Here is a 72089-nt window from a genome sequence, read left to right as displayed (position 1 = left end):
AAATTTGTTGGTTGCTTTCAATTGTTACTTATTTTTGACCATGCTGAGATAACATCTTAAAGCAACTTTTATTTACATTTTCCTGAAGACAAAGGATGTTGGACACTTTTAAAAATATTTATTGTCCACTTGTGCTTCTTGTTTTGAGAACTGTCTGTCCTGTCCATGAAGTCTGTTCTATTTGTTAGCCCATTTATTAGTTGGTTGTCTTGTTAGTTTGGTATATGTTTTTGTAGTTCTTCCTATATTCTTTAAGTGGATCATTTTTAGTGAATAATAGCTCGTGACAATAGCCCATATGATGTTTTTGCTAGGTTGGGTTGTAGATCTGGCTCAGAATTAAGTAGCCTGATGAAAGTTAAAAAACAAAACAAAACAAAAGATTGCTAGTTGTCCAGGTTCATTATCCTGGTAGTGCTAATGGCCTTGTTCATGTTGGAATGGTCAGAGATGGGAAAAGGTTGTTTAAGGCTGTGAAGATTTTCCTACACTCAGATTTGGCATCCACCACCCTTGTCTGAATGACAGCTGAGGGGATAAAGGATGGCAGTGGCTTAGTGCCCTATCTCCTAGAGACTGGGCTTTGGATACAGGCCATGAAGGTGCTTGAGCAGAGAACAGCTTGCTCCCTGAAGTCTGAAAGAAAAAGTCATCAACGGTTGTTAAAACACTCGTTTATGTTATAGCAGGAGTCTGTGTTCAGAGAGCTCAGCTTGGCCTGCAGCCGTGGAGAGACGGGTGGGACATCAACTGGGTCTATAATGAACACCACACAAACATACACACACACACACACACACACACACAGAGAGAGAGAGAGAGAGAGAGAGAGAGAGAGAGAACACAAAAGTAAATAATTACCATGTAATATACCCCTTCACCTCTCTCTCACCAGATGAGACTTGTATCTTTTAACCCATGTCTCCCAGCAGATTAAAGGGAGCGAGTAGACAAGGACAAAAAGCAACAGAGCCACAGGGTTGGTAAGGTGGGAGAGACAGAAACCAACCACTAAAGAACAGCTCCTTGACAACCTCCAAATCACAATGAGGAGAAACTTCCTGGCTCACATTTTCCACATAAACACTAGAGTGCTGGGCAGTGTTAATGGGTCCTGCCTAATGCACAAGAGAACGACCTCTGTCCAAAGCCAGCAGCGATTGACGTCACAGACAGAGTGTCTCGGGTAATGTACTCCGCTCCCCTCATTTATATATTTGACCCTAACCTTCCCCAGATGTGTGACTGTTCTTCCTTCCAAAAAGGGAGTTTCAACTGGTCATTGTGTGCTTTCTGAAGCCAGCCCTGCAGCCCAAACAAAAGCCCACAGTCCCGAGTCTTAGAACCAGGTTGTGTGCTGAGGTCTCTCTTGCCAGCTTAGTGTCCCTTCTAGAGACTTGGATAAAGGACTTTCTGTCTTGATGTACAGTTATTTCATGCCTCAAGTCCCTTCTAGCATTTGGCTGGCTGCCTGTCTTTGGCCACAGAGGTGCAGGAAGACCTTGGCTATCCTCTCTGCTCCAGCTCCTCCTCCTGCCCGATATCCCTCCTCCCTTCTGTCTTCTCGTCCTCCTTCCCTGGTTTCATTTATTAGACATTATTTGCAGCCATGGTGGTACTTATAGGTGACTCACAGCCAGAGGCTTTGCCTGTTCTCTTCAGGCATCGTGTTCCTGTTCCCTCAGCTGCAAACATCATCCTGGTTTGCTTCTAAAGCTTCCTTGCCTCTAAGCCTTTTCTGACTCTACCTTTCTTCTGAGTGGCTTGCTCTCTGTTATCTTCTGTGGCAAAATATAGACTCCAGTCACTGGTGGATTTATGTCTTTTTTTCTGCCTTGTGTTGCAGTTCGCTACCCAGTGGGATCTTCCTCTCTAATGTGTGTTCTGTAAGTACAGGCACCATGTCTGAACCTTCAGCCTCAAGTTCTGAGCTTGATATTGACTGTGTTTTCAGTAAGGGTTTGTTGAATGAGTTAATTATGACAATGTAGGAAAAAAATACAGTGTCCTGAAAGGTGTTGGTATCGTGGTGGCTCTGGAAGAGCCAATACCAAGAAGACAGCAAGGCCTCCTTTAGCTGACAAAGAACGGCTTGGAAAGCAGAGTAGATTGACCCGGTAGGGATGATTCTTGCTGTTGTTCTGGGTCCTTAGCTCATCCTGTCACTTACTAAGTGCTTTGCTGATATTAGGTCATTTTCCTCTTTCTGCGTCCTTTTCCCGAGTGACATGGGGTGTTGCCGCTCCTACTTCTGTGATTCCAAGTTTCTAGACAACATGAGTCTGCAGCTTGCAGTGCAGACTGCTCTAAGACCCCATGGCCTTTTTTTAGAGAGCCTCAAATCCCCAGGACACCCAGCCAGTGTCCCCCGCTATCAGGAAGAAGAGCAGAGGACTGTGAGTTCAGCCCTAAACTGACCTCTGTACTTGTAACACGGAAATCACGTGGCCTGTTCCCTCTGTGCTTAGAGTGAACAACACTTCTTTGTATAAACTTAAGGCTCTCCTGCTGTTAGGCCAGATTTATGCAGGGGTAAAAGGGGTCCACCAACATGCCTTTTCTCTGGAAGAAAGGATACTTTCCTAGGAGTGCACTTTCTCTTTAGGAGATCCTGACAACCATTTCTGCATGTGGTTTGGTGGGAACCCATCCTGGCATTGCAACAGAGTCTCAAACTGAGAAATGAAAGATAAAGATGGGCAAAGGAGTGCTTGTAGCCTGTGATCTGACCAGGTCCTCCTATTCCTTGCCAATCCCCCTTCTTCTCTGGCTCCTCAAGGAAGCCAAGCCCTGTCATAGAGAGCTCAAAGAAGGCAGTGAAAGAGCTGCCTCGGTGTCACCACTTCAAGCAGCTGAAGGTCCTGGCTTCCTGCATGGATCAGGACTTCCATGAACCAGAGAAGTCTGGCTAGCCTCAAGGGATCCACTAGCTGTTACTTGAGGTAAAAGAGCTGGGATAGAAAACAGAGGAGAGAGGGAGAAAGAAAAAGTCTCCTCCGATCATCCCCAGGAAAGGCTTCAGAAGTGGTGATGTTTCTTAGCTTCTCACTGGAAAAAAATATATATATCTGTCAAGATACAGTTTCTAATGGCTCCCTGTCTGTGAATGAGCAGATGGATATTTTAGCTCAGGGAAGAGTGACATGGAGTGAGGCCCACTGTGTTGTTCAAGATTCAAGATTAAGCAAACCAGTAAACTTTGCAATATAATTGTATTATTTGATATTTATATAGCATTTGAATTCTGCAGAATAACTTGCAAAGCACACAATTCGCATTGAAAACAGTCTTACATTTTCAGCGGATCTCATTTTTCCCAGGCCACCTCCATAAGAGCAACGTTACTGAGATAGGATAAAGGCTTCCTAGTGTTGTGGGGATTTTCCCAAGGAAGCTGTGGATTTATGAAGCTGGGAACACCATAGGAAATTAATATTTTGAATGAGAAACAAAAACGTGTGTGTGTTTTTCCAGAGTTCTGGTGGATGGGGTGCTGGGATTGCATTCTTTGAATGTCAAATTCTTGGTTGATTTTCAAGTGTCAAGTGTCATTTAAATGCTGAGTACCGAGCTGTAGCCCATGAAGAGATTTTTTTTCAAATCATGGAATAAACTCCTCTTTACGTTATGATCACTTAAATTTGTGTTAGTTGGTACAGCCAATATCCTAGTGCAGAGACTGATAGGAAGGATAAGACTAATTCCTAGCCAAAGAAGATGAATGGAATCACTGATAAGCGGATAGGAGCCCAATGGGAGAAGAGGCCTTTGGTCCAGTGAAGGCTCCTTTTTCCAATGTAGGGGAATGCCAAGGTGCTGAGGTGGGAGTGGGTGGTTGGGAGAGGGAGCACCTTCATGGAAGCAAAGGGAGGAGGAGGGGAGGAGGGAGTGAGGGGAAAGGAGATAACGTTTGAAATGTAAATACAGATAATATCCAATAAAAAAAGAAGATGGAGGGAACAAAGGAAGAAGAAAAGGAAAGAAACAAACACAGGAGGCATGTGTTTGGAGTCATGCCAAAGCTGACAGGGGACCATGTTGTGTTACTTCTCCAAGGAGGAATGAAGCCATGGCCAAGCTAGCAAAATGGATACCAGAAATACTAAAGTCAACACACTGAGGTTCAGATGACAGATTTAACTCTCACACTCAAAACACCAGATCTGTGCTCTTGATAGGGATGGGGAATGAAAGATAAAGTTTATTGGTGCTGCTCTAGGGATTATGGTTTCACAAATTACTGTCTCTAGCAGGTACAATGAATGTATTTACTGTATGCAAAGCATTGCTCCAATATTACTAGCTATAAAGACTGAAAGTATGTGGATGTGATGGAGCGTGTGCATGTTTGTGCATGCATATGCATGTTTGTAAGCATGCATGCATGTGAAGACCAGAGGTCAACCTTGGGTCTTGCTTTTTTGGGAGCCTTCCAAGCCTTTCTTTCTTTGTAATTTAACTTAATTGCTTATTAGCCTGACTAGCTAGGGAATCCCCATAGATCTTCCTGTCTTTGCTGCTTTACCCTTGGGTTTATAAGCATGTCTACAACATCTGGCACTTTTTACATGTGTGTACTAAGGATCAAAGCTGGGTCTCCCTTCTTATTTGACAAATGCATCTGAGTCAACTTCCTAGGCCACATCTGCTTGTTCAGAAATGGCTGGGTTGTTGAGTTGCAGTAGTTCTTTATGTTTGGAGGCACCAATCCATGACTGGATGTATGCTTTGCCAGATTTTCTTCTGTCTTCCATGTTGCCTTTGACTCTATGGATTGTTTCCTTTGTTCAGTAGAAACTTGATGGATTTAACATCATCCTGTGTTTCTAGGTCTAGTTTTGTTTTGATGTCTAGGAAGTTATTGCCACACCCTCTCTGCTGTATAGATGTATAGCTTCTTAGAGATGTATAGCTTCATGTCTCATTCTTTGGCCTTTTAAGTTAATAATTGGATATGTCATGAGGCAAGAGTTCATCTTCCTTCCTTCACACTGAGAATGGCTATTCAAAAAATAAATGAAAACAAATGCTGGGGAGGCAGTAGGTGACAGGGAACCATTAGTCACAGCTGACAAGAATGTAAAGTAGTCCAGCCCTCATAGAAATCAGTGTGCAGGTTTTTTGGACATTTAACAATAGGATCTTCATATAACCCAGCAATGTATCTCCTGGGCATTGTAGTACTCAGAGGATTCCATGTCCTGCCACAAAACGCCTTAGCACCTATATTAACTGTTGCTCTATTCACGATGCAAGGAGACAGAACCGATCTAGATGCCCATCAACAGATGAACTGATAATGAAAATATAAATGTTTGCCCAGTGGTAAGATTTTAAAAAAGGGGGGGAAATTATGAAAATTTGAAGAGAATGGCTATATACAGAAAATGTAATAAGCAAGGTAATCCAGATTCACAAAGACAAGAATCACATTTTCTCTGATATGTGTATCATCCCTTTTTAATAATATAATATTTTTTAGAATTTCATACAAGCGTACAATGTATTTTGATATACTCACACTCATTTCTTCCCTGTACTCCTGTCAGATCACCATCACTCACTAGCATTCTTACTAACCTTGTGTCCTTTTTAAAACAAATAACCAAGCAGCCCAATTTATGCAACTCATACATGCATGGGTGTGACCATCCACTGAAGCACTGGTAACCTATCAGAGGCCAAACGCTTTGTTGTTGTTTACTTTTATAAAATTAATTTTATTCTCTTTATATTTCAATACCAGCACCAGTACCCCCTCACACAGATCCTCCCCTAACTCCCCCCTCTCTTTTTCCTTCCAGACGGGGGAGTCCACCTCTAGGTATCACCTTCCCCTCCCACACATCAAGCCACTAAAGGACTAGGTGGATTCAGAGGCCATCCTCTTAAAGGAAACTGCCTCTCTCTCTCCCAGAAGCCATGAACTATCTATCACTTCTTAGTTAAGGGTGAGGGGGTTTATGACCCTCTTCCCGCTCCATGCTGGAATATTGGTTGGTTTGATATTGGGGCCTTGGGCAGGCAATCGCAGCTACTCTGTCTTGCTACACCTCTGGCTTTTACAATCTTTCCGATGCCTCTCCCTATTATTCCCTGAGCTTGGGGGGTGGGGCTGTGAATTCTAGATTTTAACATATGCCTGTATGTGTATAAATGGGTGTTGGGGGATGGAGGCTATGAAACTAGAGAAGAGACCAAGGGTGAGGGGAGGAAAAGGCAGAAAATCCATGTGGTGTGAAATGGAGTGGGAACTGCTGGAGGAGTTACACTGGGAGAAGGGGAGGGTGTTGAGGAAGATGGAGCAGAAAGAGAAAAAACAAAAGCATATTTTCTTTGAAAATACCATAGTGACATAAATAAGAGTATCTTTGGTTTTTGATACCAGAGTAATACTGACGTTATTTAAAGGACTTAAATTCTCCTTTCTTCAGAGAATTGGTCTTCTTTTAAAATGTATTAGAATTCTCCAGTGAAACCTATGGTTCTGAGCCTGCCTTCATTGGGAGGAAGCTACAGGTACATTCATGTATTTTTTAAAATTTACTTCTCAATAGTAATAGATCATGTTTCTAAACATGTAACCATTTCTTCTATGTAATGTGATTGGCATATACATTACTTGTCTCATGATGTCTTGAGTTTTATTTGTTTTTATAATTCCTCAGGTAGGAAGTTTGATCATTCATCAGAGACAATGCATCTTTTCTGATCAGGTGTTTCCGGTTAAAATGTTCTTCCCGGGAGCTTTTCCTATATTTCTTAGGCTTTAGTATTTGGCAGTGTCTTCTTCATGCATTTAAAAATGTTTTCTATATCCAAGGTATACAAGGAACTCAAAAAGCTAGACACCAGAGAATCAAATAACCCTATTAAAAAATGGGGTACAGAGCTAAACAAAACGTTTTCAGTTGAGGAACACCGAATGGCCGAGAAACATCTGAGGAAGTGCTCGACATCCTTAGCCATCAGGGAAATGCAAATCAAAACAACACTGAGATTCCACCTCACACCAGTCAGATTGGCCAAGATCCAAAACTCAGATGACAGCAGATGCTGGCGAGGCTGCGGAGAAAGAGGAACACTTCTCCACTATTGGTGGGGTTGCAAGCTAATACAACCACTCTGGAAATCAGTCTGGCGATACCTCAGAAAATTGGATATAGTACTACCTGAAGACCCAGCTATTCCACTTCTGGGCATATACCCCAGAGACACTTTAATATACAACAAAGATATATGCACCACAATGTTCATAGCGGCTCTATTTATAATAGCCAGAAGCTGGAAGGAACCCAGATGTCCTTCAGAAGATGAATGGATACAAAAATTGTGGTACATATACACAATGGAATACTACTCAGCCACCAGAAACAATGACTTAACCAAGTTCTTAAGAAAATGGCTGCATCTAGAGAATATCATCCTGAGTGAGATAACCCAGTCACAAAAGAACAGACATAATATGCAGTCACTGATATTGGGATGCTAACCCCAGAGGCTTGCACCCCCCCAGAAACAACTCACAGACTGTATGAAGTCCAAGAAATAAAGAAAACAAAACAAAACAAAAAAAATATTTACAAAACAAGAAAACTTTAACTATTTCCATGTTACACTTTGTTTTACATGTACTTTATGCTCATTGTAACTATTAAGTTTTCAAGGCATACTATCAAACCTTGAAAAAATCAAGTACTGACTAAAAAATATATTCATATAGTTTTATGTAAAAATTATGTTAAAATCTGAAAAAAAGTACTGACAAAAATGTATAATTTTAAGCAAAAAAATGTTTAAAATCTGTACATTTATCTTTGTTTTGTAAAATAAAGTTGTTTACAAAAATGTTTTCTGATTTCTTCGGCCCATTCTTTATTCAAGAATGTATTGTTTAATATCTACATACTTGTGAAATTTCCCTTATCTTTTGCTACTCATGTGTAGACATATTATTTCAGTCTTATATTTGGTCAGACTAGTTGTATGGCCCAGGATGTTATTTGTTCTGTATAATTGCTTATGCACTTATATATATATTAGTATATTAGTATATATATATTAGTATATTAGTACTATATATATACATATATATATTAGTATATTAGTATATATATTAGTATATTAGTATATATATTAGTATATTAGTATATATATATATATATTAGTGCATAAGCAATTATAGTAGATATATATATATATACCCCTACCATTGCATATGATGTACCATGCAAGTGTATCGAGGTCTATTTGATTTCTTAGTTTTGTTCCAAACTTCTGTTTTCTTGGTTTAACTCTCTGCTCAATTAATTGAGCTGTACAATAGGCCTACATGCCTCAGGGACACTTAATAATGGTTGTTCTGGGAAGCCTGATAGAAGATCTGTGCATCCTCATACCAGGGGGATCTAAGACACAAAATTCTGATTTGACATCAAAGGAAAGTGAGACTTGCTCTACAGTTGCATTATTAGCTTTGAACAATGTGTATTAGTGCCACTACACTCTAGCAAAGCTTTTCCACACGTTGACAGAACAGTTGCTGTTGCCTCCTCTCTCACATAGAGAGCTTCCAGGGCTTGAAATCTTGTCTTTGAGCTACTTGACATTTCAGCCTCCTGCCTCCTGTATTTGGCTCCTGCATCAGTCAGCAGCTTTGGCTTCTAAGGTGGACTTGGCAATGTCTTATTCAGCTACAAGTCCAGTGAGGCTTCAGCCACACATGTCCTTGATTGTCTCTTCTAGAGGTGAGTTTATGGTGAGAAGTAAAGAAAATGTGTGTGCTGTGTTTTTTAAATTCTCACACATTTATTAGGGATCATATTTTCCTCAGGATAATAAAGCCTGCTCTACCTTCAGCTTTCACATCTTAAAAGATGTGGCTCATTTCTTATCCTCCTCCTAGGAATGGCCAATCACTGTGGGTCAAAGAACTCCCTAGGGTGTAAAATGGAAAATGATACTATTTTTTGAAATGCCAGTTATTCACTATGCATAAATATGGTCACAGGAAACCTGTGTTCTTTAGTTAGGTTGTTCCATGTGAAATGAACTTTCTTGGAGAGCTATCTAAGCAATTTATGCCTTCTTTGCCTTCTGGGATCACCTCCCCAAACTCCAGTTTGTTCATCTTGTAAATTCTAATAGAATGGGACAAGCTCAAGTCCCCCCCCCCCCTTTGTCTTGGGGACAGGCTCTGTTTCCTTCTACCCCAAGCAATGGTTCTCACAACCTTTGTTATGGACTCCTTGTATCTCTGTCCATAGCAACCAGAGCATGAAGTGAACTAGTCTCTTCCCATTAAATACGATGCCACCAAGCTGTTACTGTCAGTTACTGCCATTAAAAAGAAATCACAGCTGTTGGTTGGCCCTTCATGGAAAAAGCCAACCTCCTCCCCCTTTTGATTCTCAAAAATAACAAGCTTTTTATTTTTTTTTTTTTCTAGTGGAAAATACACATACCAACCCAGAGGGAGTTAAACTGAAGAAATTTCCCAGACAGGATCCACTATAACAAGCTTAACATTCTCAACTTGAGGACACAAAGTTGCCAGGTTCTCAGGGACAAGGATGGTGTCTTTCCTGTTCAATCTTAAACCTTTTGGTTCCAACAGTGATTTGATTCTGAGATAAGAATTTCTTCACCCTTCTAAAAAAGTGTAATCTAACAAGTAGAATTCATACCCAAAAATCATTGAAAAAGGAGATGTGTGTGGATGCACACTCACACATGTGTGCTTATTTATGAAGTTCTTGTGCATACAGTTAGTGGGAACACGTACATTTTTGTGTACATGGGTGTAGTGTGTGAAGTGTGAGGACAATCAGAATTACAATACTCTTCTGTCAGCAGAAGTTATCTGTCAGCAACTTGTTTTTCCTTACCCCAAGGCAACCTCTGATAATTTGTTTTATTTGGTTTATTTTATCTGTCTTTGTATATATCTGTACTGCAACAAACTGGCCAGAAGTTTGGCACAGAGCTTTGTTTGCAGATGTGAGCAAATCTTTTCTCTTAGTGGAGGGCTTTTTCTTGGAACCCAGTTTCTGTACTCATGGATGAGAAGACCTTGTTCCTTGTTGACTCCAGGAATGCAGAAGCCCAGCTGCCCACCCCTGTTGAGAAGGCTGTGTGCTCTGGGTGACAATCCACCCACAAGGCTGCTTGTGACTCTGACCTAGTGAACATAGAAAAGAAGACAGAAAGCAAACAGCTCCTGTTACATGTTCTTTTTCCAGACTATCAGCCTAAGGATTTGCATTTTTTCAAAATTTTCTGCCACATTTCACAGTGTGTCATGACAACATTTCTCATGATGGTTTTCACAGAGGCTGGCCAGAAGACTCATACGAATGAAATCTCCATCTCCTGCTTTATCTGCCTATAAAATGACGTTAGGAGCTGTGCTGGGTAGTTCTAACTGTCAAATTGACACAGCCTAGAATCTCCTGGAATGAGTTTTCTCTTAATATTAATGTGTTTATTGTTTGAGAATTTTATGCATGAATACAACGTGTTTTGGTCAAATCCACCCCTGTTCCCTCTCCTCCATTCCTCTCACTTCTCTTCCATCACCCATTAGAACTTCATGCCCTCTGCATTTAAAGACACTGAACCTACGCCATGCTTTATGTAAGTGCATGGGTAGAGAACTATCTACTAAAGCGTGTGTATCTTCTCAGGATGTACATCCTAGAAGAAAATGATTCTCCATTCCCTGGTGGCCACCAATTATCATGAGCCCCTTGCCAAGCCATGCGTGACTTTTGCTGCAGTGTTCTTGTGCAGACCTTGTGCATGCATTCGTAGTCACTGTGAATTCTAGTGTGCAGCTATGCAATCATCTCTAACAAAAACTTTGTCACTTAAAACATCCACCACTTCTTGCCATTTAATGATCCCTGGGGCCTTGCAAGAAAGGTGTTCCATTTAGAGCTATGCACACACAGTGCTTTTCTCTGCCCATTGAACAGATGTGGGTCTTTGTTACTAATTACAATGTACAGAAAGACGGTTTTCTGGTTAGGGATGAGAGATACACCAATATGTGGTATAAAGATGAGAACATGACGGATGGTTTATTTCTATGTTTATTTACTATTAGGTTCTCTTCTAGGTCCTATGGTGTAGCCAGCCATATGTATTTTGGTTTGGTTTGGTTTTGGCCCCATTAACGGTACCCGGCCTGAGTTCTGCCTTATAAAATGGGCTTTAAGTCCAGAAGGTAGGTGGTTACCTCCATACCAACTGAGCCACTGTTGTACCAATTGGCATATCATATCAAGCCATGGTGTTCACAGAACCTTGGGAATGGCACCATTCTCTTTGGTCCTTATTCTGTGAGATCTGAGGCAGAGATATCTCCAGATTTCACAATGAGACAAAGTTTCATCAGTTTATAATCTTTAAAATTCATTAACAATATATACTTACCTAGTGCTTATATGAAAACTGACATTTAAAACTACAATACAGTGTTTTAACTCCAAGAAGCCATTTATCACGAGACATTATTTAATGTTGTATTAAAGAAAAAGAGGCATGGTCAATTACAGAATAATATACCACAGATTTTTTTTTGAGAACATGTCACTGTCTTAGATGATAAAAGTGTGAGAAATGTGTATTAATGTAGAATAAATACCTTAAGTACTTATTATATGTGAATTGGAAATCAACTTTTGGTTTGCTTAATAATTTTGTGATTTTTGATAACTTTGTGATTTTTGTTTATGTGTTGCATTCAATGAAATACACATTTAGGTGAAAACTCCTGCAGACATTTGTTTACTAACTTGGCATTCTAGTCTAGCTCGAAAAGTGACTTTGGAAAGACTGCTCCTCCCTCCATGTTCTCATTATAAATGGCCCAGGCAACACTGACTTATATCAATCTTCTTGGCAATTTACTGGGCATCCCTGAGCTAGAGTCGCTGGAGTCGGGTGTTCTGGTGGGAATGGCAAATGTCTCATTGGGTGTGAAATTTGAAAAATGTCTTCTTGAACAAGTTTGAGCCATTAAGTTCCCACATGAGCTCCTGATGCTTCATTTTCCTCTGGACCACACACATCCTAGCTGGTAGCCAATTCCAGAGCCAACTCACAGTCTGGAGACAATGGTCTCATCAGGCTCCTCTTTGCTCTGGGCAGGCATCTGTGGCTCTCTTGATGGTGGTCCAGAATTTCTCAGACTTCTACGTGTGTAATGCTGATCCCAAAGCAGGAGGGTGTGGAACATGGAATCCTGGGTGTGTAGTCAGAAGTAGCTCCCACTAAATTTAAAAATGCTTCTTTCTATGTTTTTCCTTAAATACTTATAGAAATGATATTCTTAGGGGTTTTTTGTATTTTAAAAAGGATCTAGTATTTTCTCTCTCACACAACATATATACACACAAAGGATATATATATATATATATATATATACATATACAATTTATATTACAAATATACACAAATATATATACATATATATATATATGTTTACACATTCACGCATATACATATTCTCAGGAAGATGTACCTTCTATATTTGTATAAAAACCAACCAATAAAAAGCAGAATTTTGTAGTTCACATCTCAACTTTGTCACTTATAAGTTATATGACCTTGGAAAACTAAGAAATATTTATTTCCAGTTTATTCGCCTGTAAAGGGAAGGTTACAACCACCAATATTTTGTGATAATTGTGGGAATACAATGGTGTCTGTCTCTTTCCTGGAGTATTTGTGGGAAATCCTCACTCGTAACTTCCCTTCACCCTGCTTCTCCCCTTTCCAAGTAAACCACTGTCCTCTAAACTCCCATCTCAGATCTAGGGAAAGAGGGATAGCCAGGATGTAGACGCACACACACGCCTGTCCATCCCCCTGCCTCTGCCAAGCTTGAATGTCAAAGCGTCCTGACAGGAGAGCTGTCTGACTTCACTTTTGAAAATGAACATGCAGCTGTCATCTGTCATTGAGCTTGGCTCATGGAAATACTGTAGGTTGTGTGAGAAACAAACAGACATCCGGCTTAGTCTCCCTCCTTAAGGTGTTTATAGGGAAATGCAAATAATTAATTACAATGTCGTATGGTGTGTGCTACGATTTAAAAAGCAAATCTAGGGACTGTTCTAGGTTATACAGAGCGAGAGCAGTGCCGCTTTGGAGGTGGATGGTGCAGAAGTGGAGGGACACCAGAGGAAGGGTCACCTCCTGACCTCAGAGGCAGCAAATGAGAGAAGGGGATATTTCAGAGATAGACTGATTAAGGAGAGCAAACATTTCTAAATACAAGCGAAGGGAACAAACATGCTGTCTAGCATTGTCCTGAGAAGGTTAAAAACAAATCAGAGGAGACATAGTTACAAATGCTGGGTCAATTTTCCAGGAAAACTTTGTTGGAAATCTCAGCTGATGGCCATAGTGGGAAAGCCACTTCTAAGAGACTTGATGGATTGGAGTTCCTTCAGAGAAGTGGTGGACATTTCCTGGGTCACATATTGCTTCTTTGGTTTTTAATTTCTATCTCCCACTCATATTCACACAGTTGGTCTTATACCATTTTTTAGTACTTTACAAAAGAGGAAACAGACACCATGACTGGAGAATCTGATACGTCAGGTTTCATACAATATCACATTATCCCTAGGGTATTTTTTAAGCATACATAGAATACACTGAGTCTTGTTGGTTCACAGTTATAAAACCATTTTCAATCATTTTATTCCTTCAGCTGCCCCTTCATTCATTTTGTGAGGCTATCTTCACACAAATGCAAGGAAGGTGTGAGAGAGTAACACAGACCTGGGGTATCATAAGCTATAGGACACCTTTTATATATGTTTGCTCGTCTGAGTCTCCAGATGATCCTGTGAAGTGAACGTTTGTCTTCATTTTATATGCAAAGGAACTGGGTCACAGACTTGCTTGAGGACAGACCACCAGTAGCTGTGGGTGGAGCTGGCCTCACTTGGATTGTGTCAATCAATGAGCTCCAAGGGACGGTCAATGTTGGGTCACAGCAGGAATCAGCCAGATGATATGAGGCCTGTCCTCCTTCACTCTAAGACCCTTTCTAACCTCCTGTAGACAAATCGCTGGGCCTATCACTGGAGGGGTGGGGGCTTATTTAGCTTCCCTGGATGTTTCTTTAAGGATGTTTGGAGGAACCAGCCAATACTAATCTCAAACAGGATATCCTTTAGGAAAAACACTCCATACTAAATACAAACAAGCGATTTCAAATTGAAGAATTGCAGACAGAGGGAGAAGCATCCCCCCCCCCCACCTTCTCTCTCTCTCTCTCTCTCTCTCTCTCTCTCTCTCTCTCTCTCTCTCTCTCTCTCCCTCCCTTCTTCCCTCCTTCCCTCTCTTTGTGTGTGTGTGTGTGTGTGTGTGTTTGGGTGGGTGGGGGGTGGGTGGGTGTGGGTGTGTGGGTGGGTGGGTGGTGTGGTGTGGTTAGTTCATAGTAGCTCTTGCTTGTTTTGATGGACCACCCACTTATATGAATCTTTCTGTTCCCATTTGCGACTCTTAGTGATCCAGTCTGCAAGCTTCTCCCTCTCTCTCGTTCATATGCTTGTTTGTGTCCATATTCTTTTCCCTGTTTCTTTAGATGTGATACCCTGTGGTGCGATGTTTCGTTTTTCCCCTTTGCACCCCACCCCCTGCTTTTGCTTCTAGAGTAAGGAAATCTATTAGGACATTAATAAACAAGCTCACCTCCCTGGGTCCAACGGGGACCACCCACACGGAGTCATGCACATGAGGACAATATTCCCCGGACAGCGTCTCTGTAGAATTTGCTATCCTTTGAGTCTAACTGTTCTGTGAAAAGTAGGAGTCTACTTCTAGTGCATTCGTACAGATGGTTAATCAGCATCCGAGTTAGAAGAGGGAGTGGTGCTCTCCTCCCTAAAGCCTCGGTGACATTTGTGTTTAAAAATCCCTTTCCTGCCTTCCAAGCGTTCCTCTGAATACTCCATTGTTAGAGTCCAATTCACAACCCTTTTGAGGGATCTAACGACAAAATCAGATCTTTTCTTCATGGCACGTCTCAAGGCGGACCCCCCAACCCTTATCTCAGCCCCTGATCTTTCCCACTGAAAACCTGGTGCCAGTGTGTCCCAGAGCCCTCTCAACTCCGTAAGAGAGCACTTCAGAATAAACACGTCGAAAGACCAAGAGGATATTTACAGCCTTCCACCAGGTTCCCAATTTCCTTGGCTGGACTTGTAGACAATGCTCTCCTGCCTCGGTTCAACTGCACTGTCAGAAATTGATACGGTAGGGAGATTGAGAAAATATTATTCTAAGCCAGTCAATAGGCAAACAAAACACTGCCCACTCTTTCTCCAGAGGATCTGGGACGAGCTGTTTGTTTGTTTTCGTAAGGATATCTCTAATCATCACGAATTCTCAGCTTCTCCTGCCTCATCTAGTTCCCAGGGAGACATGGGAACCTGGCTTTGGGGCAGAGAAGCCCAGTGGTACCTAGCAACTTGTAGTGCTTTTGACAGGGGCACAACACCACTATGCAGGACCCGCACCCATGTTAAACTGATTCTGAATAGAAGCATCTCTTTTGTGTGTATAAAAAATATTTATGCCAAATGCCTCAAGGTCCCCTATTGGCCAATATTTTATCAGTAACAGATGCTGAGCAACTGAAACCTTTGGGTTTTTTCCTTTTGATTCTGTGGCACAGAAAGGTAACAAAACACAAGTTATTTTTCTGCTTCGAAAGCAAGTTCTTGTTAAGCCTCCATGTACCAAGAACCTACCCAGTGCCTTAGAATCGTGATCCATCAAAACAAATTCTGCTTGTTTTGTTTTAGCATCTTTAATACTTACACTCATTGTCCTAAACCCCAGGTATTAGGGTTCAATCGTCTGTTCAGTTTGCCCATTTGTTGAATTCGTAATGCTTTTCTCTTTCCTGCCTTGTAGAAGCCTCTTTTCCTCAGGACGGACTTAAGAGACTCTTCAACAACCCCCTAAGTTGTGTCCATACAGAGAGTCGAGCCTAATGGCCTCTCACCATACTGCCCTCTTCTTCCCTTAAATTTGAAGGTTTTTCAGTCAGTTCATATAATATCTCTGGGGAGAGCAAGCACCACATTGTGGCTGTAAAGGCCAGAGAACAGCTTTGTGGAATTAGGTCTGTCCTTTTACCTTTACATGAAGCCCGGGGCTCACACCCCTGTTGCTAGGCTCATGTGCCACATGCCTTTACATCCTGAGACATTTCATAGGACCCAATTTGCTCTTTCTCCCAACATCTTTATGATACACAGTGCTTTCTGATAAGTACTGGACTCAGATGTGCTAAGTGTGGCACCAAGCAATGGAGCTTTTACCTGAGAGAGGAGCACTTTAAATTGGAGCCCTGAGCATCCACCTTACCAACTCTTATTATGGCCCTGCTCTCCCTGAGCCTAAAAGACTTGCAAATCATACAGGCCTGTGTAATAACTGTATTTCCTTATATGCAAGTCCTTTAAGTAGGCTTCTTTCCATGATTTTCTATAGTGCATGAATATGAATATGCATGTATTTGTGACTGTGCACATGTATACTCCCAGTGTGTGTGAGTGTGTGTGTGCCCTGTATCACCTTTATCTATTACATCTATCTATCTATCTATCTATCTATCTATCTATCTATCTATCTATCTACCTACCTACCTACCTACCTACCTACCTACCTACCTATCTATGACTCAAGGACTCTCACTGAACCTGGCCCTCGTCAATTAATCTAGACTTGATGACCGTTGAGCTCCAGCGGTCCATTGTTCTATGTAATCCAACTTTTATGTGACTAGTGAGCATCAGGACTCAGGACCTTCTGCTACACAGCAACCATTATATCTCCTGAACCATTTGCCCAGCCCCTAGATTTTTAAAATTTAAGACAATAAGCCTGACAGAAGACAAAACAAACTCCTGTAAAACTGCCCTCTCCCCTGGCATGTATGCTTTCTCTCCCCCACGTTCTTACATGTGACATGTCACAATTTCAGGGTGTGGTTAAATAGTCTACACTTAAAATATCATGGCCATTCAAATGTTTTCATAATTGAGTCTGTAGAGTGTTGCATTTCTATTTGCATTAGAAATTTGTCTCGTTGCCATCACAGAAGCATCATAAGGAGGGAGGCATTTACTCTGGATAGTGATCTGATGCTATAGTATTGGGAAAGGTGGAAGCAGCCATCACAGAGAATCTTCAATCAGGAGGCAGGGAGAGATGAATGTTGGTGTTCCACCGGGTTTCACTTCCATTCAATCTGTGACCCTGGCCCATAGACGGATGCTCCCCATCGTCGGGGTGAATGTTCCTACTTCCATTAGACATCTCAGGAGGTCTCTTCCCAGACAGGCCTGGGTGACTCTAAATCTCCTAAAAGTTGAAAATTGAAGAGATTTGATGTTGTCTTTACTGTGGTTTTTGTTTTATTTGATTTCAACTCGTCAACATCTAATTGCAAAATGGACCACTTACCAGAACTGCAAAACTCCTTTCAGTATGGCCACGATGCGCAGGAGTGTGCTCATCACCTCTTCCGAGCACTTGGTTCTTCCCTCTCCACACCGGACTGCTGGTTCTTGGATGCTGCTCCCAGGCACGGTGAAATTCTGAGCTCTTTCTTCCTAGAAGTCTCCTTCCTCTCTCAAGTGCCCAGACACCAGATCCAGTTTCTTGGGATCTCTTTTATTCACGGTTAATCTGTTGCTCTTGGCAGGATAAATGTTTGAGACCCTACATGGAAAACGAGATGTATGTTCTCTCCATACTTGACCAATGGTTTGAATGGGAATGAAATTCTGAGTTGGAAACACTTTCCCAGTGACCTTGGACATAGATTGTCTTCTACTGTCCAGCACTGCTAATAAAGTTTGAGTTTTTGGACATTTCTGTGTGACTTTTTCCAACCAGCTCTTTGCTCCCATTTGTAAGTATTCGTGTGTTCTAGTGTGTAGTATTCCTACAATTTGGGATAATGCTGTTTAGATAGATTTTGTTTCATTTTGTTTTGCTTAAATATGATAGGCTTCAGTGTTTTACTTTTATTTTCAATTAAACCTGAAGGTTCAGTTCTTGTAGGTTTTTTTCCCCCTCGAGCATTTACATTTTCCTCTTTTTGTAATACCTCCATCTCTCTAAAGATTTTTTTTCACCCAGATGCTAGTTCTTATTCTGGGTATCTGTTGACATAAACCATCTCCAAAGTAAAAGGTTAAAACAATAGACACAATGTAGTATTTGGCTAATATATCAGTACTTCAGAAGAGGCCAGTGAAGATGGAATCACCCAGGCACCTGCTTTGGGTTTGGTGTGTTCACTTACAAGATGACTCACCAACAAGCTGGTGCTGGTTATTGGCTGATGCTCTTTCCTTTTGCCCACACCGACATTGTTGGATCTAGGGGTAGAGAGGAACTGATAACAAACACATTTGGAGAATATGGCTTTGGCCTACAGGAGTAAACTCCAATAAAATCTGCAGAAGACTTCTAATGCCTTTAAAAGAATTCTTTTAAAAAACGGTGTCTATTTGGATTAAAAAAGAAATAGATAAGACAAAAGGAAAACAATAAATCATCAGGACTTGCAGCACTTTACCAGCAGCACATGAGCTGAAAAAAAAAAAAACTTAGTCATTGCAAATGTGAGCTGAAGTTCAAGAATAATGAAGGCCAGAAGCAGAAGCCCACAAGACAGAGACCTGAGCCATGGGGCACTATTCCCAGGCCTGGAGTCTAACTGAAGAAGCACTAACATGAGCAGTTAGAAGCACATTGCTATGTAGCAGACATTCCCAGAGCCCCCTTCTCTTACATGTTGACTTTATCATCTCGACATTGTGTGTTGAGAATCTGGGAATGTATTAGTCAGCTTTCTGCCTCTGGAATAAGATATTGTGACACTTACAAAAAGGATCAGGGGGAAAAATCACAGTGCTGATGGTTCAAGTTCAAGGTGAGGCAACCCTACAGATTTGAGCCTCTGGTAAGGGCAGAGCATCATGGCAGAGGCACATGCCAGAGAAAGTAGGCAGATCTTGAGCCAGGATGCAGGATGACTTAGAAACTGGAGTCTCACAATACTCATTATGAGCACATTCCCGTGACTTAAATAAAATACCCATTTCTAGCCTCTACCTCTTAAAGGCATATCACAGAATTTTATTCTTTTAATTTTAAAATTGGATGACTTTTAATAAACTTGTTAAATAATGTAACCAATAATATTTGGACACTTTTTCATTTTTAGTTCACATATATGCATACATGCATACATACATATCTCCCTAAGAAACCCTGACTCTACTTTCGACCTCTACAGATCTGCTTCCTTCTTGGGACAAGTCATACAAATGAATCAATAACATGGCCACACAAGTTTTGTTTCTTTTATTTAACTTAATGATTCTTAGTCCAACCCCGATTTGTGGATCTGTATTTTGTTTCACACTTTTCTGCACAGGCTTCAATTTCACAGATATACCAGACTTTGGTCTCGATGGGTTTGTGTTGTTCCCATCATTTTCTTGCTCTGAATAAAGCTTTTGATACACTGAAAACTCTTGGAAAGGCTGAAGAACTACTTCTACCGTGGCTGTACCACATCATATCCACAGTAGCAGTGTGAGTGTTCCAAGCTTTCCTCTCTCTTCACGATGGTTGCTATTTCCCTGTGAGTGAGAAGTCTTTTCCTTTCAACTCTAGTTTGAGTTTCCAGAGTGAGTGAAAGTGTTGAGCATCTTCTCAGTAGCTCATTAATCCTTTCCATACCTTCTTTGGAGAAATGTCTCTTTATGTCTTTTATCCACTTTGCAGGTGGATTAGCCTCACTACTGTTACCACTGCATTTACAGTGTATATTCTTGGTGCAGGTCATTTTGTGAGGTATTTTGCAAACATTTCATCACAGTCTATTTCAAGTCTTTTCGTTTTTCAGTGATGCCTTTTTGAAGCCCGGTTCTGATGAGGTCCACCCTTTCCTTATTTTTTTCTTTTATGTGCTGTTTTTGGAGTTATTTCTATTATTCATTTAAGCTAAGTCATGTGTACATCTGTGGTGTGCATATGTGTATGGGTATTTGTGTATGTGTGTGTGTATGTATGTGTGTGTGTGTGTTGGGGGGTTGTGGTTGATGTGAAGAATCTTCCGCAATCACTCTACACCTTATTCTTTGAGGTAGCATTTCTCTTGAACTTGGAGCTCTCTGATATGGCTAGCCATCTTGTTCTTAGGATCACCTGGCTACCTTCCAACCCTGTAATTGCTGGCAAGCCAGTGTGTACATGGAGTCTGGAGCTCTGAACTGCAGCCCTCTTGCTTTCACGGCAATCACTTTAACAACCAAACCATCTCTCCAGCCTTTGAGTATTTTTGGATGAACATTTTAGTGTTTTGACTTTTGCATTCAAATTTGTGTTTACTTTGATTAATCTTAGTGTGCCATGTGAGGACAGAGTTTAACTTTAGTTTATCTGGCACCACTATTTAAACAAAATGTCCTTTTCTCCAAGTGGCCTTGATGATTTCTCAGAGCAATTGGCAACAAACCTATGGATTTATTTCCAGCATGTGCTATATGGTTCTTGATAATTTATGATTCCAAGTAAGTCTTGAAATTGAGATGTGAAATTTTTTTATTTTGTTCAATTTTAAATTCTCTGTCTAGTCTACATGCTTTGCATTTTCTTATCAATTTTGTGACTTGCTCATCAACCTGACTGATATTTTGATCTGCTGAGAAACAAGCAGAAATTCCCAGCTAACCTCTTTATGAATTCCTGATCTGCAAACAGTCAGGGAATTAATAATAAATATGTTTTTATTTGAAGCCACAAAACATTGGGTGATTTCTTCACAGATGAATATGACCAATGTAACCACCAAACTTTATTTACTATTTCCTTGCATGTCTAAAACTCATGCTACTTCTATATCTGAAGATTTATTACTACTGAGGAAAATCAAACAAAACAAAAACATGGCTGATGGTAGAAGCCAGAGAAAGAGAAAGATGGAGAGGAGGGGTGGATGAGAAAGGTGATCAGAGAACGACCAGTAAATTGTGGACAGAACTGACCTCAAACCAGTTTATGAATGCTTTATATCATTTTAAAGCACTGTGAGTATCTATAAACCATGCTGACGACTGGACAGAGCGGTGGCAAAAGGTCTTGTAACTAAGGGGTCATAGAATTCAGATATCATTGGACAATGTAATTAATAATAGATTGCTATTTGTATCTAAGGCCTACTTCCCAGGTCTGTCACTAGTGAGGAGATAATGAACTAAGGGCAACTACTTCTGTCCCTTAGACCTGGAGATAGGATCCTAGAAGAGGAGCTCTGGACCTTCAGTCCCCTAACAATTGGATCAGAAGCTGTCTCTGACTTTATTGCTTGCCTCTGTATCCCCTTCCCCTACCTGGACTGCTTAGTTGGGCATCAGTGAGAGATGATGTATTTAGGTCTACTTTGATTGGATGTCCCAGGGTAGGGAGGTACCCAAGGGGTGATTCCCTTCTCTGAGAAGAAGGGGAGGGTGTAATAGGAGGAGAGATTGGTAAGGGTGGGACTGGGAGGAGATAAGGAATAAGTGGCATGATCCAGATGTCATGTCAATCAATTAAAGAGAAGAAACGAAACTCTGAGCCATGAGTCATGGAAGCCAAACCCAAGCTTCTTACTTCCATAGCAAGGTAGGATGGAATGGATCTGATGTTTGCAGCTAGAGTAGAGTTTGAAGAAGTTGCTTTTTGGTCAAATGACCTTGACTGAAACTGGTGCTGACATAGACTGGATTCCTCGTCAGTTATCTTGTCAGGCACAACTTGTATGGGAAGGTCTTGAAGAAGAGAGTCAGGATTGACAAGTTTACTGACTACTGACTACTGACACCCAAACCTGATGGTAATAATTACTCTGGCTGCATTCAAACCTCAAGGACAAAGAGGACAGCCATGTTTCATTAGTGAGGAGAGCTGAAAGCCTGTTGAAAGAACTTAATGAACCTTGGAGAAGATTTTCTTGTTAGTAACGAGTTCAGAGGGGGAACACCTACAATTGTTAGAGGCCATTAACGGTGAAAGAATTTGGGGCTCCTCTGCCTGCCTGACTTCCTTCTGCTGTGAGTATTTAAAACAAGAATCAGCAACAAACACTATACAATCAAAAATTTCCTGCAGCCTGGAAACTGCCTCTGTACTGGCACTGTGTTGAGGTGGTCGGGAGCATCCCTTCGGTCTAGTGGCAGCAGCAAGGATCCAATTGAAGTATCAGCACAGGCTGCAGGGCAATTGAGAAGCAAGGTGTAGAGTCTAGGAGTTGTTGCAAAGAACAAAACCACACTGCCACCAATGGCAAATGCCAATTAAACACAGTAATGGGGTGCTGCTGATACCACCATGCAAAGCACTAGGTGTCTCTATGTGTCCCAGAGATAAGAGCAACTAAACAACAACAACAGCAGCAACACCCTTATACTTTCTCCCAGTAGGCTGAGTTCTGTTCTTCCAGAGCTACCTGGAAATTTAGAACAGGCTTGGACTTGTGTGGAGAATGCTTCTGAAAAGCCCAAAGGCAGGTGCATGCTTGAAAGGATATCCCCTCCACTGGTGTTTGTCTCTGCCTTCTTATCTTCCCTTCTCTTCTGAGGCATGGTGCTTAAGAGACCGGGAGAATGTACTACTGATTTTAATGCCCATTCAAAGATCAGTAGGGTCTTCATTCATACAAGTGGCCTGCCTATTCTCAATTGGAATTGCTATAATATAGACAACACCTAGTTGGTTGCTAACAACATCTGTAATGGTTCCTGTATAAGTCCACAGGGCTGAAGACACCTTGTTCTGCAGACTCATTCTGTGATAGTTCTCCAAAGCCTCATGTTCTCAGCCCTTTAATAATATTTTGTGGGTCCAAAGTCCCTGCAGCTGTTATGCCAAATCCATAGTTTCTTTTTTCCCCTTTTAGATAGATGAAGAATATCTCTTCTATTTTTAATTTTAAGTCAAAGGGACCCAGCTCTACTTTGGGTAGAATAAGTAAGAGATGGAAAAAATAATCATCATTATTAGTTGCTTGAATTCTCTGGGAAATGGAGGATAAAGCACCATTTCTTTTTTTAGATAACAGAAGCTCCAGACTCCGGTGTCTGCATTAGTCCAAATGTGACCTCACAACAAGATACCTTAGACTGAACATGTTATAAGCAACAGAGGTTATTGAGCATACCTGCCAAAGTGGAGAGCTCAAGATCAAGGTGCCAAGAGACTGAGGAGCTAGTGCTAGATGACACCTCTTATCTGTATCCTTTTGTGACAGGGATGAGCAAGCTTTCTGGGTTTGCTTGTTTGTTTGCTTGCTTGCTTGCCTTTTTTCCCCTGAAAACACTAATCTCGTTTGTGAGAAAGGATCTCTTATGACCTACTAACTTCCAGAAACCAATCATCTTGAAAGTTGGGACTTCAACACATAAATGGTGGAAGTCCACAAATGTTGACTGTAACAGCCCCACAAGATTCATTGATGGTCCCAGCTAGATGACCCTGAACATGTCTATCAGCCAGAATGAGCCCTGGTTGAGGATTACCTATGGGGTTATTAAAGCAACTGTACATATCCTTCCAATACTAAGGAAGAACAGGTTGCCAGCGTGTTTTCAAGGGTAGGGTAATAGCTCGTAATATTTTTGAATCATTGCCCAATCTAGATCTGGAAATTCTCTGATAAGACTTTGTATCATATATCTCACAGGTAGGGGAGAGGGAACAGAGGGGTTTTGTTTGCTTGTTTTGTTTTTAACAAAGTCTATTATATTTCTTCAAGAAAATCAGGTTAAATATGGTTATGCTCTATTTATAAACAGGTGCTTTCCTGAAATGGATATAAGGTGTCATGAGCTTGCTGAGCCACCCTGTTTGAATAAAAGGCAACCTCACGAGTCAAAGAGAAGTCAAGAGGCATCGTCTCCAAAGTGCAGCGTGTAGTCACCTTCTCTCACACGCCTCTAACATTGGTGTACAGTTTCTATTGCTGTAATAAACACTGCAACTAAAAGCAACCTGGGGAGGGAAGGGTTTATTTGGACAGATATATCAAACTATAGTCTATCACTGAGAAAAGTCAGGACAAGAACTCAAGGCAGTAACTGAAGAAGAGCCAATGGACAAGTGCTACTTGCTGGTTTGCTCTTAATGGCTTGTTTAGCGTTAATCCTGAGATTTCCTAGAAAAACAAACTCCACTATGTGGGGCCAAATTTGAAGCACACTTTTAAATACTAAATGCTGACCAAGGGATGGACTTTGACCAGAACCATTCTCTGGAATTTTCCTACTGAGAATTGTCTCGAGGTGCATGTTGCAGGAGTTTATAAGGACAAACCTATAGGCCACCATACTTTCCCATGAGGCTTTGTTGTTTTCTAAGAACAACAACTCCCAGCATTCCAGGAAGTTACCTGGTTTCTGGGACAGGTGGGGGTTATAGGTTAATTTTGGGCATTACACTCAGTTTGTTTTCTTTTATAACCCAAGCCACCCTCCCAGAGGTGGCACAATTCACAATAGGCTGGGCCCTCCCACTCCAATTATTGATCAAGAAAATGACCCAAAAACCAATCTGATGACGGCATGATCTCAGGTTCTCTCTTTCTAGATGACTCTGTGGTGAGTAGATTAAAAAAGCTAGCTAGAACAATTGGTTTGATTTTTCTGGTTGTTGTTTTATTTATTTTTCAAGGATTAAACCCTTATGGGAAAATTCTTTCAATACCCCAGAGATACTCCAACATACAACAAAGATACATGCACCACAATGTTCATTGCAGCTCTATTTATAATAGCCAGAAGCTGGAAAGAACCCAGATGCTGTTCAGTAGATGAATGGATACAAAAATTGTGGTATATTTACACAATAGAGTACTACTCAGCTATCAGAAACAATGGCCTAACGAAATTCTCAAGAAAATGGATGCATCTAGAGAATATCATCCTGAGTGAGATAACCCAGTCACAAAAGAACAGACATAACATGCAGTCACTGATAATGGGATACTAACCCCAGAAAGCCCTGAACACCCCAGAAACAACCCACAGACTGTGTGAAGATCAAGAAAAAAGAAAAAGAAAAAAAGAATATATTTTAATTAAAATAGAACTGTATCACATCCCCTTTTTTTTCCTAAGGCCCCTCCCAGTTTCTCTCCTATCTCGTCAAATTAATAACCTCTTTTCCTATATTATGGTTACATATATACATATGTGTATGTATAGATACCCACAAATAATTACAACCTTATAAAAATGTGTTTGTATACTTTTATGCAAAAATGCTTAAAATCTGTACATTTATCTTTGTTTTTTAAAAATAAAGTTAAAAAATAAAATAAAAACACTAACAATTAAAAAAGAAAAAGAAGATATTTCAATCATGCCAGGTTAGGTAGACTTAAAGGTAAACTAGACTTTCTTCACAGGATAAATATTTTCGTTAACTTACTTTGTTACTCCTGTTGAATAAAAGATACAGTCATGTTAAAATGTCCGTAAGGGGGCAGGGTGGAGAGATGGCTCCATGGTTAAGAGCACGTGCTGCTCTTCCAGAGATCCTGAGTTCAATTCCCAGCAACCACATGATGACTCACAACTATTTGTACCGGGGGTTTGCTATCCTCTTCTGGTGGATCTCAAGACAATGACAGTGCACTTATATACATTAGATAACTAACTAACTAACTAAATAAATAAATCTTTTTAAAAAGTGTCTGTAAGTGGACAGGATTAAACACCTGTAGAGATCCTGGATAAGCACACGTGTATGAGGAGATGATGGGGATCCTTGCTGAAATTCTAGGAGTTAAGTCTAGAGTAGGAAAACGTGGCAAGGTCTTGGAAGGACTCTTGTAGCTCCCAATCATTTTCTTCACAAACTCAAACTCTTTGCTGCTCAGTACACTGTTTAGATCAGTGTCTAGATTTCACATTTGATTCTCACTTGAGTCTTTCCTGAGCCATGTACCCAAGAACCACCTTGTAGGGTCCTTATTCTTGAGCCACAGGCAAGAAGTGTCATACTCCCTTGCTCACCCATGTTTAGAAAAGTCTTCAGAAGCTACTCGTGTTTACCTAAAAGTTTGCCTCTTTACATATCCACTTAGAGAACAGAGGCACTCAGACACACACTTTTCTCTAAGGGCAGGTTTAAACTTCCCGTTAAATTCCGCTATGAAATCACCCACTGTCACTGTGTGTCACTCTTCATTACTCCAGGTTCAGCCTGGAGTCTGATATGTGAGACTTTCGAGTATGACCTTGCAAATTGAAGACCTGAGATTAGAAACTAGACTCCAGAGTAGGTAGCTGAGCAGTGTGAAACTTAGCCAATAAATCAGACACAGCAATTTCCCCTTGAAGTCATTTGCACCGGCTACCTTTCTTTCAAAGACCTGCTATTGTTTGCAGACAGAGTGGCTAAAGGTTATGTCTGATCCCTTGAGGGGCTCTATCTGGATTTATATCAGCAATTAAAGGCATGCTGTATAAGGAAGCTGAATGTATCCAACAGTACAATTTCAGGCAGGAAACAACAAGTTACTCCCATTCACTCCCAACTTACTACAGGACTTGTCTGAACACTTTATCTTGGTCCAGCTGCCAGAGAGCATTTCATTCTCTTTCCTTGTGTGCAGGGAAACGCCTTTCCTTGGCTATCTGAACTCGGAAACATTTAACATTCTCCCAGGAAATAACTCCATTCAAAGCCATTGTTTTCAAGTGCTAGAGTGATTGACTTGAAAGTAGCTTGCGTAAATCAGTACTGTTGATTACTAAACACAATGGCAATTACGAGGGAGGTTAAGGAAAACACAATAGAGTCACGTGGGTGATATGGGGCAGTTGAAAGTAGAGCCTGTGGTGGGGATTTTAATCGCATGCATTACAGTTAAGGAACTCGGGCTGGCTGGCAGGTGTGTGGCCTGGGTGACCATTCTCTTGTTCCTACTTCTTCATGGTGAAATTGGTAATCCCAGTTTCTCCTCATCCGTACCTAGTGCCCTTACAATTCTTCAACCAGTATGTCAAATAAACACTGTAAGTCAGATTTTCCCAAGTTGGGGTGTGTGTGCTGGGTAGTGCTTCTCTATCTCAATGGTAGAGATTTACTTGGCCTTGAATGAGCCAAATATGCTAGTCTGGATAACCAGAGAGTCTAAGATAAAGTGTAAATTTAAGTAAATCTAAGTCAAGTGTAAATTTTTTTTTTTCCCAGTGATAATGGTGTTTTCCTCACCTGTCTTCCTAACATTCAGGCTCAGTGGTGGGTGTGAAAATTAACATTCAGCAAATAGTTATTGGCCAAACACCTCGTGATACTCAGTAGCTGATCAAGCAGTCTGTACTAAGTCAAGAAGTTTCCAAACTGTTGTGTCTGTATGTGCAATGGGCTAGTGGTGTGTGGATGTACTGGTGAGGGGCTAAAGCTGGTTCAGGATGGAAAGAGCTAGTCAACAGACTGATTTCGAGCAGACCCTAGATATTAAATATGTGACAGCATTCTTAATGCTCTGTGTGATGTTAAGTGGATTGGAGAAAGCTTGGAAACTCTTCAGTTGCTGGGATAAACCGCTCTGACCAAAACTAACTTGTGGGAAGAAAGAGTTGATTTCAGCATATGTTTCCAAGGTCACAATCCATCATTAAGGGAAGTCAGGGCAGGAACCTAGAGGCAGGAACCATGAATTAAGACTGCTTACTAGTTCACTCATTATCTTCTGGACTCCAAGGAGTTTGAGCGGGTCCATGGTTCCAGCTCTGCCATTCTCAACATGTACAGTTTATCTGGCAGAAGACTCCTTTAAAAACTCTAGTCTGGTGGAAATGGGGAAATCAATACAAGATCGACTTTGTTGCTTCTATTGTGATTATTAAATGACTCTGAAGACAGAGGCCAAGTAGCAAGGTCTTGAGAGTAGTTTCTAGAACCAAAGGACAGTTTTTAAGAGCTGAGGAAGCCAGAGCTCAGGAACCTGGCTATGCTATGCTAAGCTTCTATGTGTCACTGAGTTTGATGAGGGTTGCTTGAATGGGCATGAATAGGTATATGGGGTATATTTCCTGGAGCATGGGCAGCTTACCAGTGTTTATAACACTAAAGACAAATTATTCCCCAGCCCCTGCAACCATTAACTGCCAAAAGTTACTCAGGACTGAGAAGGACTTCATCTCCTTTTTTTCTCTTTTAGGACTAGTTGGGAGCTAGCCAAGTTAGCTAAGCTGGGTAGCCAGAGAATCCCAAGAATCTGCCTGCCTCTGCCTCCCCAAAGATGCAGTTACAAATGTGCATTATAATCTGTGAGTGGAGAGTGAATGTGAGGTCCCACCCCTAACCAAGAAACTTTCTGTAACTGGTTGTCATTGGCTGTCAGAGGGAAAGGACAGCTTTCTCCAATGCAATGTCACTGGGAATATCAACCACACTCCAGTGCAGGCTCTATGCCCTGGAGTAGTTGGCCAACATGTATAACACAAAATGAACTTAATAGTATTTCTGTGTGTATTATAATCAATATCTATTAGAAGGAGAGAACAGACTTCCAGTTTTTCTCTGACCTCCAAATGTGATGCCATTTCATAATTCACATAAAATAAGCAGGTGAATTTGATTTGTGTATGTGTGTGTCTTACTGCTTTCTTATCTGTTTTGATTTTTTGATTTTGTGGGATTGCTTTTCTTTCTTAATATTTTATTCTCCTTTTCTTAAGAGAGAGGGGGAAGGAGAGAGATGAAGAGCTAAGATGGAACAGGAACACATGATGAAAATATTTTCCATGGAAATTTAATATAAAGGTATGTGTTCTCATACCTGTACCACCCCTTCCCCAAGTTCTGAGGACCGAACTCTGATCCTTGTGTGTACAAGGCAAGCTCTTTATTGATGATGCTATCCTCCTGGCCCCTAGGCCTGGACTTCTGATTTATAGAAGCCTTGTAGTTGGTGATGGCTATTGCTTTAAGTCAGCAGTCTGGTGGTGGTTGGCCCGGCAACAGTAGAAAACAAAGTGTTTGTAATCTGAACCACTTGGCTTCTTATCTCTTCTCATCCTTATCTAGGATTTGAAAAGACCTTTCAGAATTATAATCAAATTCTACCAGAGATGATATGTATGGTATGCGGTTTTCCTAGTTTCTAAGAATGATATAGCAAGATGACTCTCACCGAACGCATTTGCCTTCGAGTCTGAGGCCCCAAGTTCATTTCTTAGGACCCAAATGCTAGAAGGAAAGAACAGACTTCCAGCGTTTTTCTCTGAGCCCCACATGTGATACCATGTGAGCTCACACAAAATAAGTGAGTGAATACATACATCGATAAGTAAAATAGCTCTGAAACTCACTGAGACGTTCAGCTCTAACCACTGTTCTCAAGAAAGCACACCGAGGAGCTCAGTGCGCATGTGCTGCAGGCATCTGCTAAGCAGCCAGCCCTTCACAAAGCAGTGATCCTCTCTGTGAGACAGACCAAAAAGAGGAGCCATAAAATAAACAATGAGCAACTCTGCCTACTGTTAGAAGAAATAAAGGCCTATCCCCTTCTAATTCTCCGGCCAACATGCTCTCGCTACATCTGAGCTTCCTGCACAGTACGAGCGAGGATGGGAAATGCCTTACCCTTTGAGCAGAGGTTTGTTGAAAAGGATCCTGGGAACTCAGAGGACGACCAACCAAAGGGGTCAGTGCTTAGATCTTTGAGTCCTATCTTGTCCAGAAGTTTAAGGAGTTTCATGTTTCTTTGTTTCCCTGCCGTTTTTCTGAAAGACGAGACAAACAAGGAAAATGACACTCTACTTTATATCATGTCAAAACAACAAACTGCTCTAAGGATCACCGCAGTGGTCATAGATTATTTCTATACCTTAGTGATTCAACTGTACTCTGAGCTTGATAGGAAAAGAAAAATGGGTCTTGATTTAACAGATATAGAATTAATTATCCACTATATAAAAGGTAGTGAATAGTGGTATATAAAGTTTGCTGTTAGTGACTCAATGAAGTTCTAAAAAGCTTTTCTTGATTCCAAGAGAGAATATAAAATTTTCTATTCTGTTTTGTCTATTTTTATGCATATAAAACGGATAAAGTATAATTATCATGTTACTGTATAGTAGGTGGTTATTGTTGAAAGTGTGTGTGTGTGTGTGTGTGTGTTAGTTTTGGTTTGTCAACCAGGTTATTAATTCATCTAGAACAAGGAAAGTTTTATACCTATCCTAGTCATGCTTGCATAGAGGATGTACCCATGAGAAGCTAATTAAGTAATATATAAATTATATGGATTTCTTGGCAAACAATATTTGCTTATTTTTTGAAACTTTTATTAGCACTAGCCTTTTAGTAAGCTCTCATAGCTGGGACCCCAATAGGTACCCAACATATATTTATTCAGTACATATACACTTCATAATTATAGGACATTTATTTCACCCCAGAACTTGAGCCTACAACCCACAATGTCTCATTCCCCAAACTCACCCTAAAATTTCCATTTTTGACAAATAAGGAAATCCAGTTACCATAATCTTGAGGAGGCCTTTTGAAGATTTCACAAATCACCTTTTCCCCCCTAGGAATCTGGAGATGTTATAACAGCTGTTTGTAATTGCAGTCCAAATCCCAAATTAGCAAGGCTAAGTGGGAGAATCAGCTAGCCATCACTCCTGGCCCCTTAAAGTATCTTTAAAAAAAAAAAAGTCATAGGGACATTAACACTACTGTCTGAGTCTTTAAATAACTACCAGTTTCAACCAGGCTCTTACACTAAACAACCCCTACGCACACCGTGTTCCTGGCTCCCCGGGTAGCAGATAACTAATCAACACGCCCTGGAAACCCCTTTTAGACCTCAGGCTCCGTTAGCAACAACACAACAAACAGTTGAAAGGGCTTCTGGGTGTATGCCTCTGGCTGCTTCAAAAATTGTTACTAAAATAAGGGGGGAAGGTCACAGGTGTTCCCAGCACAAGCCTGTCACTGCTTCAGGGTCAAGGCCAGGCATGTTGGACCAGGGTAAGAGGAAGTCTTGAGGGTAAGAGTCATGAACTATCTGCAGACCAGAGTGACAAAGAAGAAAAACGGATGTATTTATTCTTGTAAGACCTCTGCAGAGTCCTCTGGCCAGAGCTTTGTGTGTATCTCTAAGTCACTGCCCACAGGCTCCCATGGATTTCTTTAAAGCTTAGACCGGACGACGCCATTTGTGCATAGAATTCCCACCTTCCCCCTGAGGGACCAGCCACACAACGGTATAGTACAGAATAGAGTTTATTCAGGTCATGGGAGAGTTAAGAGGGTGGTAGAGGCAGAGAGAGAGAGAGAGAGAGAGAGAGAGAGAGAGAGAGAGAGAGAGAGAGAGAGAGAGAGAGAGAGAGAGAAGTAGAGGCCGGAAATGAGCACCTGGGAGAGAGGGGGGAAGGGAAAGGGAAGAGGAGGGGTAGGTGTGGGAGAGCAAGGCTGCAAGAGCAAGAGCAAGAAAGAGAGGAGGGGTCAAGCAGCTCCTTTTATAGTGTAAGGTCACTGGGGAGGAGCATACCTGGCCACTGCTGGGTAATTGAAGGGTGGGGTGTACCTGGCTGTTGCTAGGTAACTGAGGGGTGGGGTTTACAGAATCCCAACAATCAGCACAGCCTTCTTGCCAGTGAGATCTTTCACAACAGAGGATGGTGTCTAGCCTGGGGCAGGAAAGAATGGGAGCTCCCTAGCTCCATTGGTGATTGTTCTTAGCTTGGCTATGGTTGTCTGGGAGCACAGAGAGGCCTTCTTTGATTTACATTGTGGCTCTGTAGGCAAAGGCCTTCTCCTTGCTCCCTAGGGTGGTTCTTGATGGAAGGGACAGTCCTTGATTCTAAGGTGTTTATTGGCTGTTCCTGTGTGAAATGGGTGTATACCAGCTCCCCAGGGTGGACTAGAGATTAAATACCTTTTGCAGGGAGGAATGTCCAGCAAGGAAAGCTTATTGGCTAAACCCTCAGGGCTTCTAGGTACCTCATTAGCATGGAGAACTCTGTCCTGGGGCTAGGTGACCACAGGTCACAGGTTCCTTATGTGGGAAGTGTTCCAGGCCAGGAATCTGGCAGGGAGCAGGGAGGCGCCTACTGTCACTGGTGGGAGGGTACCTGGGTGCTGGGGTCTCAGACCCACTGTACCTTATTAAGTTTCCTGGCATGATCTACTGTCCCACATGTTCCTGTGATGGAGAAACCCTGTAATAAGCTGCCCATTCCACCTGAACATTCTCCCTCCTCATCTGCTGTGACTAGGCCTTTTCCATGACCTACATAAATGTGCTTGTCTCTGTGAATGTAGCCCCTTTGAACTCTGGTCCCTTTTACTTGCTTTAGTTTCTTTGTTCAACCCTAAAATATTGTCTTCCCACAAGTGTTAGCATGCCATAAACTCCTTACTTTTAAACTGGAGCACAGATGTCAAAGGCACACATCCCTTGTGAACTTGAGGTCAATGCTTGTAAATCCAGACCACACATCCCTGCCTAGGGTGTTTCTGTGCACTGAAGTCCCACTGGGCTGGAGGGGGGTTGCTTTTCTAGCTTGTGGGTTGTCATCATCTCCTGTCCCAGCCTCAGTCCTCCACAGGAAGTGCGGGTCTCTATATTCACAAATCTCCAGTCTCAAAAGGCATGTTTTGCAGAGTGGATTTTACTAGAGGAAGCTGGGGACAAAGTTGGCATCCAGACAATTTCCCAAGGAACCTCAGAAGTCTTTGCCCTCGGGAGCCCTATTCCCTCAGCTGTCTCTGCTATTTCTCAACACATGCTCCAGCTCCAAAGGCAGCTTTCCCCAAGAACCCCAGTTCACACTTGCCTTTTACACTTCCCATCTGTTCATCTTTCCCTAAGCAAGCAAAGGGGGCACTGAGAAGGGGAGGTGGGGGAAAGGAAAGAGAAAACATGTCATAAATGTTCTGGTAGCAACCTGGGAGGGCAAAGTTGACACACAATTTCTCTTCCTATTGTGGTGCCTTTATAAACCTTCTTCAAGGACAGAACCTTATTTGTCTATATTTCAAGGCTTAGGGCCCTGACAGTATGGTGTCCGTGATTTTGAGAATGTTGAAAAACTGGTCTTCTAAGTTCGTACTGATGCAAACAAAGGCGAGTTATGAGTTCTTTCAAGGCTTGTGCTTCCATATGGGCTGAAGACATTGGTGGATGTGTAAAGCCCATTAATGAACGTCCCTGCAGGGGAAACAAAGGGTATAAATGAGGATGCCTGCTTTCTTCCCTCTCACAGTTCATGCCTAGGTTTTCACACTTCATCTGAATCTGCTGTGATCAGAATGAAGACAAGCTTCCATATTCAACAGACATCCATTGTCAGGACATACGATACAGCTATATGCCTGGGAGTTCCAAAGACTGAAGTGTGGACCTGGCTTAGAGAGCCTAGTTAGCCACTTATGGCACTTGACTTGGTGAAGCCAGTCCTTGTGATGGTTGTCATTAGGTCTGGAGACACTTAATCCTTGGCAGGCCCGTGATGGACTCCAGGAATTTTAGGTTCAATGGTTGTAGACGTGTTAAAGGTTGTAATTGAGAAAAGGAAGTCAGAGTGTAGCAGAGTGTAGGATTCATTACTAAAATGATAGTTATTTATTCTTTTAGGGTATTGTGGGATACATCAAAAACTCTTAGCTATAACAGCTTCACACCCCCAGAGATAAAATACTTTTAAAATAAATGTTATAAACTAACTAAAGATTATAAAGTTTTGGGTCCACATTAATTTAAATTTTCTTTTACATCAGTAACAACAAAAAAGTAATTTTAAAAGTTTGTTTGTTGGCTTAATACATGATCTACGTGTGTGTGTGTGTGTGTGTGTGTGTGTGTGTGTGTGTGTGTGTAAAATCACATGCCACAGTGTAGTGTGGAAATGAGAAGGTACTTGTAGATGTCTATTCTCTCATTCCACCATATGGATCTGGGAAATTGAACTCAGGTCATCAGGCTTGGTGACAAGCACTTTTATCTGCTCAGCCCTTTCCCTTGCCCTAAGAATGCTTTAAAAATGTTGTTAAGAGCACTTGTAGTAAGAAAACATGTACTGGGCACACTAGCACCATGAGATAAAAGTCACACAGTGAAAAGGAGGTAATGAGCCCAGCAGAGAACACAGGAAGGCCTCATTTCTAACACAAGCCTTGCCAAGATTTAACTCTGAATAGTTAGAGCCAAAGCCATGATCTCAATGTCCCCCCCCCTCTCTCTCCCCCCCCTCTCTCTGAAAGCAGAACAGTAGTGGTACTCCACTAGTAGTATAGATTTGCAAGGTGGCTCTAAGGAAGTAGAAGATTTGAAAACTTTCCCTGGGAAGTTAAAACTACTTTGCAGAGGATAATAATAACATCTCAGTCCTCAGGGTCAGAATAGCTGAGACCGGGTGATTATCTTCTAATGGGATTTTGGACAGAGGGTCATAGGCATGGCAAACTGCTGCTTTCCAGGCTGAAAGCTTTGGGGAACTAGTGTTGTTTGGATATATACCAAAGGGTTTCCAAGTTTGTTGCAGTGTTCATGTGAGAAGATGTGGGATTGGATGGTGTTGGTATGATGCTACTAGATCCCTGGGCCTTCGGGTAGTTCATGAAGACTTCCAGAGAGCACTGTGTGGCCTCTGGGATATTCCATTAGGGACTTTCAAGAGTGTTTAATGCCATAATGGGATGGACCGTGGGAATTGCAGCGACTTTCCTTGTGGATAGGAAACCTCCCTGCACTGAAGATGATTATAGAGAACAAGAGCTCTAAGCTCAGTGTTATTGCTTCTTATGAGCAGAACTGTGGGCATTAAAGCTGAAAGGTTTGCATGTAATTTTAGCCAACAGCCTTCCCAGTGATAGCCCCAAAGGGTCTTCTTTCAATGATCCACCCATTCTCTACTACCCAGAAATAAGGATGAGAACATATCCTGTCCTATGGACAATTGGGGGGGGGGTGTTTCCTCCATGAAGTTGGTAGGAATTCCTCAGGAATCTCAATGGGACAATTTGGCGATGGTTATAATGGGGAGAAGGAAGTCAGTCAGAGCTTAGTTCCCTGCAGCTCTCCCACTGCGAGCAGATTTCAGGAGACAAGAAATATGCCCATTAGAAAATTTGAGGAGCGTCAAAGACTGCAGTGAAGGTTGCATTGTGTCTGAGAGAGATCCTTCAAAGGTTTCCTTTACGAACGACTGTAGCAATGCTGCTTCTAGGAAGGAAGAGAACAGGACCCTCAAGAGGGAAAACGGAGAAAAATTCACCATTATGACAGCAAAGGCTGAGTCAGTTAAAAGAGAGCATCCCAAGTTCGAACGGAATAGGAAGAAGAGTGATTATTGGAACGTGGAGATAGCTGTATGAGAAGGAATCCCTGAAATGAGTAAACTTTTTAGTGGTATTTATTGTGGACATGGGTGCAACCGTGACAAGCACCAAGGCCTCAGACTCATGGGAAATTGAAAAGCCTTTCCCTGTGTGGATAAGGCTTGAAGTTGGCAAAACCTTCTTTTCCAGTCTGAGTATTTAAAGATGACTGACCAAAGTATGCAAAGAAATTGCTGCTTCCTTTTCAGGGTATTTATAGCCTGAGACCACTCACCTTCGGAGACCTCTTATTGAGAAATAGCCAACCCTGACTCCTATGCTGCCCACTGAGGTCTGGATTGTTCAGGAGTAGATGGGGCTCTATCAGAAAGTGCAAAGCATAACCCACCCCAGTTTTACTGTGTCTGTGTCTTTGCTATTTCTTCAGTCTCTGTCCTTTGTTTCATTCCTCAGTGACCCTAGTTGGGAGTTCCAGGACCAAGAATAGAAAACCGAAGCTTCAGTGGAAGAACACCGCTACTGGACTACCATGACTAGCCTAGTGGGCTGAGGGTAGGAACAATGGAGCTTCTCTGATTTCCTCATCATCCCAATCTTTGCCTCCTTCTTAGGGTTCCTTTTGGCTGAGCCCACGGAGAATCCGAAGGATAGAGTCAGAATCCAAAGGAAGAAGTAAAGGTTACTCATCATTTCTCAGAAGGTGGTGAATCATCTCAGACAGGAAGATAGCAGGTATTTTCTTGTTCGTGACCCCTGTGTTAATGCAAAATGCTGAAACAAACCAACAATTACTTGGTAAATGGAGAAAAAATTCACAAGCGTGGTGATCAGTGTTTTAATCTGGCCCAGCCTTGCTACTCACTTGCTGGAAGTTCTGGGAGTGGCCATTTTTCTTTTCTCTGTTAGAACCAACCCTCTACCCAGGGTGGAATGTGAATGATATGACCTGCCCGACAGAGGCTGGATAGGAGGAGATTGCTTGGCCCCTGCTGTAGAGTAGAGCAAGCATTCACAGATACAACCTGATGGGAAAGGATAGGGAGACTCTGATTGCCCAAGAAACTGGTAAAGAGTCAAGAAGAGCAGAGGAGGAATAAAATCCAGAGAAACTTTGAAACCCAGAGAGGTTCCCCTCCTCCCCTGTACACCAGGAAGCTGGGGGATGTTCACAGACAGCTGCAGAAATAAGCCTTGTTGAGTGCAGACAAGGAGTGTCTGTTCCTTCAGAAGAAAACACTGGCTATTTTCATTTAGTGGTAACTAGATGTTTTTGTCTCATTGCCAGAGAGCACATCAGACACTGTACATTTCAATGACCCTGTGTTTCAGATAGGCTCTGTCTGTGCTTGCTGGTCATTCGTGAGATAGTTATGAAATACAGACTTAATCTAATACAGGAGAAGCATATAAAATAGTTGGGAGGAAAATCTAAGATTAAATGTAGAAGGGGAGTAATCTGTCTCAGGCAAGGCTGAGTTAGCTGTAGATTGTATTCAGATAGACAAAACTCTGATGTAGCAGAATCTAGAAACATTAAGCTGAGGCCTTGGAGACACTGAATCTCATTTGGTGACTACTTTAGTTCATAAAGATTTGGAAGAGTCATAGCTTATGACTAGGTCATGACCAAGGAAAGTAGACATCCAAGGAAAAAATAGCAGAGAAATCCAAAAATAGTTTGGGGTTGAAGCACCTTTGGGCTCTATGTACTTGCAATCATGGTTCCTATGAGAGGTATTGAATACTGAGGGATACACTGAAGGCAATGCCTCCCAGGTCCTCCATCTCAGACCTAGTCAACTATTGTCCTTCAGATCTTACTTTAGTGGTTCCCTGCTCATGAGAATAGGTGATCTTCCTGCCCAAATGAGTCCTCCTTTTATAGCTCCATGGACATTTTTTCTGTAGCCCTTATCCTCGATACAGTTTTTCACTGGTTTTGGCTGATGCTCTCCTCTCTCAGCATATAAACTTCAGTGAGCTCCACCCGTCCGTGTTATCACACTCTTAGACATAGTTTACGGAACTGTGTGTAAACTCCTAGCCCCGTTCATTCACTGGCTAATAATGCAAGGAACAAATGTGGTTTCTCTGATGCCTTTTTTGTTCCCTAGTTAGCACCTGTTATCTCTTCCTCCACTTGGCCTCTTGACGTCAGCAACTTAGATGCATCTTTTGTTCTCAGTTTCTGCTTTAAGAACTGCCTCGGTTGTAAAGTCTGTGTGTTGTAGAGTAGATTACGGTAGACACAGGAACTGAGCAACTGATACAAGAGCAAAGTATCCAGGGGGTAGGGAGAGTCAAAAGGACCAAGAGTGTGGGTTAAAAGGCAGGCAACACTCATTCTATTGAGCTACACTTGGCAGGCTTGATAAGGTACAGAGTCAAGACAACCACAGAGAAGAAATTAAATTAAATTAAAAAGTTGTTAAGAGAGTCTCCTGACACATCAAATGCCACCAAAATGATCTGATCTCATCAATGTTAAGTGCTCTTTAGATGGTTGTGATGAGTGTCTCACTGTCCTCTTACACCCGCTGTTTTCTTCCACACAGTTCACAACAAATCCATTGAAAATAGCTGTTAGTGCAAAACTTCTTTCACCTTTATTACTCCCTCCCCCCAAATAAATAAAAGTAGTTGCTTCTTTTATGACTCTTTGTATCAACATTTAACAATCTGGGGGCTCCAGATTCCTAGTAGACCAAAGTTTCAAGATCCCAATGTTATTCATGGTGAAACTTACTAAGCAAACATCTGACTAGATCCCAAAGTACATATCTGCCTATTTAATCTTCAAAATGTCTCTGAAATTCACACATACACACACACACACACTATATTAGGTGAGAAAAGAAAGCTAAGAACTAAAATTTGTTTGAAAGTCACTGTTACTTAAGAATAGAGCCTGGATTTGAATCCACTCCCATCTGTAGGGTTGAGCTCCCACATATGCAGCAGAAGGCAAACACACACACTCTGCACTCCTCTGAGGGGCACTGTGGTTGGTTCTGAGAATCCCTATTCTACAGAGCTGTAGCTACAGGCCTTTAACATCCCTACAGTACGAATGATTGTGATCACTGCCATGAGGTTGGTGTTAGCTGAACATCTGATTTCTATCAGCTCTCACATACTTGGCATTTATCCATTTCCCCAGAAGAAGTGACTTTGGTTTGGCATTGTTGGATGAGTGGCTTCAGGAGGTTATGGGCCCTATCTTTTGCTAATTATCTTATCCCAGCCCTGAGAACATCGTTTGATCCAAGCAGATAGGTAAATATTGATAGATATAATTTACATAGCACAGTGTTGTAGATCACCTGTTTCCTTATGAACTGTAAATAGTAATGTAAAAATTGGAAATCTTTGCTAATGGTAGGACTGGAACAGAAATCAGAGAGCAGGAGGCCAGAAATATGGCTCATGGGAGGGATGCTGCTGAGTGTGGATGACATTCAGGTTAGGCTGTACACTACGTAAGCTTAGCTAGAGAAACATATGTAGAAATGGGAGAACATTGTGGTTAAATATGGGTACAGTCAGAGTGCACAGAACATGTATAGATATGAAAATATCATTTACAGTGCAGAGAATGTCAGTATCAACAAAAACATCGCTGACTGAAGTAAATTAAACATGTGGCATCAAAGAAAAAGGATGTTGGCTAGAACACATTTTGGGGGCTGGGGAGATGGCTTAGGATGGGAGTGCATACAAGCCACACTACCCTGGCGAAGGATCCAGATTCAGTTGCCAACACTCATATTAGGCAACTTACAACCACCAGTAACTCCAGTTCCTTTTTTTGTTGGTTATTTTATTTATTTGCATTTCAAATGGTGCCCCCTTCTGGGTTTCCCCTCTTCAAGCTTCCTCTCCCCCCCCCGCCCCCCCCCCCGCCCTGCCACCTCTATGAGGATGCTCTCACACCCACCCACATACTCCTGCCTCCCTGCCATAACATTCCCCTATGCAGGGGCATGGAGCCTCCACAGGACCGAGGGTCTCTCCTCCCACTGATGCCAGATAAGGCCATTTTCTGCTACGTATGCAGGTAGTGCCATAGGTTGCTCCATGAATACTCTTGGTTGGTAATTTAGTCCCTGAGTGCTCTTGGGTTGGGGCTCCAGTTGTTGATATTATTGTTCTTCCTATGCGGTTGAAAGCTCCTTCAGTCCTTCCCCTAACTCTTCCACAGGGGTCCCTGTGCTCAGACTGATGGTTGCCTGTGAGCTTCTGCCTCTGTATTTGTCAGGTTCTGGTAGAGCCCCTCAGGAGACAGCTTTACCAGGCTAGCACTTTTTTGCATTAGCAATAGTGTTTGGGTTTGGAGTCTGCAGATAGGATCGATCCCTAGGCGAGGCAGTCTCTGGATGGCCTCTCCTTCAGTCTCTGCTCCACTCTTTGTCCCTGGATTTCCTTTAGATAGGAACAATCCTGGGTTAAAATTTTGAGGTGGGTTGGTGGTCCTATCCCTCAGCCAGGACTGTGCCATCCACTGGATATGGTTTCTGCAGAGTCTAGCTCCCCTTGGTTGGGTATTTTGACTAATGTCATTCCCACTGGGTCCTGAAAATCCATGGAGGAGGGGTAAGGAAAAAGGAGCGGCAGTAACTCCAATTCTAAGGAATCCAATGCCATCTTGCCTCTGTAGGCATTGTGCATGGAAGTTCATGCAGACATACATTCATACAGATAAGTAAATAATCTTTAAGATGTCTGGAGACTGGTAGGATGACTCCGTGGGTAGAGTGCTTGATGCGTGGGCAAGCATGATAGCCAGAATCTATGTAAAAGCCAGGTATGGTCACCCACATAAAAGCTGGATGTGGCTTTGAAAGTTTATAACTCCAGCATTTGGGAGTAGGGTGGATCCTGGGGGTTCTCTGTTCAGCCAGTCCTACTCCAATGGTGAGCTTCAGGAAGATCCTGAACATTTGTTTCAAAACAATAAACTGGCGAGTGATGTAGGCAGATTCCCAAGGTTGATCTCAAGCTTCCATGTGTGGGTAACTGCACATACATGTGCAGACGTGCACACACACACACACACACACACACACACACACACACACACGAGAGAGAGAGAGAGAGAGAGAGAGAGAGACAGAGACAGAGAGACAGAGAGGTAGAGAGAATGAGAGATAATGCTAACTTGGAATAGACCGACCTTGATTTGTGATGGTGTTATGTTAAGAGCAACACTGTATTTTGAAATATGGCAAGTCAAACTGTATTTAACACACCTAACCCATCAATGGATCAGAGCTTATCACTGGAGTACTCCTGAGTTTGACACCTTATTCTCATGGGAGCTCTGACTTTTCGCTTCTGCCCAGCATCGAGGGAAGCCAACATAACACCAATCACTGCCCAGATGAAAACACTGGAACTCAAAATTGGAGGTAGCTTCTATTCAATACATATTTCCTTCACATCATTATGAAGTTGAAGGTTGTGGGTTGAACCCTTGTCAGCCAAGATCTACCTGTACTTGCCTGTTGATATCAGGTGGTAGAATTCATATTGTTTCTGTTCCGTTTAAGCCCAGGATTTGTATTCAGTGCTACTTTAATCTCTTATCACATGATGAATCAGTTTTGTTTGTTTCTTTTCTTTCAAATTGTTTATTAAATGTATTCATTCACTTAACAACCCAATATCAGCCCTTTCTTCCTAGTACCCCCTCACATAAGTCTTCCCCCAATTCCTCTTAAAAGGGGGAGGCCCCACTCTAGGTATCAATGTCCTCCATGCACCATCCCACCCCCAACCCCCATTCTCCCACTCCCCCCACCTCACACATTAAGTTGCTGCTGGACTAGACACACCCTTTTCCACTGGGGCCACACAAGGTTGTGCATTTAGGTATGTGGGATCCACATGCAGGCAGGTAAGCAACAGACTTAGGAACAGCCATTGTTCCAGTTGTTTGGGGGACCCACATGATGACCAAGCTGTTCATCTGGTACATATGTGCAGGGGGCCTAGGTCAAGGCTGAGCTCTCCCTTTGGTTGATGGTTTAGTCTCTGGGGACTACCAAGGGTCCTGATTAGTTGACTCTGTTGGTCTTCCTGTATAGTCCCTGTCCTCTTTGTGACTTTCAATGCTCCCAACTCTTCCATAAGACTCCCTGAGCTCCATCTAATACTTGGGTGTGAGTCTCAGAATATGTTTTTATTGGCTGCTGGGTGAAGTATCTCAGAGGACAGTTATAGTAGGCTCCTGTCTGCAAGCTTAGAGGAGTATCATTAATAGTGTTGGGAATTGGTTCTTGTCCATGGGGTGGGTTTTATTATACATGAAAACATTTTAAGTGATATGAAGAAAATTCTCAGGTTTTAAAACGTGCTGTAATCTTTAAAGAACAAATGCGGATATGCATGATGAAGGAGAGGAAAGACGGGCACGGTGTAAATTATGAGACTCAACACCAAACAGTAGATACTCAGTGAAATGATCTTGTTGACAAGTTCAAGATAATGATAAAAGAAAGAGATCAAACATCACAAAAGTCTCTGCCCAACAAAAGCATTCTAGACTGACCAGGGAGGTGGCAAAGGTGGGGGGGGGGGGAGTGACAATGATTCCCTGCCAAAGAATGAATTAAAAGTCTGCCAAGAAATAGTCTGATGAAAATTCTTAACTCTCTCCAGAACTCTATGACAAATTCAACAAAGAGAAAGGCAAGGGCAGAATTCTCAATGGACAGACACGGTAGGGCACAGAGCCCAAAGCTTCAGATGTGAAGACTGTGACCAGTGAAAACCATGGGAGCCAACTGACCCTTGTGTCTGCTAATTTCTCTGGGTGTGGAACACTCCTGAGGAGGGTGTCAATTTAGTTTTAAGCATGGAATTTACTGCCTAAGGAGAAAGATGTTCACAAGCTTATTATCATAGGAAGACTAAGGGTGATTGTTAAATGGACACACACACATACACAAACATATATCTGTATACATGAATGCATGTGCACACACATGCACTCATTACATATACACACTTCTGTAGCAGTAACTAATTTGTAAATATATTTGTATATTGTAAGTAATTTGTTCCTTGAGGATATAGAAACAAATCACCTGGAGTGTTCACAAACTTGTAAACATATAACCTGTCCAGCAGAAATGAAAATATTCTAAAGAGATACTTGTATCTCTCAATCTATCAGACAGCCAAAACAGTAAAGCTCAGATAAATGGGAACTCCTCCCAGGAGTCTCAGGCTTGAGAAGAAAAAGCCACCAGACAGAGGGAAAATTTACCTCCTTGAAAGAGATTCCCAACAGTTTTAATAAGTTGTAAGATCACTTTGCATGATGATACTGAGATCCAGACACCTTGACTTGGATTGTTTAGAAGGGCTCCTCATCTTTGGCCTGCTACTAAAACTTTGATCTTACTCTAGAACCCCCAAAACACATATCTGAAGATTTTGCCCTATTGCCAAAGTGACTATAAAGAATTAACTTCCTTCCTCTGCTTTCTTAGTTTTCTAGTTTGTTTTTCTTTTTGAGAACAGGTAGCTGAACCTGTCTTGGGGCATAGGGCATGAGAAGATGTATGAGGTTCAGCCTTGTTGGAGGAAGTGTGTCACTGTGGGTAGGCTTTGAGATTTTAAACACCCACACCAGCCTCTCTCTCTCTCTGTCTCTCTGTCTCTCTGTCTCTCTCTCTCTCCCTCCCTCCCTCCCTCCCTCCCTCCCTCCCTCCCTTCCCCTCCTCTCTATCTCGGATCAAGATACAGCTCTCAGCTACTGCTCCAGTGCCTGCATACATCTGCACGCTGCCATACTCCCTGATGTGATAATGGACTAAACCTCTGAAACTGTAGGTAAACCCTGTTAATTTTCATAAGCTTTATCCTATAATAAATATTATAATTAATTTTATAAGCTTCCACATATAAAACTTGTCTGCCTCTAGCATATAGCTATAGATTTCTCTTGTTCTGTGTACTTCCGGACCCATTGTCTGGGGAATGGTGTTGCCCATAATGGGCTATATCTACCAATATATATATATATAAATTAAAAAATAAAGAGAATATTTCACAGATATACCCATACACAAACCTGATAAAGATAATTACTCAACTGAGCCTCCTTCCAGAGGTGATGGCTGATCTCAGTTGTCAACTTGGTGTACCAGGAAAGGGGAAACTCAGATGAGGAATTGCATCTACCAGATTACCTTGTAAGCATGTTTATGGGTCAGTTCTTGATTGCTAATTGATGCAGGGTGGCCCAGCCTACTGTGAATAGTACCATATCTTGGCAGAGATGTATAAAAAAGGTATCTGGATGTGAGCCTGGAGGAGAGCAACATCCCTCTGTGGTTGTTCTTCCACTTTGATCTAGCTTCCCTTAATGATGGATTGTAGCCTTTAAGATGAAATAAACTCATTCCTCCAAGTAGCTTTTGGTCATGATGTTTATCACAGTGATGGAAAAGCAAACCAGGACACCAGGTGACTTTAAGTTGTGGCAAGGCGACATTTAACATCACCTTAAAATAAAAACTCTTTGAGAATCAGGTCAGAGATTATCTTGTTCTCCCTTGGGTATTCAAGGTCTAAAGCATAAATAAACATTTACTGAATTAATCCAAGTGGCTTCGAAAATTAAAACAAGAAACTATGAAAAGGGGGAAGTTAGAAGATATAAAGGCAAAAGTGTTGGTGTGACAGCAGCAGCAACAACATAATCTTTGGAGAAAGGGAAGAGAAGAAGCTAAAGAAAAGCCAGCTACCCAGAGAGTGGAAGCTACTGCTGGGGAAAAGACTGCAGTCTGTGACCATCTACTTTGGTGGGATACTTCCTAGGTACCTTCACCCACAGTAACAAAGCCCATCTTCCTGCTTCCTCTAACATGAACATAGAGCAAGGAACCTTCCATTTCTTTCCAGTAATGGCGTTGAGCCTGTTATGGCCTGATACAATTTTCAGATAGGCATCCCTATAGGGAAAAAGCAATCCCCTGGAGGACAAAGATTTTCAAAGCAAGACAGACTGATACTGGGAGAAGATAAATTTGCAAAGCTGCAAAAGCAAATCCTGAACTCTGTCCTCACATCCTGAATGTTGTCCTCATGTTTATATTTAGCATATTCATCTCCAGTATTTAAACAACCAGGGAGATCAAACAGGAGGACAGGTAATTAAACGCTCTGGAGACCTGAGACTATAAATTACTACATTTATATGTGTAGGTGCTCATCAATATTAGCTGGCTGAAAATGGTAGAGGCAAAATTTGGGCATGTTCAACAAAACCCTGGGAAGCACTGATGCTTCAGCCAAGACAGATTCAATTCCCAAATTCAGTCCCCTGAATCTATCTGGTGGGAACAAAGCAGAGAACTTACTCTATCAAATTGACCTCTGACCGCCATACACATGTCGTGGTATGGGTGTGCACTTGTGTCTACACACACACACACACTTAATAGTTAATTTAAAGCAATACCACATTTCTGAGAGAAAGACAATCATCTGTCAACACAAAGAGTATAAAGGAAAAAATATCTTCATCACCCCAGTCAGGAAATTATTGAGCACGGTACATGGGCACACAGACTTCATGTCTCTTGGAGAGGCAAGAATCCCTATACACTACAGATCTGAATATAACGTGATAAAACTTCTTGGAAGGCAGGCTAGAAGTCTCTCAAATGATTACACATGAAATTGTTGTCTGGTCCATCAATTCCAATGCTATACATATACCTCAAAGGAATGAAAGCACACATCCATATAAAAAAAACTTGAATATAGCAGAATTATTCATAATAACTCAAAGGTATAAATGATTTTCATGTTTATAAATGATTCATGGATACCATTTATATTAAATAAATTGTTCTAACAAACCATTATTTGGGCAGAAAAAGAAATGAGAAACCGATGCATGCTACTGTATAGATTAATAGTTACCAACCTGTAGGCTATAACCCCTTTGACAGTCAAATTATCCTTTCACAGGGATCTGTGAAACTATCAGAAAACATAAATATTCACATTAGGATTCATAACAGTAGCAAAGTTATAGTTATGGGGTAGCGATAAGAATACAATGATGGGGAATCACGACATGAGGAACTGTATTAAAGGATCACAGTGTTAGAATAATACACAAGCATGATGCCTGAAGTCTGAATCCTCAGCAAGCATGTAAATATCAGGTGGACATGGTGGCCCATCTGTAATTCCAGTTTTGGGGCGATAAGGCTGAGGGATACCTGGAGAAGACTGGCTAGCTAGAATACTCACATTGGGAGTTCTGTGTTCACCAAGAGAGCCTCAACATCTTCAGCAAAGAGTGATCAAGGGCAAATCCAGCATCCATCTCAGGCCTCACAGCCATTGAAGATGTTGGTTGTGGTTTACCCTTGTGTACACCGGGCTTGCTGGCTCACAAACTTTTGGGATTCTTGTTTCTGCCCCCTGTGACTCTATATGGCCTTTACTTACTGGGATTGGTAGCTTGTGTCTCTGACCCCAGCATCCTTATGGAGATATGGGAGGCAGAGACTGGAGGATACTAGGAAGCATGTGGGCCCACTATCTTGGTGTATGTGGTATATAACAAGAGACCTTCTCCAAAAGAACAAACATAATATGCAGTCACTGATAATGGGATACTAACCCCAGAAAGCTCTGAACACCCCAGAAACAACTCACAGACTGCGTGAAGTTCAAGAAAAAACAAAACAAAACATTATGCGCAATCCTTACACACCAAGAAAACTTTGACTAATTCCGGTTACATCCTGTTTTACATGTACTTTTTGCTCATTGTAACTAGTAACACCTTAATGCACACTATCAAACCTTTGAAAAAAAAAAAGCCAAGCACTGACAAAAATGTATTCGTATACATTTATGCAAAATGCTTAAAATTTGTTCTTTTATCTTTGTTTTTTAAAATAAAGTTGTTCAAAAAAAAAAAAAAAAAAAAAAAGAGAGAGACCTTCTCAAACAAGGTCAAAGGTGAGAACAGACAGCTAGGGTTGCTCTCCATATGCACACCATGGCATGTATAAACCCACACTCACACACAGTCACAATCTCAAACACACACACGTAACATATTCATATAATACACAAAGTGGCTAGAGCACTGTTACCTTAACATTATTAAAGATCCCATTCATCGTGTGTTTATTTTCTGAAAGCTGCTATGTTCTGAACTGAGAAGAAAACAGTAAAGGAATCAGAGGAAGACAGAACAGGCGCTTCCCCTCTGTCTAGTGGACGGCATTGACACACTAATGAAAAGAAATATCTTTACCCAGCGTTGTCAAGCTTTAGACATTCTGCATGAGCCGGATACATTGGTGTTTGGTTCTGGAGTGATTTTCAGAGAGCATCCATGAGTTTCGTCCCAAGAGAAAGGCCCAACAATTGAAGTAAGTTCTCTGTGGGAATTACAAAATTCATAGATTGTTTTCTAAGCCAAGGGGACAGGGAGAATGTTCCAAACAAGCAAACAAAAACAAAACAAAAATCTCAACCAGATGAGGAGAAGTCAAGTCACATGCAGCTCGTAAGCTACTTCTGACACCCATTCATCGAACTTGGTCAACCCTGCCAGACACACCTTCGCATTTCTTCCCCAACAGTCCTGAAGAAGTCCTGCCACAAACTTTACCTTTGGAGAACTTTTCTGTTTTGATAAAGTATCACTCTGAGGCTGGGAAGAATGACTCCAAGTGTGCTTAACTCACTGCATCGTATGAGACCAGTCTACTGTACAAACATGGCTCCTTTCTATTTCATCTATATCTAAATATCCAGAATATGGGTCTAAAAAGGCTTCCCACACTCCCTCTTTCCTTCTCTTCCCTTTGTTTTCCCTTCTTTCATCATATACCAGACACACCTGAGCTGACTCGCTTCCTCACCATAGTATCTTAACAGAGTGGAGTAGCTGGCAGGTAGGTACCCAATACAGAGTGAATGAATGAATGCAGCCTGGTAGAGAACCGTGGAAATCATTGAGGCCACCTTGAACCTCATGGTCATTTTCTTGCTTCTGAAACAGATTAATGATACTTACATGTCTGGCTTATTCTCCACCAGGGCCGTCGTGAGAATCAGATGATTTAATGTGCATAAACACCTCTTTAAACTAATATGCAATTAAGCTAGTTGGCCTAGGTAGAAGTAGACATAAGCAAAGTACTAATAGTCATGAATAAAATGATTGTGGCATGCCTTAGTGACTTTCTCATTGTTCCAATAAAGGCACCTTAAGAAAAAGGACTTAACTTTGGCACACAGTTTCAGAGGGATAAAGTGTCATTTTTATGGCAGAGAAGGCGTGGCAGCGGGGGGGATGGTGTGAAGTCAGGAGCAGGAGGCTGTCAGGTCACATGATCGCTGTACTCAACAAGCAGAGAGGGAACAGGAAGTAGGGCCAGGCTATAAAGCACCAAGGCCTGCCACTACAGAGGTACATAAGCTGGGCTCCGCTGCCTAAAGATTCTACCATCTCCCCAAACAGCGCCACCAGCCGGCCACCAAGTGCTTAGACACTCAAGTTTCACATTCAAACTACACCATGTCACAAGAGAAATACAGATGAGAAGCTCTTTGAATGGTTCATACTGGGTAATAGTAATTGAAATGCCCTGTAAAAGTTTCATACTATTGTCTTCAACTTTATAGATAGGATACTTATTCGGAAAACTGGAGGCTCTCTCAAATTCAGGCACCCAAAAAGTAGCTCAGGTGGGCTGAGCAGATCCTCATTCATTAAACTCTACCCCTTTCATCAACTAACACATAATTATATTAGCCAAGTGGTGACTGTGTCCTTGCTAATTTTATATCATTTTATACAGTTTCACTTGCAACATTCTTTTAGGATTTAAACTTAAATTATACAAAAGGTATGCATTTTCTACATATTTTTTTCTTGATAGAGCTAGGGATTGACCTAGGAACTCCAGCATGCTAGCAGCATGTGCTCCTGAGCTGGAGCCCCAGCCCTTTCCTACACATCCTCAAAGGATTTCAAGTGCTGCGTCCACCATAAAGTAGGTGACCATTATGAAATGAGCTGCATTTGCTTGGCAAATACTAAGACATTTACGTGTTAGAGAAGCCATTACCTCATGGGCTGAGGGGAGAGGAAGAACTGGACTTCCCAACCCAATATGGAGGCACTCCGTTTTAAGTAAGCAAAAGCTGCATAACTCCAGTCTGCCTTCATTTCTACCCTGATCATTTTGTCAGAATAAAGGCATCATGGTCCACCCCCCCCCCCCCCGATAAACAGCCATGGAGAAGGACAAGACGGATTAAGCACACCAATCACGGCCAGCTCAGCACAGTGACAACAAGCACTCCAGTTTGTCCTCTGTTATCCCTGTGACCTACACTGGGGTCCTCGGTGTGGAGTCCCAGAACGTTGCTTCTGTGGCTGCCGAGGTGAGAGAGAATGAAGCGTGTCCCCAGGAAGCATGTCAGCTGCTTTCTTGTGCCACTAGGTTTGAAAGAGAAAACTCTGGAGTGTAGCTTTGGGAGGTGGGGGCTGGGTTCCTGGAAATGACAGTAAGGACCTGAGTTGTGTCAGCACAAGCTCAGGTTTTCTAACGTAGTGTCCTAGAATATCTGTCCCCACCTTCTTAAAATTCTCTGGAGTCCTGGCATGTATCTGATCACTGGGAGCTACTGCACATTAGATTGTCAGTCCTTGTTCTTAGGCCCCTATAGGGTTTATGGTGGCTTTTAGAAAGGGAATTCTGGGGGGGCTATGTAAGTAAAGTCCTGGCATACAAGCGTGAGAGTCTAAGTTCGAACCCTCAGAGACGCAGTAGAGCCTGTTTCTGGGATCCAGCAACTTTAAGGGGAGACAGTAGGAATAGGGGAATTTTCTTAAGCTCACATACTTAGCTAGCCAAGAGTAGGCAGAGGCAAATAACACTGAAGTCGTCCTCTGGCCTTCACTGTTAACCATAGGCCCCTGAATTCACACACCAGAACACAGGCTAAGCTTATTTTTAGAGGATTTATTTTTAAATACAAATGTGTGGGTGTGTGTCTGAGTGAGCGTATAAACCTTGAGAGGCCAGAATTTTCGGATCCACTGGAGGCAGTCGGGAGCTGTCTAGGGTAGGTGTTAGAACCTGAATGCTGGTCCTTGAAAGCATGGTGTACGCCATCATAGTTACTGAACCATTACCTCGGCCCCCACAAAGGTAAATCTACTCACTGCTAACTGCCAGGCTATCTTTAGCTACCTCCATCCAGATACAAAAGGCACATTTTTCTCACTGCACTTTATACTCCTCGACAAGTTGGGAATCCTTCTAGAACATTCTTTCAGGACAGAAACTACCTACTGCTAGGCTCTGCCATTTGCTTGCTGCAACTATAAAGAAATCTTCAGTGTGTTTCAGTCTTCTCAGGAGAGAAATGTAAGGGGGAGAAGAGAAGAAGGGGGGAAGGGAGGAAGGGGAAAGGGGGAAAGAGCAGCCATCTCCCAGGTACTTTCAGGTTCAGTAGGTTAATAGATCCAAAGCCTGCCTGGCTCATAGGAATTACTGTCTGTGTGTGGATTAGATTAAAAAGAAACAAACAAGAACATAAAGTCCAACCTGAATGAAAATGTAGATCAACCGCAGACCTATCTGCCAAGCCCCATCTTTAAGATCTAAGACTAAAAATGCCAGAAGTAACTGTAAGCAAAAGAAAAACATTAAAAAATTAATTGTATGAGCTGATGGTGGTGCCCATGCTTCTGTATTTTTAAACTAGCCATGAAATTGCAGGCATGACATCCATATGTATGTATGCATGCATATAGATAGAGGGATGTATGCATATAGGTCATATGTATGTATGCATGCATATAGATAGAGGGATGTATGCATATAGGTCATATGAATGTATGCATGCATATAGATAGAGGGATGTATGCATATAGGTCATATGTATGTATGCATGCATATAGATAGAGGGATGTATGCATATAGGTCATATGAATGTATGCATGCATATAGATAGAGGGATGTATGCATATAGGTCATATGTATGTATGCATGCATATAGATAGAGGGATGTATGCATATAGGTAAGTGTGTATTATTGTTCAGGTTGGTTGCCATATACATGTTCTGTAAGACTATAATGTAATATATACACATGTTTAAAATCAAGTCCCACTGCAAGAGAAACTATTGTGAGCGATCCAAACACAACTAGAAAAAAATGGCGCATGGTAGGATGTGATTACACCGGTACTCTGGGCTTTATTATGAATTATAAGTTGCTTATACAGCTGACCAAGAACCAAGATCTCCTCTAGGTATTTTTATCCTTCGAGGAAGCAGACTTTGCAGCACAGCCTTGTGATTTGCTAACTTCATTAAAGATCAGCAGGACCCGTGTTCCTGCTCTGCCTGGCATTGTTACAAGCAAGAGGAGAGGGGTGAAGATAACAGAAATGGGAACTTTGCACTCGATACTTTCTGAGTGTTAGCACATTTGATCCAAGGAGATATGAATAAAAACTGCTCTCTCCTCCACCCGGGAGACTTCACACAGCACAGACTCACCCGCTGCTTCCCCTCTCCCACCCCTGCTGCCCTGCAGACCCTTCCCAGATGGACGTTCACCTCATTTTCTTCTTTGGCATATTCTCCTCACAATGTCTGGTACTCACTACACACTGTGCCATAAATGTGGGAGACTCGAGAAGGCTCCATGCAGCCATCATTATCTGCAGATGCCCTCCCCAAATAATTATGCTCAGTAGCTACTGACCTTCTCCTATCCCTCAGTGTTAGTCTCGTGGTTGCAAGAATTCCAGTTGATTGGAAACTAGAGTACCCACCTCAGCCAACAAAATCCAGGAATGAGTGGAACCACTTGGTTCAGAAGAAAGGAAGTTCTCTTTCTGCCATGCAAGTCTATCCTCTAAACCCCAGTCCAACATATCAGTGTTTCCACCTTGCAACGTGAAATGTTTTCCCTGGTTGGAAACAGGCTATTAATAAAATGGTCAGCAATTTCTCTGCGCTTACCTAGAATCAGCATTTTTTGAGCATCTTCTCTGTGCTAACAACCGTCTTGGGCTTTGGACCCCATTACTAGTCACCCCACAAGAGCTCTGTGCTACAGACCTTCCTCGTGAAGAGGTGGGACACGGTAGAGAAGAAAACACACCCAGGACGCAACTGTGGAGTTTCCATCTCTGCCAGTCCACCTCAGTGTTATTTGGTGTCTGGTATTTCTCCAGCAGAGATCATTATCCTCTTCTATCATAGGTGGGACTAAAGTTTCGAGTATTTAGTCCAAGGCTTGGCATTGGGTGGGAAGTATTCAGCTTACTTAGAAGCAACAGCATCGGTATCGACAACCCTGTGAGTACCATCAGTAATCATCAATCAACATTGTCTTTGTCACCATTATCACCACCACCAGCAGCAGCAGCAGCTTCCACTGTGCTTCCTTGTCCTGGATGGACCCTGATGGGAAGTCACTTTCATCTCTAGATAGTAAGATGTTGACCTTCCAGGCATGAGGAATCGTGACGGGTATTGATGAACCCTGAAGATATATAAAGAACTACATAGCTGGAAAGGAACACCATTCTCAATGTCTCTGCCTCCATTTTTGCCTCCACCTCCTCTTTTTGATTTTGAGGCTATGGTTGTTGGTGTTGTTTTCTTGTTGTCTTTCAAGACAAGGTCTCCCTCTGTAGCCTTGTCCAGCTTCACAGTTACTGTGTAGACCAGACTGCCACAGAGTTCATAGAAAACCAGCCACCTCTGCCTGTTCAGTGCTGGGATTAAAAGCTTGTGCTGCCACACCCTGCTCTCAGCATATTCATATTGGAACAGAATGAAGAGCTGCTCTGAGTCTGCATGGCTAAGAGAGAAAGTTTACCTTTAATCCCTAAGCCAGTTTTCCAAGGCACATAACTCATGCTCAGCTCCTCTCCCCAAAGACCAATCCATCATTATCTTTTGACACATTTATAGCTCACTTCCTTCACAGGGAATGCTTATTGAATGCTATTCCGTAAACCATTTCCAAGTCTTGATACTGAATAACACCAACCCCGAAGTCCCCTCTCCCTCCACACTGTAGGTACCTTTGTTTGTTCGTTCCTACTGGGTTTTGTTTCTATCACCCATTTGATCCATATTTCTACTCATTCCCCAAAGGATGCTCCTGGTGCCTCCAACTCTTTCTGAGATGGCAATAATATATTCTAAATATGCAAGCACGTAGGCCAAACACAAACAAACAAAACCCTCTCATTTGACATTTCCTTAGAGCCTGGTTTTCTTCTTCGCATCCCCAAGTCTCTGTGTCTAGAGCTGGCATTTGTACTGAGCCCGTATGATGAGGGCTATGCATAATGTAAGTGCATTCATGCCATGGGGGAAGAGGGGTCTCCTCTCTGTCCTTCCAGGGTTCAGGGATCATGGTTTTACTTAAATGCCTCAATTACTTAAGACCTTGAATTCAGGGCTACTCTCTTGATCAGGTTTTTAGCAAGCTTTATCTTGGCACATCCTGCTAGGTAGACTCTGTGACTCTGAAGACGTGCAGTTGATATTAACAAGCTCAGCTGCTCTCTGTCACATCTGCTTTTGAGCGTTTTCAGGAAGCCACAACTGGCAGGTTTGCATCTTGGTGCAGAGGGAATGGATAAATCAACTGAGACTCTATGGGTCTCCAGTTCCCCATCTAGAAAACAGGTCCCTTTACTGTCCCCTAGTAGATGCAGTCACAACTAAATGCAAAAAAAAAAAAAAAAAAAAAAAAAAAAGGATATACAAGTTGCTTTTTCAGTGGCTGGTACAAGAGATGGTCTCCAGAAATATTAAATAATTGAAGTTGGGCAGCCCTCTATTATCTGACTGCTCATAGCTTCAATCTTTTCCAAATGTTTCCAGCATTGTCTTAGCTGCACACTGACCTCTGCATTTGACTCCAGGAGAAAGGATTTGTGTCGACATTCTATGTCCATTAAAATAAATGTGATGCATTACCCGAGCCTTCTAGGCTCACTTCTACTGGAAAAATCCAATGCAAATGAGACATCTGCTTCCCATGTGCAGATGGTGTAGCCATCGCTCACATCCTTGTCATATAGAGAGTGGGAAGACTCATATGACAGCACACACAGGTTCTGCTTCTTTGTTGGAGCTTAGAGAGAATGACGAAGAAAGGATGATGAACATACTTTCTGAAGCCACACTCACTTGTATTTCAGAATGATTCAAATTTGATTGCTCCAAAGAATTATTTGTTGAGTTTTGCCATGAGAAGGAATATTTTTAGTTCTGGAAGAAGTCAAAACAAACAAACAAACAAACAGACAAACAAAAACATGGCATAGACACTGCTTAAAAGATGATGCAAAAAATCTTTTTTTTTTTTAAGTAGGAAAAGTAAATTATGCATTTTCAGTATTAAGACTGGGTTTTCTAATTGGAGTCAAGACTCTGATCCTCTGGATCAGATTATTAATTTATAAGTCCATGTATACTGACTAAATATGTACTACCATGACCCACAGATGGTCAATGGTAGAAAAACGTGTATTCTTTTTCTTTGGAAGCTTTCGGTTGTAGTGAGAGAGGCCGGCCAGTAGCTGGATAGTCAGAACATAGCATCATCAGTACAAATGTTAGTCCACTGAAAAAGAACTGTAGGAATGTACTTGAGGTCCAGGAGCTCAGTTGATAGAAAGCCTGCCTAGTGTGTGCACGAAAACCCAAGTTCAGTCCCAACAACTGTATGAACCAGATGTGGAAGGTAGGAGTGTATTCCCAGCACTTGGAATTCAGAGGCAGGAGAATTGGAAACTCAATATAATTCTTAGGTATGTAGCAAGTTGGAAGCAATGAGTTGGTCTCAAGCAATCCTAAGCAATTGAAATTAGGTGTTTCTCTGCTAACTTACTGCTTGTAGCTTCCATATTTTGTAGATGCCTCCAGCACTGATCCTAATTGCTTAACCATATGCCTTTATGTGTTCAATGACCTTTGCATTTGATTGTATGAACCCTGCCTCCAAAAACCACTACACATTCTTTATTTACACATTTATTTATCTACACACTCTAAATATTCTTTATTTCATGTGCACACTCAAAAGCTGAAGCTCTCAGCTCACACACTGCTTTCTTTCCTCATGTGAACTCCCAGCATTTTATTTGGACGGCCACAATGGACCTTTTCCATTTGTGTGTCCTCCACAAATATTTGTAGAATGAAATAACAATTTCCTTACCTTTTCTAAACACAGGAAGCTGGTATCTATAGCTCAGTCATTACTGTTCAACATCTGATCTTGCAAACCTCTAGCTGGGCTGTGAGCTAAGAGATAAAGTCTCCTGGAACCCTGAGAACTTAGATCTTTGCATGACCTGGGGAAGGGGGTCAGGGTTCAGTGAACTGAATAGATAATCAAAGGAAGGAACTGACCTCTGGGATTGTCAACATGGCTCTGCTGCCTTTATGTTATGCTGTGGGTCATCTGAAGGTGCAGCCTAGCCTAAGAATCTTCCCAGGTATTCATCTAAGACCTCCTTCTTTTGGTCTTCACCAGGGTACCAGCAAGCCTGAGTTTGTCCCTTGCCCCTACCTTTCTACTGTTCCCTCTCTCTGATCTTAGCATTCAAGAGCTGCTCTGCTGCTCCCTTCACATCCCCCCCCACACTTGGTTTCACATAGAACCTCCTCAGAATGGCTTCTGCATTCAGAAACTGCTACAACCTGTTTTCACCATAGGGAGAGAGGAGTTATACATGCAGAAGACAATGGGATGAGAAGTTGGGTGTCCTAAATGCTGATTACCAACTACAGATATTCTTTACTTTTATTCTTCTCTCCTTCTGGTAGCTGTGAAACTAGAGGGAAATTCTGCTCCAGGGAGTTAAGAAAATTAAATGCAAACAAATTCACCTATAAATCTCTGAGACCAGAACAGTGAATAAACAGTAACTGGCTCTTTTCTTCCAGTTGTAACCTGTTTGATTCAAGGCTCTTTGGTCTAAGTGATAACCCTAAAACAGAAGGATGAGAGACCTTGAGAAGACCTCAGATTTCGCTATACTTGATGCTCATTCCTACTGCTTAAATGGTGTCTGATGTTCAGTGTCTAGTTTTAGGAGTGCTAGAGTATCCTTAAATCTAGTGAAGACCAATTATCTTATCGCCAACCTATTGATATTTGAATAGGATACAACCCCAAGCAATAATGTTAAAACCATAAGAATGGTGGTTAGGAAAGAAACAACTTTGTGTGGCATCATCATTTCCAGTAGCCTGAAAAAGAATGCTGTGATTGTTTTATTTTTAACCAATTCTTTAAAGACGTATACTAACTCTGTTTATACATAACTTTTGCTCTAGTAACTAGATCTAAGAGGCTCTCTATTCCTTGAGCCTTTCTAAAGAGTGATGTGTGTTCTTTGTTTATTGGCACATTGGCCATGTGAGTGCACTAGGAAAATGGAGCCATTTGACAGATGGCTAAGGAAGCCAGGAATGCACCCCAAGACCAGGAATCAAAAGAACAAGCCAACAAGAGCCCACATTTTTACTGTTTAGTTTTATCTTCTACTAGAAAGACAATGACCAAACAAACTCCCATTTCCATGATCCTTAGACACAAACAGCATTCATGTCTCATCTTTGTCTCTACTCCACCTTCTCAGAGATGCACAGATGTTCACTGTGTCTATGCATCAGACGCTTCTCATGGTGTGCCTTTGAGTGGAGGTGTGTGGGATTTTTTTCTCTAACATTATCTATGATCAAGTGTTGAGGCAAATGTTATTGGTCTCTTCATCAAGGTCATAGAGGCTTTGGGTTTTGAGATAAATAAGTGATTTAGAAGCTGCAATTTTGTTCTTCTACCATATTTGGAAATGAAACTTGCATATAATGCATGGTGCATGTTTCTACCCAGAGGTAGGGCAATTTTGGTGCTGAGGCCACAGTCACAGAGTCAAGATATTCTCCCTGTACCCATTTGTAACAGTACCTTGCTAGATACCAGGACTGTGTTAGCACTGGAAAGAGAGTTGCTACTATCAATTGTAAAGAATGAAGGTAGAGGTGGGGGAAATGTTTAAAAGAGTGGTTTCTATTTTTCCAAAGGATCATAGTTTGTTTTTTAACAACAATATTATATAGTTTACATCTCCTATAAGTTGAGCAGAGTATCTAATAACTTTTTCTGGCTTTCCTAGGTAGCTGCACATATGTGCATATACACGCATAGTAACATACATATATTCATAAAAACTTTGTTTTAAAAAATAACAAAAGAAATAATTCTGAAGACTATTGCTTGCATTGGGCACAGAGTTTAGGAAACCATCCAAAATAAAAACATTTAGCAAAAGGTTAGATACCAAATGCAAAGAGCCTTAAAATGTAAAAAGAGGAAACAAGGCCATGCCATGGGTTAGAAACATTAGAAATGGCTCATTGTGAGTACATTGTAGCTTTATTGGCCTTTTTATCTGAGTATTTGTATATGTTTCCCTCTGCCACCATGAATGGACCATTGTTTTGGAATTCCTAAGCAACTTAGAATCCAACAAATATGAGCTATGGTATAGTTAATTAACCCTTCAGATGCAGCTGAGCCTCTCTGGATTGTCTTTGCTTGGTCAGTTCTTTGGTCAACTGAGCTAACTGACAGTCATGGTTTCAAAAATTGATAGAGGAGACTTTTTACCTTAAATATGAAATGTTAATTTTGTTAAGCACGTGAGTCTGCCAGGCCCACATCTTTCTACTCACCTCTGTTAAACCGTCATAGATGCCCCACTGAGGATGGTGACGGGGGGTGGTGACATTGTGGCAGTACTAATTTTAGCCTTCAGGAGGCTGCAGGAGGACCTGATCATCAGGATGCAACTGAACTTTAATACAAACATTGGACCAGATTCTCTGACCCAAATACTTCTGAAATGTGTCAGAGTCTATATTTTTACCCTGTCATGAAACCCCCATCATCATGGTGTCATGCAACAGAAACAGAAGAGTTTGAAGAGTAATTACCCATCCAAAACCATGTCATCTTTAGATAGGTTCTCATCATCCAAATAGTGGTAGGAAATGGATTTATAATGAAGAGACTAAAGGAGTTTGTTTTGTGCTACTGGCTACCCCACAGCTGGCCCATCTTTACAGTTCTGTGCTGGTTCTCAAGCACACTCTACAATGTTCATCAAGGTAATAAGGTACATTGTCAGAGCAACACAGTCTAAGAAGACCTTTCTTCAGGGAAAGCTGGGCTCCTTTCTCTGCATTCTGGGTACAATGCTGCCAAGGAAACAGCAGACTTTCCTGTTTCCTTTGTACATCCATCCTGGTTGACTAAGACCACCCAGAACAAAAATCATTTCTTTTTCAGTCATATCTTCTTGCCCTTCACCTTTCCTTTCAAATGTCTTCTTTCCTCCAGATAAGGGCATTTACTCAAGCCAGGTCTATTTACCTAGCATCTTGTCTGAAGCACATGTTGATCTTCTCAGGGTAGTCTCAAGTCTTCCTTCTTCACTAAAGGCATTTCAAGACCTCGCCTTATGCTAGATCTAAGGGAAAGAGACAACAGAGTGGTTGGGACAAATGATGTGAGAATAGAAAGAAATAAATGAACGAATAGATGCAAGTATTGTAGTAGTTTTATCTGGGCTTAAACTTGTGCATTATTCTCAATACTCATATCTACACAATCCTCTTTGCTGAGTGCATTTGGTGAGAGAGGAAGCCAGAGTCAGAGGTGACTTTGCAGGTCACGTTAGTAATGACTAAAAGATAGAGTCTGATGGATTTGCAGTGACTTTGGCAATTTCATAGCTCACATATGTGCTGGGGAAAGACTCCATAATCATATACTTCTTAGGGGATTCACTGTTGATACAGACCTGTTGAGAAGATCTTTGGCTTCTTCTCAAAGCTACCTACAGCACCTGCTGATGCCACATTTTCTTCTGCAATATCAGGTGTAAGAACATCAGTTGGGGAGGTTAGCTGACATTGGTGCTGGGCTATGGTTTCTCCAGCCTGGGCTTGACTACCTCTTATTATCCCAGTTGGTAAGGAGGGGGCTACCATCTATGTGTTATGGGGGTGTCCAATACTGGAAAGATAAAAGTGTCAATTATTAGCCATATGTACTGAATATTGGTATATGCTGCCTATATATGGGCGGGGGTACATGAAGAAACAGAATAGTTTGTAGAAGACATTTTTATAGACTCAAAAGAGTGAGGTAACTCAAGGGAGCATCCTGTTCTGTCATCAAGATGTCTAAACACAACAAGAAGAACAAAGAACATTTCCATTAATATTCTTGCACAATGACTTAGGAAAAGTCTAATTCTAAGAGTGCTACAGGCCTGTGGACCTAAGAGGGTGCTTTTTAAAGATCTAAGCTAAACCATCTAAAATAGAGTGTAGTCTTGTGGTATTTGCCCCTCCCTGTCTCTCTCTGTCTCTGTGTCTCTGTCTCTGTCTCTCTGTCTGTCTCTGTCTCTGTCTGTCTCTGTCTGTCTGTCTGTCTGTTTCTCTCTCTCTCTCTCTCTCTCTCTCTCTCTCTCTCTCTCTCTCTCTCTCCCTCTGTCCTTTTTCCAGTACAGAGTATGGACTGTAGGGGGCTGGGCACGCTAGGTGAGCATTCTACCACTGACTGAACTGAGGTTGCCTTTTACCAGAAAAAGATGTCCATTTCCTAAGCAAAATTATTTGCCTAAATTAAAAATTTTCATTTTCAAATATATATCATAGCAGAGCCCTGCCACTCCTCCAACAGCCTTAGCCACTGCTCACCATGGGAGTAGAGTGAAGATCAAGGCTATAAATGAGTCTCCTCATATAGATCTGGTTCATGCCAAAGGCATATGGATGTTCTAGAATAAATGGGGATGAAAATTGAAGTTTAAAGAAGAGGGAGGAAAAATGAAGACAAACAGTGAGGTTTTCCCACCAAAACTGAATCTCTAACTCCAGTTTCCAGTCTCTAGAGATTTAAGTAGCACTGGAACAGTTTCATTTGTCTCTTCCAGTGGGATGAGCCATCGGGAATAGACCTGGGGCCTAGGGCTGATGAGTCAGGGAGAAAAGGTTCTTCTTTTCAGAAGGAGGGATCTTTGATTCAAGATTGCCATCACACACTCCTCATTAAATGACTTGACTTTCAGTTAAATGTGGGTTATGTTCCCACCCAAGAGGAACTGTCAGAACCCTGCGCTAATGGAAGAATTCAGTTTCTACTGAATTGAGAACAACTTGGTCTTCTGAGCATCTAAAATCTCCCCAGATCTGGACACTCAGTCTGAAGACAGCCTTCACAGGTTCCACTTTCTAAGCTTGGCTCCCAAATGTATTCTGAGTATTGAATCTTCTTTTTAAACATTTAAGTCTACTTTTTAGTTTTCAATAGTTTGGTTTTGTTTTTCTAACTCACACACACACACACACACACACACACACACACACACACACACACACACACACACACACTGAAGAGAGAAGGAGGCTAATATTTCTTGACCCAGTGGATGGCGACTGTTGGTGAAGACCAGGCCATGGGGGTGGGAACCAAACATGGAAGGAGGCTAAGAAGAAGGGCAGAAGAGCATCTACAGCCGTAATCCCAGAGGCAGATCTGAGCAGCTGTTCCCTGTTTCTGCTTGGGAAGTCTACCAAGTGCTTCTTGCATTATAAGCCTGTCCAATCACTCAGTCTAGCATGTGTTATGAGGACATAATCCTGCCATTGTGTAACAATGCCAAAACGAAGGCTGATCAGAATTGAGGAGCTGGGAGAACCTTTTGAGTCCAGTATCATTGATTTTACAGATAGGTTCAGTGGGGCGAAGGCACTCTGCCCAAGGACTGACAAAGTAGACAGTGAGGATTAGATCTGTGGCAACCTGAGATCTTGTTGGGGTTTGAATATGAAATGTCCCTGGATGGCTTATGCATTTTGAAATCTTGGTCCCCAGCTGGTGGAACCAATCAAACAGAGATCATCATATCACAAAGACTCTGACCTAATTAATGCATAAACTCATTGATGGGGTTGTAATTTGACGTCATTATGGGAAATGCTAGAAAGGCCTGCTTGGAAACATAATTTGCTTGGGATGAGATTTTTGGGACTAGTTCCTTCCTCAAGTTCTCTTTCACTACTGCTACCATGAAGTGACTACCCTTCTCTGTCACATGGGTGTGTCACCATGATGTTCTGCCTTCCTACAGACCCTAAAGCAATCAAGCAAAGCAAGTCAAACATGGACTGAAAACACCTGAAACTATAAATCAAAGTAAATCTTCCTGCCCTTAAGTAGTTTGTCACAAGCACTGAAAGGCTGACTGGGACAATGGTACCTCTTTTTTTTTTTTTTCTGTATTGGTTTTGAAACAGCTGAGGCTTTAAACACAAAGAGTTTCAGTTTTCAAGAGCAAGGGCATACACCTTTGATTCTTGCTTTTTATTTTTCACTTTACATTCTGCTCATTGCCCCCTTCCAAGTCATCCTTCCCAAAATCCTTCCCCATTTGCCACTTCCCCTTCTTCTCTGAGAAAGTGGAAGCCCCCTAGATATATCCCTACCCTGGCACTTTAAGTCTCTGTGAGTTTAGGTGCTTCCTCTCCCATTGAAACTAGACAAGGTAGCCCAGCCAGAAGAACATGTCCAATGTGCAGGTATCAGCTTTGGGGAGAGCCCCTGCTCAGGTTGTTGAAGACCAAGCTTTACATCTGCTACATATGTGAGAGGAGGCCTAGGTCCCATGCCTGTGTATGTTCTTGGCTGGTAGTTTAGTCTTCAAGAGCCCCAAGGGTTCAGGTTAGTTGACTCTGTTAGTCTTCCTGTGGAGTTCCTATGTCCTGTGAGACCCACAATCCTCCCTCCTATTCTTCCATAAGAATGTCCAAAACTCCATCATCCACTGTTTGGTTGTTGGTGTCTGTATCTGTCTGAGTCAGCTTCTGAGTGGAACATCTCAGAGGACAGCATGCTCCTGTTGGCAAGCATAACAGAGTATCTATAATTAGTAGTGTAAGGCGTTGGTGCTTGTCTATGGGATGGGTTGCAAGACAGGAAGAAGGACACAAGCAAGGATGCTTGAGTCTCACTCAGAAGGGGGAATGGAATGGTAGTGGAAGGCAGATGGAGGGAAGAACTGAGTAGAAGAGGGGATTGGAAGGGGAGAGGGAAGAGGGGTTGGGTGTGGGTAGGAACAGGGGTGATGGTCCCTCTTTTTAAAGCCTGTCTTGGTGTGTCCACTAGCACACTGTGTCTACCCTTTACTCTGGTTCTCAACCCAGTGTCTCCGAGGGAAGAAAATTTGCTAAGGTCCTTGGGGATATGACTCAGGGCTACCACTCATGGAGCCATGGAGAAATAGATTCTTCCCTCTGACCAGGAAACCCTCTAGATCCTCATCAAAAGGGAAAAAAAGGATTCTAGAGGAACTCTTAACCTAACCTTTGCTGAAACTCACCTCTGAGATGATCAGCAAACATCGAAAGAAAAATTGGGGGAGGGAAGAAGAGAGGACAGGGAAGGCATGTTGAGGCGGGAAAGGTATGGGAGGGGAGAGAAATTGTTAAATAAGAAACAGAATTGGCTGTACCAGAAACTCCCAATCTGAGCATGACGTGAAGTTGGCTGAGTGTCCTAAGGAGTCAGAGACTAGGTTACCTGTATTCAGGGATCCCATTTGTGACCCTCGCCAGCCAGGTGCTAAGGTTAAGACAAGGGTCCTCAACCTTCCTAATGCTGCAACTTTCCTCATGCTGTGGTGATCCCCAACTATTCAGCTACTTTCACTGCTACCTTATGACTGTAATTTTGCTACGGGTAGACATCATAAGGTAAGTATCTGTGTTTTACAGTGGTCTTAGGTGACTCCCCCAGTGAAAGAATTTTTTGACTACCTTCAAAGGGATTATAATCCACAGGTTGAGAACCTCTGTGCTAAAAAGATCACTCTCAGATGCTCCTCTCCTGACCCTGGACAAACCCTTTCTTAAACCCTCTATAAACTAGGCCAGCAGTCCTGTTCCCAACCCAGCTGAGTTTGGGCTCAGAGAAAATGTGGCAGCTATGAATTTTCTGTGGGGGATTTTCAGTCAGAAACTCGGCAGAAATGCCTTCAAGCTTTTTATCCAGATGTATTTTATTAATGTGTTTCCTCCAGCCACGAGCTGCCTCCAGCTTTGGTTTGCAGAAGTCCGTGTGTGCCTTTGAACTCAAATAACTTCCAGATCTGTGTCTGTGCCTGTGAGAAGGCAGCATTTCACTAACAACGCCATGGGGCCCCGTGAACAAAAACAGCTACAGAGGTGAACATTGTGGCAGTGGCTACTTTTTCTTATCCCTTCCAAAGTTTAGGTCTGGCTCCAAAATACTTGCTATTTTGAAAGCTTGGTCACCTCTGGAGCCTGTTTTTTTGATTTTTTTTTTTTTTTTGTTGTTTTGTTTTGTTTTTTTGTTTTGATTTAGGTTGGGGTTTTTTGTTATTGTTTGTTTGTTGTTTTGTTTTGCTTGTTTGTTTGGTTTTTGTTTTTGTTGAAACTAGTGTATAGAGTCCTGAGCAGAGTTCACAAGGCATCCATTTGCTTCGACTTAGAGAACCCTGAGACCTACAGATGAGCGTCCCAGAAAGGGTTTAGTGGTCCTGGTGTGTGAAGACACGGCTCCCAACCTATAACTTGGATTTCTTTCCCACTGGAAGGAGTCTCCTGGGTAAGAAAAAGCAGCAGGAGCTGTTGGGTTTGTAAAGCTCTGCTTGGGGAAGCCTTCACCACTGACACAGGAGAGGGAGGTAGGCAACAGGCTGGCTTGGAGGGCTCTGTGAGGCCTAATGGTCTCGTTCCAATGCATAGAAGAGTCTCTTTGCACTCAGCTCTCATTGGAAAGAGTTCTCCTCCTCTAAATAGTCCCTCTTGCACGGACCAGGAGCTCTCCCCACTTCCTAGAGAATGGTGTGGGTTCTCATTCCCTACCAGCCGGCGGAATTTGTCGAGTAAGCCTCCGGCATCACAATTGCTCCCCAAATCTTTGAAGTTATGTCCACAAGTCTCATTTTTCCTTCACAGTTAGAATTACAAGGTCAAATGACTTCTTGGAACTATGTATTCTGAGGCCAGGTTAGAAACGAGATACCATCAGTATTGGCAGCTGAAGGGTACCGAGGAAGGGATTGTCACTTTTCTTTAGGATATGATCCCCTGGTAGGTTGCTCATACTCCAAAGGATGGCCTCAGATCCATGTACATACAGTCAATACGACTGGACTTTTTGAGTAGTGATGATGATGGTGATGATGATAATGATGATGTCTAGAGAGAGTACAGTTGAAAGTCCTGAGTTGGGGAGTTAGAAAGAGGTAGTGGGGGTAGATATGATTAAAATACATTGTCTAAATATATGAAAATTTAAAAGAATAAATAAAAATGTTATTTTTTTTAAATAAAATGAAACCTAGAGAGATGGTGCACCCATTAAGAGCACTTGCTGCTTTTTCAGAGGACCCGGTTTCAGACCCAGAATCTACATGGTGGCTTAAAGTTCTTCATAAATCCAGTGTCAGGCAATCTGATGCCTTCTCCTGACCTCTATGGGAACCAGACAAACATAATGTGCTTATACATACATACAGACAGACAGACAATACACTCATTAAATAAGTAGTTTTAAGTATTTTAATAATATTATATATAAACAATATAATACACATATAATATAATTAATATATTAATATATTTGGTTAATGATTTATTATATATTATATTATAATATTTTTTATATTGCAATGTACATTTTACTATATACTATAATTAATGTGCTTTATAGTATATTATTATTGTTATTATATTTATAACAATGAAATGTGGTTCCATCAAGTATAAGGATTTTCTGGTATGTGGCCTGCCTTTAATGTCAGGAATGTGGAAGGACAGTAGACGTGACTGTCCTTCATTCGTTAAGTCTTGCTAATGATCCCTAAGCACAGGATTTCTAGCATAAAATGGAAATTAAGTTCAGCGAGAACAATAGCCTTGGTTCTGAATGTGTACCGGAGCTGTGAAGAAATCTAGGCCAGAACCCTGAGACGCCCAGCAGCCCCTTAGTTAAATTTCTCTTCTCTTAACGCTATTTGAGCCACTTCCTGCTGCTGCTGTCATGTAGCCCTTAGGGTTTACCCTTCAAAGCATTTGGGAACTTGCCCTGCCCTGGAGCGACTCCTCTGTGAGCCACTTTACTACAGCGTGTGGAAATAGCAGGCTACCACACACGCCAGTGAGCTACACCGTGCCTGGGCTCCTTAGCTCAGCTCTGGTTGCTGGGATCATTGCACCAGGCTCAGACTCCCTCTGAGGTTCGGCTTCCCTTTCACACCCTCTGACACCCCCTGCCAGTAACCTTCTCTTCTCTACAGCTCCAGTCACTCCCAGGCCCTCTCCACACCCAGCTCCCAAAGATAAACCAGATAAACCAGAGTTTTTCCAGATGAGCCTCAGGCCCTAGGTGCTGGAGTAACAGAAAACAGGTTTTCCGCCAAGGAAATGATTCTTGATTTGGCAGATGCTGCATTTTGACAAAGTTCCCGGCCATAGACATGTCCTTCTAAGGCATGGCCTCTAAACTTGAGGGTTGGGGAGCGGGAGGTAAATCAAAGAAATTCTCTGTTAACTAGTCCCTCTTTCCTCGGCTACAATGCTCTCTCTTTTACTTTTACATTTTTTTTTTCATTTTACACTTCATCATTTTGTCTGTAGCACGTGCGTGGAGGTCAGAGTGCAGGGGTGGGGGTGAACTAAGATCATCAGGCTCCGTGGAGAGTGCCATTGAGCCACCCCACTGACAACCCCCCAACCCCCACCCCTGTGCACACAACTAAGAAATATATAACAATGATGATGATGGTGCTGATGGTGGTGGTGGTGGTGGTTTAGAAGTAGAAATTTAGAAGGAGATTCCCCTCATGGATAGATAGATCATGCTGTGCCTAGAAGTGGTGGGTTATTAAGTGGGAATCTCAGTATTGGAGAAAAAGATGCCGCCTGGCTGACCTTCATGGTAGGATGTGCTATGCAGGCTTCTGGGAGCAGGAGTCAGCATTGGTGCTTCAGCTCCCTGTGAGCCTTATCAAGGGCAGGACTGACTTGCCAAGAAAGATGTACCCATGTGTGCAATAGCACCGTGATAGTCAACTGATGCCTACCTGATTGGGTATGAGGTCGGCTGCCCCAGAGAGGATCCATTCCTAGTACTGGAAAGCCATCCAAAAACCCATGTGCAGGGAGACCATAGTCCTAAGAAGGAATCTATTGTTATTTAGCTAAACTGCTATAAAGTCCAACTATTGTCTAAATATCGATGCTTATGCCTCTCAACCTTCATCAGAGCGCCCTGTCTTTACAGTGAACTTTACAGTGAACGTAGAAACTCATGGCTTCCCTAGGTGCTAGGAAAACTGATAGTTGAGTACTCAGTCCTAAACAAAACATACATCCTACTCCACCTTAGACCCAGGAGATGTCCTGGGAGAAGGGGAGCAGAAAGAGTGGGGCAAAGGTATGAGTAGAGTTGTTTCTGGGGTACAGCAATTACAATCATAGTCTCCCAGCAGACATGGCTGCCTGTTCTGGGTCTGTCAAAAGTCAACCAGAGATGGAGGAATGTTTCTACCTTTCCCATCTGAGTAAGTGGCTATTGGACTCTAGGGGATGGTCAAATACTATCTGTAGTTGTGTACCAACTAGCAAGACATCAAGTTCCGTGGAGTTATAAATCCATGGCCAAACAAGCATCCCTGCTTACATTCATTGGTCGCAAAGCCAAAGATATTAATGTGAGAAAAAGATTTATAAGATGGGCAGGAGGATAATGGGAAAGAGTGACGAATGCCAGTAATTGGAATACATTATCCACTTACAGGAATTGTACAAGAGGAAATGTAATTAATATAAAACCCCATGAGGGGCTTCTCTAAGGTCAAGTCTATGGGTGTGCCCCATCAGAAATGCTATGGACAGAAAGCATCTCACATTTCTGCTTTCTGCACATGTCTCAGAAGTCAAAACTTCAAACACTTTGTTACACATCTCCAAAATTTAGCATAGGCAATCTGGAACACTTACTGTCTCTCAAATAGACACTGGATTCATCCTCCTCTTCCCTTCACCCTCACGGGGTGTAAGAACGAGGAAAACCCTCATCTTTGTGAAATTGTTGGGGTCATCACGATCTCATGAAGTACCAAACAGAAGCAAGACATTTCTCAGGGAAAAATACAAATCACGGAATCTTACAGTGACTGAGAACTAAAGAGAGCCACTGTCATTACGTTCAGAGGAGAGAGCCACTTTCAAAGTTTAACTAGAACAGTTGAAAGCTGGGAAGCATCTTGTCTGAAAACTAGGCCTGTGTGTATTTGCATGTGATCGAAGGAGAAGCACAGGATCATATCCTAAAGCCCAGTCAGCCTGTAGGGTAAGGTAACCCAGCCTAGTCTAGTCTTCCTCTTCCTTTCCCCCTTCATTGTCCAGACAGGAAGTAGATGCGATCAGGCAACATGGCAGGCAGCATTAGACAGAGCAGTGATGGGATAGAGGTCCCCTGGCACCTTGTCCCCTGCTTGAATTAGTTGATATATGATATCAGGACATTCTATTTAATCCAACTTTACATATGAGTAAGAAGTAAGATACAACATCAGCAAGAAGTGTTGACAACTTCCTGCAAAATATTGGGAAGGAAAGTGAGCACAAAACTGTCAACCACTGCAATGTCTGACATGGCTAAGGGTTAGTGGATCAGTTAGGGCTCTTCAGAGACCCAAAGTCGGTAGTATACGTATATAGAGACTCATTTTAACTATTTGGTCATGTTAGGGCGGGGGCATCAAATTCAAATCCCCTAGTGTAGACCAGAAGACTGGAGATCCAAGCAATAGCTGACCTTGTAGTCGAGTTCTGAAGATTGTCTACCTGCTGACATGCCTTCTAGATCAAAGAAAATCATTTCATTAAGACTGTCAACTGAGTATCAGAAGCCTACCTACATTATAGAGGGCAATCTGGCTTACACAAAGTCCATAGATTTCAATGTTAATATCACCGTAGCAAAATGCCTTTGCAGAAACTTCTAAAATAATGTTTGACTAACTATGTGACAAACCCCTTTGATAAATAAAAATAAACAGCATACTCATTGTGGCTTGGATGTATCTATCCCAGAAATTTTTAGAATGCAAATACACATTTTTATCATTTTTTGGTGATTGGCCTGGAACTACATTATTTCTTTCTCTTTTTCTTTTGTGCCAGTAGCTTACCATGTGGCACAGGATGACCTGGAGCACACCGTGTGACCTAAGGTGTTCTCAAACTTACAATCCTTTTGCTTTGGCCTCTCAAGTGCTGAGTTTACAGTCAGAGCCACCATGTCAGGCACAGAAATATACTGTGTCTGATGTTAGTGATTTACTCATAAAATGCATGCATGTTGTCACAAGGCTACCTTGAAAGCAGCAATTTATGCTCAGATTATATTAGTTTCAAGACCTCCTGAGATTTTAATAGACATCCAAATTTCAGTGCCCCAACTTTCTGTTCCATAGTTATCAATCCTTTACATTTTTATATATTGGACAACACAACCTGTCCAACAGTTGTTAGCCACTGGAGAAAGAGACTCATTCTCAGGTCAAGGAATTTGTGTTCGATTGGGAAGAACGGGCAAGGGGAGAAACAACTTCTCATAGCCACTCTTTTGAAAGAAATATTATTCTGAAGAAATATTCTCCAGGATGCCTGCAATTATGCAGCCCCTCCTCACGTTCACCGAGAATCCTTGATTCCAAGGCAGGGTCCCTCTGGCTGACTCATGTCACCTTATGTTGACCAAGCCCATCACAAGTTCCCTAATTACAGAATCCTGTCTCTAGCCAGTGGCTATATCAGAACAAAATCACTTCAATGGCTTCTAGGTACAATGCAGTCTAGGGAGTGAGGAACTTGGGGCTAGAATGCAAATAGGTTTATAGTTCAAATCAGTCACTTCGTCTAGCAAGAGAAGCCATACGGTCTGTCTTGGGCCTTAAAAAGCAGAGCCTTTGCTATTTGCATAAATAAGAGCCCCACTTAGAGAGAAGCATCTGGGTATGTGATGGATTTCTGAAATCCACACAGTGACCATTACAAGGTCACTGTGTTGTGCTGTTAAGTTGGTGATTAACACAGAGGAAGTTAGTCTGGGATTCAGACCAGATTTTCCAAAGCTGGACTTGTCGCTACCCTGGAAGTAGACTTTCCTGTTGCTGATAGAAGGATTGACGTTTAGCAGCCATCTCTTCTGTGACAGCTACGGGTCTGATTGTTCTGAAGTCTGATGGCAGAGCATTCGGGTTGATTAGTCGGCAGCACAGCTGAGCCGGTGTTTCATTTCTGATGCTGTGAGACAGAGCTGTAAAGTATGAAGCCATCCTTTTAACCTGTAACACCTTTGTTTGTGCTCGATAGCTAAAGTAGCATCTGCAGTTGAGGAAATTGTTGAGCATTTAAGATTAAACAGTACCAGCTGGTCATGGAAAAACCCAGGGCTAGTATTATTCTACATACGCTAAAAAGCTTCTTTGTGGCCAAGTGTGGGTTTCTTTTCTATGACTTATATGTGCACATGTGCTAGAGTGTGCTTGTGTGTGTGAGTGTGTGTGTGTGTGTGTGTGAACATGCTCACCTGTGTGGATGTCTGTGAAGACCAGAGTTTGCTACTCGTTGTCTTATTCAATCACTTCTCGAGCTTGTGGATATAGATAGGTGCTTCTCATTGGACCTGGAACTCATCAACTATGTATATTGTCTGGCCAGTGACCACTTGGGATTTGCCTTGCTCTGTCCCTAAGCACAGGCCTCATACATGCACACAACCCTTCTAGGCTTTCCCATAGGTCCTCATGCTTGCTTGACCACTCATCCAGGGCTCTCTTCCCATCCCTGAACTAAGCACTTCTCATTTCCATCCAAGCCATTCTTCCCACGTTGAAGGGTGGGCAGCGTGGAACTCTCCTCAGCACCTGCTCTTCCTTGTTTTCTCTGAAAAATTCTGGCCGCACTTCAGACCAGAAAACAGAAGCAATGGCTAAATCCACAGAAGATGGATGGTGACTATACACCAAATATCTTCCCCCACCTGAACTTGACATTTGATGAGCCAAATGTTATTCTGCTGAAGGGAAGTCTTCCCGTTCCAAAAAGGACCTAATATCTGGAATAGATCAAAATAGTTAGGAAGTTTAATGTTGTTTATTTTTGAGCCAACAAATTAAAGTGCTGTTGAAAAAAAGTTCTGTTCCTCAGAATTAGAAAAGAAAAACAAAGTTATCCAACTAGGTCAACCTCCAATGAAGATTTTGACTCGACTTTATCAAGTTGCCCTGGACTACAGAGGAGAGTTAAAGGCTGTTTAAAAAAAAAAAGGTTACCATGGTAACCTTAATTAGATAGATTTTTGATGCTATAAAAGTATTTATAACATTTATAAAATATAAAAAGAAACCCTCTTGGCTGGAGAAATGGTTCAGCCTTTAAGAGCACTAGCTAGTCTTTCAGAGGACCAAGGTTCATTTCCCAGCATCCACAAGATGGCTCACAACTCTCTGTGCCTCTAGTCACAAGGTGGTCTGATACCCCCTTCTGGCCTCCATGGGAACTACATGCAGGCAAAACACATAAAATTAAAAAAATAATAATGAAAATAACAATCAAAAATGAGCCACTCAGATGCCACATTGTTTCAAGCTGCATGGTAATCCACAAAACTCAAAAGTGACACATATTTTGTAACAATTTGATAATGCACAAAAAAATGTCTATAATTTACCAAGTTTGTTTTTAAACATTGTAGGACATAGACAAACTTACAGTCAAATGGTGAGACATAATATTTAGCATGGAAGGTCTGGGAGGCTTTCTTCACAGCCACTGAACACGTGCAGAAGAGCAAAGAAGATGCTGTCAACACCTCATGGAGCAATGTGGAAGATTCCAACACAGAGCATGTTGCTGTAAACAGACCCTCCAAGCAACACAAAGCAGACAGTGTGGGGTGAGCTCTCAGATCTCCCTCAACTGCCCACACATTCTTCTCCCTGGCAAATGCTCTCGACCTTTCTCGTGTTAGGCAGAAGAAGCTACTCGGGGAATTTAAAACTCATCTGGATGTGATGGGTCCTAGTTATATTGTTCTTGTAATCGTGTCATCCTATAGCCGTGGTAACTTAGGACCAATGTCACTAAGATAAAGCCAATGTGTCCAAACGCATTCCAAGCACATGGCACGCTGTGGAAAACCTGAGTTTTGCCTTCTGTGGTTCCTCCGGGGGATACATAGCAAGTTCTCAATGAGTCCAGGTTTTTCCCAGTGCCAGCTTTATCTTATAACGTGGGAGTCATAATTCCACCCTCCCAGCTGTCATGAAAGCATTTAAATGCACATCATTTATCAGGTCTTTAGTGTATTAAAATGTATTTTCCTACTTATTCATGAATAGAAAATGTTAGGTAGCCAACCTTATTACATAGAGACATTGACAATACAAACTTTCGACTTTTTTTGGGGGGGGGGGGGGGTTGTGGATGTTTCCTTTCTTTAAAAAAAAAAAAAAGTCTTTTCCTCTCTAATTGTTTTTTTTAACCACTTCTTCTTCTTCTCTTAGAACAGTTGTAGATCTATGGAAAATTTGGGAAAACAGTAAAGAATTCCTATGTGCACAGCTCTCTGCCTAGTCTTTTTTTTTTTTGCTTTGTGGACCTCCCTGCAGGCAAACAGATGTGCTTTACTGCTTCCTATCTCTAGACAGAAGAGAATTTTCTTCATATTCTGATTTAATTATTTTTGTCTTGCACATCAAAGCAGAACAACCAAGACTGCCCTGTGAATGGCATTCTCTCTCTCTCTCTCTCTCTCTCTCTCTCTCTCTCTCTCTCTCTCTCTCTCTCGCCTCTGCCAAGTCAGGGCTGTAAAAGTCCTCTGTGTTATATGATGTGGTTATACCCTCTCTGTCTTCCCCATATTTTCTCCCCACACCCATTTCAATTCTTTTATATGCTCTCCTTACTCCAACTTACACAATCTATACCCTCCACTTACTGTCTCCTAATCTCTTTTATCACCTACTTCTCTGCCTAGTCTCAAGTTTGACATGCCTCTACATGTGGTTAAATCTCTTGTTTCATCTGTCTGTCTGTCTATCTGTCTATCTGTCCGTCCGTCCATTCATCTATCCATCTATCTATCATCTATCTATCTATCTATCTATCCATCAGTCTTGCTATCTATCCATCCATCCATCCATCTATCTATCTACCTATCTATCTATCATCTATCACCAGTGCCTCCACACTGATATCCCAGTTTGCATCTCTACTTTGCGAATAGAATGACATTTTCATTGGCTGAGTGAGAACCTCTGCTTCATCATCTGAGAATATCTCGAGCTGAATACAATCAATCAGAACTTTGTATCACTCTGTGCTTCTACCCGTGCCTCCCCCAAGCCTCACCTCAGACATAGCACCATCCAGTTGTCCAAGTTAAGAGACAGGCAGGCTTCCCTCAACCCATCACAGCTACCCTACCAATCTGTTCCTTTAACTTTGCTTCAGGCATACATCCTTCTC

This window comes from Micromys minutus, assembly GCF_963924665.1.
Source record: "Micromys minutus genome assembly, chromosome: 10".
NCBI lineage: Eukaryota > Metazoa > Chordata > Mammalia > Rodentia > Muridae > Micromys > Micromys minutus.
This window is presented reverse-complemented; position numbering follows the sequence as displayed.